Genomic DNA, 72,089 nt, shown 5'->3' on the forward strand with positions numbered 1-72,089 from the left:
ACCTTGACTACATGTGACCCTGTCTCAAAAAAGGAAGGAAGGGAGGAAAGAAGGAAGGCTAAGAAATGGAAAAAGAAATATGATTTATATACACAATGAAATTGTCTCAGCCATAAAGAAGAATGAACTCATGCATTTACAGAAAAATGGCTGCATCTGCTGACTTCCATATTAAGTTAATTAAACAAGTTCCAGAAAGATAACTATCTTATGTTTTCTCTCCTTTGTGATTCCTAGATTTTATATAAATCCATAAACCACTTGTGCATTTGGGGGCAAGGGGTCTATTAGGAGTGGGAGAGAGAAGGGGATATGGCAGGGAATATGCTCAATATACAGTATATACTTATAGGAAAACTTAAAAGCAAGTAATTTTTTAAAAAAAAAATCCTAACAAGTGTATCTCTGTGAGTTCCAGGCCAGCCTGGCCTACAAAGCAAGTTCCAGGACAGCTAGGACTACACAAAGGAATCATGTCTTGAAAATAAAACCCAACTCTCTAGAATCTTCTACCCAAATAAATGAATCAGTCTCTGGAAGCACGACTGTGACACAGGCACATGGCAATGCTAGGTGCAGCCAGCAAGGAGCTCTGACTGAGAGCTCTATAGGCCTGGCCCTCTGTGAGGATTACTTGGGAGAAGTTGAACAAAAATTCAGATCCCTCAGCTGTACTCCAGCAGAAACTACAAGGAATCTTTTTTTTTTTTTTTTTTTTAAGTTTTCCAAATAAGGCTATCATTGTCATGACTCAGTCTGTTATTTAGAAATCTGGCAATCTTTTATTTTACTTAATTTTATTTTAGAAGTAGTAATAGTATTAGAGAGAGAGAGAGAGAGAGAGAGAGAGAGAGAGAGAGAGAGAGAGAGAGAGCATACAGGTATATGTGTGCCACAGTGTGTGTGTGTAAACAGAGGACAACTTTCAGGAGTTGGTTCTCCCCTCTTATGATGGGATCCAGGAATTGAACTCAAGTCATGTGGCAATTTTTTTTTCAAACTAAGCTGTCTCACTGATCCTAGTACTTAGAAATCACAGATGCTGCTTCTTGTTAGGCATGTAAGGGGCTCATGAAGGTTCACTAACAAGGTGCATCTTGCTGGGACTGGGGTCAGCATTAAGGAGTCAGTCATTCGTCTCCCTGTGGAGCCCTTCACTGGACTGTCTTGCCTAAGAACTTAATGACTTCAAGGAATCTCTTTCAAGGCAGCATCTCTGAATCATGGAACTGAGGAGGGATGTGTAAGTGATGCAGAAAGAAGAAAAGAGATGTCAGAAACAAGGGCCTTGACCTACTCCCTTCCCTGCCAGGATCTGGATATGTCCCTTACTTGGGCAGTTTGTCAGGATTGTTGGTCATGCCCTTCTCACACACTCTCAGGTGGAACTTGGGATCTCCATCCAACACAGATAGGCCATAGGCCACCAGGGATAGATGAAACCTTCTAAGCCAGCATTCACATGCTCTGCACCCAGAAGTGAAATCAGCAAAACTACTGGTGTCCTTGATCCATTCTTTTGTCAGCCTAAGCCTTCCTTTGAGATGCTGAGAGCCCTGCTATTTTCTTAAGCAAAGTCTAATGGACTTGCAAATCTTCACAAAATTATATCAAGCATTCAAAGGCTTTTGTGTGATTGGAACAGAGACAAGATCTACTAGAACACAGACTGGTGGTCACTGAAAGCAGATAATTATATCCAGGATGTAGTCGTCCTTGTGCTTCCGAATCCCCATAGAATCCTCACAAGAGCATCTAGTGTTGAATGGATATCAAGGAGGAAATTACTATGCCCAAAAGCCCTCTGCCTGAAGCATCAGCCTTCACAGGACTGCACTTCTTAGCCCAGCTTCCCAGCCCAGAGTTAAGACTTTATTGTGTAGAAGAGGGTCTAATAGATTGGAGGACACTGTGATTCCTCCTGAGGGATGGTCCTATAACTTAGGCATTCATGCATCCACTCAATCAACCATAGTTAAGAGGCAACATTCATGGAAACCTCCACCCCAGTCTACAAAAGACACTATCCTAATTGGTTCAAGTAACCAGTGTGTTTACTTCTTACAGTTTATATGTATTTGAGATGTGTGCCACTGTTGGTTATACTTCTTAAAGAAAGTGAGAGACATTCAAGTCTCCCCAGAAGCAGTACTTGTTGGAATCATATTCAAAATGACGTAGACTGGCTCTGGGTTCATGTGCCAGACACTGCACTAGACATTTGTAAATATAGGTGAACAACCACAGAGTCCCAGGAGAGTGAAGTCTGAGAACAGAGAGGCAAGGAGTGAGAGAGGTATGGAAGGCAGATCCTCCACTGATCTGGTGGCCTTAAGAAAGTCTTTCTCATTCTCTAGCCCCAGTGCACTCTAGAAAATATAAAATGTTCTCTGATATATGCTTAGCTCAAAGAGAATAAAAAACACACAGCATCGGACAAGGCCCTGAAACTCAGTGGGTCAAGGATGTCTGCATACATACAGAACAAATGGTTTTAAATGGGAAGCAAATACCTACATAAAAATGGAATGGAAGGAGTATTGCCTTACAATGAAGGAAGGCAAAAGACACTCTTCCCTACATGAAGAGCTCCTGCATGACCCACGAGAGGGTGCCACGGGGAAAACAACGACTCTTCGCCTGTTTTCCCTTGTCGGTTTCTCTTTAAATGATGTATCTGCTGTATTACCAAAAGAATTAGAGACACAGGGACTCTGAGTCACAGACTTTGCTGTTCATTTTACTGTGCATGTTCCCAACAGCCAACAGCATCAAATATCCATCCCCATCTGAACGCAACCGTGCCAAGGCATCAGCAAAGTGCATTTGCTAAATACATGAACATCTGGACAGAGCCTTTCCAGTGGAATCAGAGCCAGAGCTCAAAGTGACAGTGTAACTAGCTTAAGCAGATGAAAGGACAAAAATGGTCAGAAAACATGATCCCAGCCAGGTTTGCTGTCCTGCGGGGTGGGCTGGAAGGGTCAGCCTTGGAGATGAGTTCCTAGCAGCAACTGCCTAGGCTAACAAACAAAATGTGTTAGCCTCTCCATTTTGCCCCAAGGTTGAAAATGAGCTTCCTGTCAAAACATCTGACTGTGGGTCACTTCTTGGGCAAAATATAAGCAGTACCTTTTGTGCTTTGTTGCACTTCCGTAGATTAACTTGGATCGGTTCCCATGGCAGCAGTCAATCTGGGACCGGATGCTTTGGCTGAGCATACATTACAGTTCCCGGCACCTCTCCACCCTGAACATCTTTCTCATCCTCTCCCTCTCTCTAGGTGGTCCCCACTCCCAGCTATCATGAATTTATTTTAAATGAATATACTGAAAATAGTCTGGAAGTTCCTCAAAATGTAATCTCACTATTACATACAGTCTAACAATGATATTCCTGCAAGCATTCACTTAAGAAATCTGAGAGCCAGCAATATGGCTCAGTGGGTCACCAAGCCTGACAACCTGAGTTCAATCCCCAGGACCCACATGATAGAAGGAAAGAACTGACTCTTGACAATTGTCCTTTGACCCCCACATGTGTGCTATGGGATGCATGTACTTACACATACACAAATAAATAAAAATTAAATTAAAAATCCAGACAGCTGAAAGCCTATGTCCCCATGAAAACTTGATACAGATGCTCATAGCAGCCCCAGTCTATTATCATAGCCAAAAAGGGGAAATACCTCCCAAAATTCACTGCTGCTAAATGAAAAGCAAAATGTGGTCAATCCTCACAGTAAAATATTATTCAGACACTTAAAAAGAATGAAGTAATAATATATGCTACAACACGTGTGAACCTAGGATACATTAGAAGCAGTCCCAAAGACCACGTACAGTATCCCATTTACATAAATTGTTCAGAAAGAGCAAATACCTAGAGACAAAGCATGCTGTTATTTGCATTGGGTAAGGCTGAGGGTATAGAAACATGATTGCTCATTGGTACAGGACTTTGGTTTGGTTTTTGTTGGTGGTGCTGATGTGGTCGTTTGTTGTTTTGAAGCAGGAATGCTATGTAGCTCAAGCTAATCTAGAACTTGCAGTTGACAGCAGCTTCAGACCCTGGACTTTCTTGCCTCAGCCTCCTGCATGTTAAGGTGACAGGCATGAGATGCTGCACACAGTTCTGCATGCTGAGGTGACGGGCATGTGCTGTACACAGTCCTGCATGCTGAGGTAACAGGCTTGTACTGATGCATGCAGTTTTTCATGCTGAGGTGTAAAGCATGTGCTGCTGGACACAGTGAGTGTTCCTTCTGAAAGAAACACAAATAATCCAAAGTTAATTTTGACAATCAGCACACAATCATTTGAATGAACTAGAAAGCACTGGATCATACATTTCAGATAGGTGAACTATGTGGGACATGAGTCATATCTCAACAGGGCTACTTTAAATACACATGTACCTTACAGTAGAGGATATTCTTACAGGACATTTAAATGGATGATGTTCTTTAGCAAAATGGGAACAAAGCTTGGCCTAGCTGTCTTCCTTCTCTCACTCACAAGAGACATGTTCTCTTCAAAGTGGGAAATCATTGCCCAATACTTTTCACTTCAAGTTACAGCCTCAAGCTACAGGGAGTCAAAGAAAGGACATCAATTTAGCAAAAGAAAGGACATCAATTTAGCAAAAAAAACAAAACAAAACAAAACAAAACAAAAACACACACACACACACAGAGAGAGATGAGAACAACTGGATATCCTGAAGTACTTTGAAATTGTTTCACCTGACATGATAAAATATAGAAATTTAGTTGTGATATAGAAATTTTTACCCTGAAGAACAGTTGGAAAAACAGGAGAAAACCTATCCTCCATTGTTACATATCTACCTTCCAGGAGGCAGAATGAGTGTCCTATGGCTTCGATGATCCATGCAGGGATAGAATGCTCAGCTTGTTTCCCATGGCTGCTGAGATGAACAATACCAAGACACAGAAGAGTTGGGCACTGCCCTCACTTCGTGGAATGGCTCTCAAGAAACAGACAATATTTGGTGATATTAGTACTACAGAACCTTGGCTGGATGACCTTGAGATGACTGCTTGCCTTCAGTGGAGACAAACTTCTCAGAAGGAAATTATATCCAATCTCTGTACCTATTGGGTCCCATATCCCAAAGACTCAACTAAGCAATCAAAAACACCAGGAAAAACTTGGGTACCTTTTGAGCATGTGCAGACTTTTATTTTTGTCGTTATTACCCAAATAATACAATATAACAACCATGCTGTGCTAAGTATTACAGGTAATGGAAAGGTGATATGAACTGTAGGCAAGATAATTAGAATGATATTCACTAAAGGACAGATATCCTTCAGCAAAGACTCCTCAAAAACAAGTAAAAACAGGACTGGGGAAATGGCTCAGTGAAGCCTGGGTCTTTCAACATGCAGTCACAGGTTTCTAGAACCCACATAAAAAGCCAGGGTGATGATATGTGCTTGTAGCCCCAATGAAGTGGGAAGGTGGGAAGCAGAGCAAGAAGAACTCTGGTACTCACTGACCAGCCAGCATAGCCTACTTGTCAAAACTCCAGGCCAGGGAGAGACCCTACCCCCCAAAAGATAGACAGTGACTGAGGAGAGGCAACTCAAGTTGCCTTCTGAACTCTTTACAAATTGAAGGCACATGTGTATGTATGGTAATTTAAATAGGAAAGTCCACCATAGGCTCATATATTTAAATTCTTGGTCATTAGGGAGTGCCACTACTTGACAGGGATTATGAGGTGTGGCCATGTTGGAGGAAGTGTGTCATTGGAAGTGTGATTTAATTTTCAAAAGCCTAAGCCAGACCCAGTGGTTCTCTCTTCCCGCCACCTTCAAATCAGGTTGTAATACTCACAGCTATCATTTCTGCCTGCTTGCTGCCCATGTTCCCCGCCATGGGGGTAATGGACTAAACCTCTGAAACTATAAGCAAGACCCAATTAAATGTTTTCTTTTTATAAGAGTTGCCATTGTTATGGTGTCTCTTCACAGCAATAGAACAAAGACAGAAACAGTATGATTGCATATATACACACACACACACACACACACACACACACACACATACACCTAGAAAAGATCTACCATGTGACTCAGCAATCCCCCTACTTACTAAATATCCAAAGAAATCAGAACTGTTAGATAAAGAAACACCAGCCTCAAAAGTTTATCAAAGCACCCACTGTTCATTATATCAAAAAGGGAATGGAACAAAGTGCCCATTGACAACTGGATGAATAAGGGGAAATGTGGCATTTATTCACAGTGGAATATTATTTAGACATGAAAATAATGAAATTCTGTCATTTGAAGCAACTGGGGAACAGATCCCAAGTAAAATAGTTCAGGCATAGAGACAAATATCACGTATTTTTGCTAACCTATGAAGGCTGCAGACTTGATCTCAGATAAATGGAGACTAGAATAATGAGGTTACCAGATCCTGGGAAAGGCATGGGGGAGGAAAGCAGGGGAAGGTATAGCTAATAGGTAAAGTGAAGCAACTGGATAAAGCAACAACTTCTGCAGTTCATTGGCACAGTAAAATACGATTGACAACAATTAACTGAATGGTTCAAAACAGCCAGTAGATAGGATTTTGAATGTTCCCAACACAAGCAAATGATGTATGTCTAAGGTGATATGTATGCCAATTACCTTGATCCTACCATTCTGTGCTGTACATGTGTGTCAAAACATCACACTGTGCCCCAGAAACATAATTACTAACTGCCATAACAAATTACAACAAAGACTGGCAGCTTAAGCCAGCATGGATTTATTCTCTAACTGTCCTGCAGGCCAGCAGCCCAAAACATACTTGTTAAGCTGAAGTCAGGAACAGGCAAGGCTGCTTCTTCCTGCAAGCCTTATCCCAGTCTCTGCTTCTCTGACCAGTCACTGCTCTTTTATAGTCAAATCTCCCTCCATCTATTTCTTCTAAGAGCATTTGCAATTGCATTTAGGAGCCACTCTGAAAACAGAACAATCACAAGAATGTCACTTTAGTTTAATCTCATTGGTATAGTTCTTCTACCATATAATTAACAAGTCACCCGTTTGACAGATTAGGCCATGGGTGTTTGGGGAGGTTGTTCAGCCCACCCTGAGGCATCTATAGCATCATTCATCTGCAGAACTGAAACCAGCCATGTGGGCAAACCCCAAACTAGCAGGCCAGAACTGTTTTCCTCCCCGCTTTTGGTAGGAACTACAAAGTCTAAGCTGTCCAGGGAATGGGAGATATGAAATACTGGGGACACTAATGCAACCTTCTACGCAGAGGCAGGTCACTGAAAAGGGCTTGCCTTTGGCCATAAAAGATGGCATGAGAACATGCTTGGAAGAAACTCAGAGACAAGTCAAATCTGATCAGGAAGAAAGAAGAAAAATTACATTGATTAATACTAAGAGTGAAAAGAAGAAAGTCATATTCCGCATCATGTGTGAGCTTTCACTCGTGCTAGGTTCTCCTTTCTGTGGGGAGACCAACACTCTACACCCATGTCTTCACACACCTGTGATGCCATGGAAAAGGAAACACTTAGGTATACACGGTTGTGTTGCCCCACCACACCCGCAGCTGTCAGTGGGGAGAGAAGCTCAGTGTGCGATGTGGCCTGACTGAGACGTGGTTATATACAGGCCATGCATTCCTCCAAGTAGCCAAGGGTGTGCGTGTGAAGGCTGAGGAGGATGGAGCTGAGCTGGGGGCCTGGCAAAAGGGAAACCTCACCCTGATTAGTAGTTTTAGTAGAGTGATGAAACCAAAGCCAACATGAGGCTATGAGGCTATGGGAGAGGAAAAAAATAAACAGGAATGACTGGCAGGTTTTCATAAAAATGCCAAGGAGTGGGCTTTCTTTTATTTTGGACAAGAGAAGAAGAATCTGGCCACCTCTGAAAGAAAACAACGGAAGAGCAAAGTGAATAAAGCTGGAGAATGAGGTGGTATGAAGAGATGATAATTCATTAACCATCTTTGCGCGGGCACACTGCCCCCAGGATTAGTGTAGTGGCTGGGAACACAGCTGAAGGATAGCCCTGAGAGACCACTCTCCCCTCTTCCTTGGTCCCTGTGGGAGTAGAGAGGGACCAAAATCCTGCTGTGTTACTTTGGTATTCTCAAAGTTTGTTTAGAAAGAGTTTTAGTTGGCTGTAGGGGCAGAGAAGGTGAGTTTTCCCCTCTAACCACCTTGACCTCACACTGGCACTAATGATGTGTTTGCTCATTAATATGTAAAGGAGTTTATTCACTGTGGCTTCAAGTTCTTAATAGTCAGTAGAGCAGTCCTTGAATTCGTGTATTAGCAATATTCTTTCCAGTTTCCCGTAGAACACAGTAGGGTATGCTATCAGACATAGGAGAAATTAATAGACTATTTTGGGAACAGATAGATTAGTAGGTGTTCTAGGATCTCTGATGAAGGATGGAACCCAAACTTAGGTCCTCAAACCTTTAGCTTCCATATAATATGGATGCTTCAACTCAATTCAGCAAACCTGTACCAATATCCGCTGTGTGCCTGCCACTCTGCCAAGTAGTAAAAGTTCAAAAGTAGGTGAGACTAAATTCCTGATCCTTATAAAAAACAACTATATTCATCAGAACTGCATCTTTTGCATTCACCAGACCCTCAACTACACACAGGGAGGTATGTGGGGCTCCCTGGGAACACTGCCAAGCTGGAAAAAAAAATCAGGATTTGCACACGAGGAAAGAGGGGATAAATACAGATTTGGGTATCTGACTAGTCAGTGTCACAACAACTGACTCTGAAATAATATTGGGGGCTACACCAAAATGAAAATAAAATGTTATGGAATCAGAAAGAAAGCAGAGGTGGAAATGGGCAACTGATCCATTAAGCAGGGATTCTTCATGGTGGTGCGGACAGCTGAGCAAAGATAAGTGAGAACAAACAAGCAAGAGGAAATGCCACAAGCTTCTTAAACCCCAGGGCTTGGAACTGGCACATCATCGCTCTCACTCCTCTTTATTGGCTGCACCAGTCACATGGTCACACTCACAAACAACAGGAGAAGAATATTTTCCTCCACCCTTTTAGAAGAAATAAAATCTAAGCTTTCCAAGGGACAAGGGGGATAAGACATGGGGGACACTGATATAACTTTCCACACTAAGATGTGTCATTGAGAGCAGCTCTATCAACAATGTAAAGAGTGGAAGTGAAGGAGGAAGAAGGATGGGTAGAGAAACGAGCCAGGATTATGACACCACAGATGTCCCTCTTACTCTGTTGTACATTGAAAATATCGTAAGTGGGAAGTGTATTAATGCGACTAACCTAGCAAATAGCACAGCTTAGCAACACACAACACCCCAGAGTATCAGTTGTTTGCTCTCGTGATCTCATGGCTAACTGGAGCAACAACTCAGTACTGCTGCCCGGCATTTCATGAGAGCATCATGCCACCAGCCCAGGAAGAGATCAAAATTCAAAGTTCAGCTTCTACTGAACACATAAGAGCTTTTGCACCTTTGTGAAGTCAAAACATTATCAGATGAACCACTTTAAGTCAGGGACCATCTGTGATTCACTTAGGAGATGAGGAAAACATGGTATTGGCAATGGAGGGGAAAACAAACAAGATGTTTTAACTGCCCCTCCATGGGAAGTGCTTTGGCTCTGAGAAATGACTAGATGAAAACCCGTCAATGGACACTGCCCAGTGAAATTGATTGAGCTGCACAGAACTCTCAGTTGCTAACATTTCTTCCTCAGGTTACAAGTGACATGACTGTTTATCTTCGGTCTTCCCTCCTAGGCAGGATAATTCTTTGCTAGAAAAGTCTGAAAGATAAATGTAAGTGTGTGGATGGCCACACAGCATGAATCATAATAGAGCCATTGCCGAGGTCAGAAGGCAAAACAAAACTTCTCCCTCGATAGCTTTCTCATGTGCCTCCCAGTCGGTGGTACTTCCTCAGCCACACGAATAACTCAGATTATATTCCCCTCACTATCCTGTGGGTGAGCCTTGTCTCATTGGATATCTTAGGGTTCTCAGTTACACTGATTCCTGATTCTCAGGTTGGATACAATTGGTTGCCCAATGTTTACCTTGAAGATCTTTGTCTTTGTTCAGTTACCCTGACTGTATCACACAGTCAAATGTTATTTACTATTTCCCACATACAAAGTACTGGTTGGACTCAGTAGCCATAGTGCAATGTCTTGGGTGAATGATGATAGGCTAGTTTGCCATTCTGTCTGGTAGTGTCAACCATGCTGGCCAAACTAACTCCATACCTCCATGTCTGATGTAAAAGCACTAGTCAGATCTCATATTCTTTTCATCTTTGTGAGAGCAATCTCTCTCTCTCTCTCTCTCTCTCTCTCTCTCTCTCTCTCTCTCTCTCTCTCTCAGGCTGGCACCACTTCTTGTTAGCAGCTTTCCTTGGAAGGTATCCCCAATGGGGGCTCCAATGAAATCCAGGTTGCACCTTCACAACTTCAGACAAGACCCTCTCTGGGTCTCCATGCAGAAACTTGATGTTTAGAACAGTGTGAGCCATGAAAGAAGCTTGTCCCTACATTATTCAATTGTCTTCATTGGTGTTCTATTGCTGTGAAAAGACACCTTGACCATGGCAGTTCTTATGGTTGTGGAATAATCTTTTGTACACTGTGAAAATGTCACTCTTATTGGTTTAACAAAAAGCTGAATGGCCAATAACTAGGAAGGATTTCCAGGCACAGAGGATGCTGGGAAGAAGAAAGGCACAGTCTCAAAGAGACACCAGGACACAGAGCAAGCAGCATAGGCAGTTGAAAGTAAAGGTAACTGAGCCACATAAAAGAATATAGATTAAAAGATGTAGGTTAAATTAAGTTACAAGAGCTAGTTAGAAACAAGCCTAAGCTATTGGCCAAGTTTTCGTTATTAATAAGAAGTCTCCATGTAGTTATTTGGGAGCTGGCAGGCAAGACAGAAAAATCAGCTTACACTCCTATAATGGAAAACATGTAATTAGGGATGGCTTAGTTCAGAGGTTTAGTCTATTATCATCATGGCAGAAAGCATGGTGGCATGGTGCTGGAGAGGTAGCTGAGAGTTCTACATTCAGATCAGCAGGCAGAAGTTAAAAGCAAAAGACACTGTGCCTGGCTTGAGCATTTGAAACTCCAAAGTACACCTCCAGTGACACACTTCCTCCAATAAGACTACATCTATTCCAGCCAGGCCACACCTCCTAATCCCTGCATGTAGCACCACTCCTTAATGACCAAGCATTCAAATATATAAGCCTATGGGAGCCACTCCTAGTCAAACCATCACAACTGTTAAATGTGTTAGGGGGTTGGCATCACAGGAATTTTGGAGATGGGTTCAAATGCTAATCATCCCATTTATCAGTTAATGAGATATGGAAGGCACTGAAAATCATTTAACTAGTTGTGTGTGTGTCATGAGAAAATCATTTGCATGGAACAATGGTTGTTAGGGTCAAATAAAATAATGCAGAACACAATGTTTTAGATGCAGTAGTCTGTGCCATGTCCAGATTCCCTTTCCCTCTAAATGGAGGAAGGGATGACCTCAGGTTAGAAGGTAAGAAGTGATACTTTTATTGTATGTGGCATTCAATTCTCAGAAATGTAGTTGAGGGGGATGTTAAGAAACAGCCAGTTTAGAGAAGAGAATTCAAGATGGAATAGATGAACACTTGGATATAAGAGCAGAGAGGCTGGGAGATGATTCCATGGGTAGAGTGCTTGCTATATAGCATAAGCATCTGAATTCAGATCTCTAACACACACACAGAAGTTGGGGGGGTGCTTGCCTGTAACCCCAGGGGAAGAGGATGGGAGAGGGTGGAACCACCCAGCTGAAATGGTACACTCCAGGTTCAGTGAGACACTGGGTCTCAAAAAGTAAAGTGGAAAAATAGCTGAAGACAACATCCAGACATCGACCTCTGGCCTCCACACATACCTGCATGAGCAAGCATACTACTACCTTGCAGGAAAGCATTCAATGAGAGCTTTTTTTTTGTGGTCATTGCTGTTGCTGTTTCCCCCATGCTACCTGTCTTGGCACAAGTAGTTTCCTGTTACACAAAAAGCATGAGATAAGAAGTAAGTGCTGAGAGTCTACTTGAGAGGTAAGATCTTCTGACTTTGAGAGTGGAGGAAAAAGCAGCAGAAGCCAATTGAAAGGTTACACTAAGCGAGTATTATACACTCCATGAGGTCATGTGTGACTTTGCATCGTGAGCCCTGGGGAGATGTGGTGTATCACTCCTTCAGTGTGCTTGTTTGTTCTCAAAGGATGTTCTTTTGTTTTTATTAATGTTGTAAACTCCTTTACTGTTAATCTCTCCCCTACTTCCATCACCCCCATATTATGCAGTGTCCAATCTTTCATGTCCTAGCCCTTTCCCAAAATAGGTGCAGGCAGCTGGGAGGTAAAGGTAAGACTTCAGGCTGAACTCACTTTTGGCTCTCCTTCCCCCAGCCTGGAGCCAGGAAGGCATGGTGACAGAGGGATGGAGAGATGGATGGCACAAGGGCCTGAGAAGATGGAATCAAGAAAGGTGGTACTACTTGAGCCCGAGTCCTGCTTTTCCACACTTGATCCCTGTGTGTGTGAGAATCAAAACATGATGGACCAGCCTGGGCAGGAACAGTCAGGCCCCAAGGATGGCTGATCCACACGTCATAGATGCTCTTGTTGGGAGGTACTCCCTGGGAGAGGGAATCTAGATCAGATCACAAAGCAGGTCCTGGGACCCTTAGGGTTTAGTACCTATGCCCCAATGGGCTAGACTGGTTGAGGATGGGCACTGAAAACAAGAAGTGGGAGATAGTGTTGCCAAGGGCATTACTACATTGGGAGTATAGATGGGCAAGTAAGAGGTGGGTAGCTGTTCCCACAAGGAAGCTCTGTTCTCCTGATGGACACTGCATGGGATCTGAGAAAACTCTGAAGTAAGTGGATGGGCCAGGTGCCTTGCTCTAGGGAAAGGGGAGAAAGTCTGATGACTTCCTCTTGGGAAGTCTCCCCCTCTCTTCTTGTAGGACCAGGAATGGAACAGGGGTGGGGAGGCACAAAAGCTTCTCAGAGGAGTTAGGAGGTACAGTACACACCCCTTCATTTCCCTTAGACCAGGAGCCTACCTGCCTGAGTTGAGCTGCTCTGTCCAGCTAGCACAGGCTGCTGGCCATATTCTTTCCCAGGGTCCTCTAGCAGGCACTTGATACTGAAACCCTCCCTGGATGTAATGTGTAGGGGCTCAGGTATTTGGCAAAGGCTCTGTGTGTGCCCTGAGTCTGCCATCATTGGTACAGGGCAGTATTCTGAAGGAGAAGCACCTCTGCTGGGATCAGACCCATGTCCACTGCCCAGAAGTTGCCCTTGGCCTGAGGCTTCACAGGGTCCTCGAGCACGTTGCAGAAGCATCCATTAAAGGAAAAGTGGTGGATGGAGCCCTTCCCGCTCTCATAATTGCCCCTGAAGAAGAGGGACACTGCCTGGACCTAATGGATGATCTAGCCCAGCTCCAGCCTGTGGAAGGATATGACCTGAATTATCAAGGCAATCATGGCCAAGTACAAGCAGGAAGCATGGTCATGCCATAGGTACCTATTCTTCCTCCTTTTGGGGGCTTCAAGGGAGACCCTGCCTTTGGAAGACTCAGATGAGAGCTGTCAAAAGGCTCCATGCAAGGGAGGCAGCTCTCCACAAAAAAAGACATGTTGTGAATCTGCACCTTGGACCAGTCTGAGAGAGGAGGCAAGGGTCGGAAGGCTTTTGACTTCCTTTCGTTTGTTTTCCATTGGCAGAAATGTGACAACTCCAAAAATTAACTTCCTTCCATTGCTAGGTTAACTCATCTGTCCCCTTGGCAATTACTTGGGATGTCAGGTCAATATAACCCACATCAGAGGCAGGAGTGGTAAAGTCTCTAAGAACACAAGTACTTAACCAGACCACATAGAAATAGCATAAGGAGAGGGGAAGTTCCTGGAGAGGCAATAAAGGGACCTAATAAATGAAGCCAAGTAGACCCAAGCTGAGAAGTGGTTGTAGAACTTCTCAGTGATGTCCATGAGTAGACTCTCAGAAAGGTAGGCACAGTGGGGGCTGAGGTGGACACTCAGCTGAGGATCCAAGAGACTAGGGCACCAGAAGAATCAGAAAAGGTGCATGAGAAGTATCCTATATAAGACTTATTTATTTGTTGTCCTTTGGTACCTACTAGGTACCAAGAACCTGCTAGACTGTGAGAATTAAAATAAATAAGTAAATAAATAAATTAATTAATAGATGCATTAAGTCATGGCTACCTCCCCCAAAGACACTCATAGCTCTATAAGTATACCAGAAACAAGAGCAATCATTACGCTATAAAATGAAAATCCACACTATTCAGCTGTATATATAGTCAAGGCATAATAAAGAGATACAATGGAGAAAGTGTTACTGCTGCTTCAGGTAAGCAAAGGAGCCCAATGATGAGGGCTGGACTCCTTCACGAAGTGGTGAATGTCACATCTCTGAGAAAGTCACACAACTGTTGGCCAGACACAAAACTAATACACCCCTGAAAATATAAACACACCCAGAAGGTGAACTGGATGACTCTTAAGGTCATCCTGGTTCAAGAGCTCTAAATTCTTGTATTGCATCGACAGCTGCCCTCCAGAGACACGGAGCTCAGTTGGTTAGAAACATGCATTAAATGTGTAATTTGAGGTTCCCATATAAACTGACAGCGTGTTTTGAAGTGTTACTCCAATTAGTCTAACTAATAAAAACCAGGAGTCAGAAAACCTGAAAGATCAGAGAAGCAGAGGAGCAGCCACAGCTGCTTCCTACCTCTTCCATTCCTCTGTCCGAAAGGGCCTAGATCCTCTCTCCACCTGGCCTTACTACTTCCTGTACAGCCCTCCAGACCTCTATGGTTTACTAGTGGCTGGCTCTGCCCTCTGATCCAAGCAAGCTTTATTTGTCAGAACACAAATAAAATATCACATAACACAGTCTTATTTCAGTTTTTCTAAAACCACACCTTAGACACTACCCACTTATATCATAAAAGCATATGCCTTTGCCCTGAAGCGATAGAATGGCAAAGGTTTACTGACTACCTCATTACTTCTGCTTTGGAAAAAACAGTTCATATCAGCAAGGGCCAACAGAAAATAAAATGTAAGCCAATATGGCAACGAAATTGTAAAGATCTCTGAATTAACCTTTTTAAAAATACACAAAAATATATAGAATTTTTATGCATTCGAAAAAGTTGGGGCTGGAGAGATGGCTTTGTCAGTAAAGCATATACTGCACAAGCATGAGGGCATGAGATTAGCTCCTCAGCAGCCATGTAAAAAGCCAGGCACAGCAATGAACACATGTAATTCTGGCACTGGGAAGTAGGGACAAGATCCCCAGGTCTCACTGGCCAGCCAGTTTAACCAAAGCAGTGATCTCTAAGCTCAGTGAGGTACTCTGTCTTAACTACTATGGTGGAGGGCAATTGAGGAAGATATCTAATGCCCACTTTTGACCTTACATGAATGTACACTCCAGTCCTAGTACCAACTTCTGGCTTAGTTATTGTTCTATTGCTATGAGGAGACACCATGACCAAGACAACACTTATAAAGGAAAGAATTTAATTGAGGATTTCAGAGGATCAGGAAGCAGACAGGAAGGCATGATGCAAGAGAAGCAGCTGAGGAGTCTACATCCTTACATCCTGATCTGCACTTGGTGGCGGGGGGGGGGGGGGGGCTGGGCCCTGTGTCCTCCTCCAACCTGGTGTGTTGGTTCACATCTGTATCACTCACACTAGTGACACTAAAGCAGAAGGGTTCTGAATTGGAGGTCAGCCTGCCTGCATAATGAGAACTTGCCTAAATAGTTAAAGACATCAAATAATATATTTTAATAAGTTAAGAAATATGCATGTTGTTAGATAAAAGAGTTTAGTGCAAAATATCAATTCTTATTAATCTATAGGCTCAATGTGTTTCCAATAAAAACCATCCAGAATACTTTGAAGGAATTTGAGAACTTGGTTATAAGATCTATAATTCTGACACAAAGAGGAAAGTATCTATACTATATGAAAGTAAGATTATATATATTACAGTTTTGTTTTTTGAGACAAAGTTTCCATGTGTAACTCTGGCTGTCCTGGAACTCAGAGATCTGCCTGGCTCTATCTCCCCAGTGCTAGGGTTAAAGGTATGTGCAACTACTTCCCAGCTCAAAATATTTTTATAAAGATACAGAAACAGGGTGGGGGAGGTGGCTCAGCTATTGAGAGTGTTTTTCACTTTTGCAGAGGAGCCAAGTTCAATTCCCAGCACCCACATGAGGTGTCTCACAACTTCCTGCAACACCAATTCCTAGGGCTCCAACTCTTCTGGCTTCTGTAGATGCCTGCACTCATATGTACATACCCATACTTATAATTATACTTAAAAGTAAAGTAAATCTTTAATTTAAAAATACTCAGAAGCAGAGTGATCACTAGAACAGGATAGGGAACTCTGGAAAAATGCCAGTAAACAGGAAAACATCATGAGCCCATGAGAAGAAATCCTAGCAATTAGTGAATATGAGAACTAAAAGCATGGAAACACATGAAAAAAGGGAGGGGGGACTTGGGTCAGTATTCTGCATAAGTGGGACATCCAGTTAACTCTACACTCAACTGAGTTAGTGCAGAAAAAAAAAAACTCTATGCATCCCTTACTGAAGATAGGATCAGAGTCTCATCCTTAAATAGGACTCCAAGGGACAAGACAGGCACTATTTTTCTCAAGTCTAAACCAGTATCAAAGAAGAAAGTGTCCAAGAGTTCTTAATTAGTTTAACCATCTGTGGCCTGGAGCATTAGGGTTCACGAGGCTCCTCCATGTCTATTTCTCTGGGATGGAGGAAATTACTCAGGAAGAAAAGGCTCTGAGTTAAGCAAAGCCCACTCCCGACTGACTGATGTACTACACAGATGACCTTTGACACATAACCTAGGCCCTGGGATATAAACAGAAAGGAAGTGAAGTGATATCATGAAGACTCCACCAACTTCCTTCTACTGCATATCTTGGAGGTTCAATTTTTAAACATACAGAATGCTAAAGTTTGGCTGAAACTTAGAGTGTAGCAGTCTCTATCCTTTGTCCTTTGTCATGTTACTCCATGGGGTTAAAAAAATCAAGATAGTATGAAGCTAAACACACTACCAATTGGGAATGCTATCAGATCTCAGATTCCCAGTTCAGGACTTCCCATCTTACCCTGAAGCTACCTTAGATTTTGCCAAGAGTCTCCTTAATCCAGCACACTAAATACATTCACTCTCCTGAGCAGAAATTAAATTCACACTATAACCTGTATTCGCCTCAAATTTACGTCTTTTGATTCATGAGATATTTAGTGAGTTTATCAAGGTTTAGACCCCAGCAAGTGTACTCAAAAAATTCAACTAATGCTCCAGCTAACTCTCTGTTTCAGTTTTCAAAATGTCCTGCCTTCTAGTCCCCAGAAAATTTCCACACATGAGTCTCCCTCTCTGTTCTGGTCTCATGCTTCCTCTCCACTCCTGTAACTGTGGAGGTTCTCACAACAGGCAGACAGGCCAGTGCTCAAGCTGGAAGATGTTGGAGTTACAATTTTAGAGTTGGAAGAGGACATGGAATTTACAGGTGGGGAGAAGGAGGCACAAGAACAGTTGAGCGGTCCAAAGGCTATATTCTGATGTTCTTTGTTTCTTTGTCATAACTGTATTCAAACTGTTTCTATCAGAAAGCAGAGGGCTTAACCAAGTGAGATCAGAACCATGGTGACCTGAACTGCCACAGAAATACAAGTGTGTGTGTGTGTGTGTGTGTGTGTGTGTGTGTTTTAAACAGTGTATACAGATGCTACTGGTCCCCACCCATGTTCTTAAGCCACCACAACTTCAGCACATTCCAGCCCAGTTCCAACCGCTTTTGTGTGCCTCTTTCCCATCTGCCTTAGCCTAAGCATCATTAACCTCTTGGGCTGGGCTAGTAAACTCTCGATTCCCAATAGCCCTAGATCAATGACTGACAGAAAATGATGTATTCATACACTGGCCTCATCCCCTTTAATGGGAGAACATTGAGGTATGCTTTTTACTCTGGTTCAGTTTCCCCCACTGGATTTAGCTCCAGAGGGAAGTAGCTGGCTGGGAAAACACCCTGTCTAGTTCCTCACATTCCCATTGTACTCCCCACTCTCCTGCTTGTACTTCCTACACCTCCTATGGATCTACTTGTACTTGAATTTGAGCCACAGGATCTATGTGTAGAGAACTCAAAGATTGCTTCTTTTAAGAAATGTGAATTCCCTTTGACCTTGAGAATGAAATGCACTCTCAGGTAGGCTGTTATGTTACTGTTTAAAAAGGGGGGGGGGGTAACTTCAGCAGCTTAAAAACTTTCTCCAGTTCTCCAGTCTGGGAAAGTTGGGTGACTTCTCAACCTCCAGATGGCCATGCTGGGGTGCTCAACTCTACCATCATGTGTCTCTAATATCTAATATCTTGGATTCTATCCTATGAGGAACATGGAGAAAAATTAAAGTGAATGGAAAATTTTTAGACTTACTAAGAGCCAAGACTGGAAGTATTGCATATTACTTCCTTCAATATGTATTGGACAGAATTCTGTCACATGATCTTACTGAATGCAGGAGAGTAGTGTGTATAACATTTTGTGTGTCTGGGGAAAGTAAGGAGCACAGTGAAAACACACTCTTGTCTGTACACCTGGATTTCAGCACAAGGACTGAAACTTATAATTGTGGACTCTGATTTGCAGACATCACCCCAGCCAGGGAGAAAGAAGTACTGCCCAGGAGCAGTAACCCTTCCCAGCCTTTGTCCTCCTCTCCTGAAGCTTCAATTCCTGTTGACTGCACAAAGCCTTGGATAGCTCTCAGTCATTTACTTAACATATGATATTTGAATACCTTCTATGTGCCAGGCTGTATGCTGGTCACTGAAGAAAAGCCAGGTATTAAAGTGAGTGATGGTTGTGGCTGCAGCAATGAATGTTTCTGCATGTTTCTTGATGAGCCTTTCCTCATCAAGCAGTAGGAACTAAGATCTATGTTACCAGCTCTCCTAAAAGCCCTGGGCCTTCCTCTGGCCCCAATTCTCTACGCTGAACCATTCCTGAGTCTGGACTTGTGCTAAACTAAGCTCTCGGGGGTCTACTGAGTTACTCCTTTTCCTCTGGGACTGCATCTCTTGAAACCTAGATGGTATCTAAAGATTTCACCATTATTCTGACTCACTCTGACTCACTGGTCAGCACACTATGGCCCACAAACCAAATCTAGCTCCTTAGCACCTATTTTTTTCCTAGCTTGTGAGCCATGAATATTTTCTTACATTTTCAAATGGATGGAAAACACAATTAAAATAAAGAATATTATTTCAGGACATGTGAAAATTATATGAAATTCAAATTTGACTGCCCATAATAAAGCTTTATTAAAATATAGCTATGCTATTCATTTACATATTAACTGTAGCTGCTTTCACATACATTGAAAGATTTGAATATTTGCTGACAGAGACCATATGGCTGATGAAGCCCATGCTGTTTATGGTCAGGACCTTTACAACTTCTGTTGTAACTAAAGGTTAATATTTCTTCAATTATGAATGAAGACAACTAAAGATTAATATTTTCTTCAATTATAAATGAAGACGTTTTAACCAACAGAATTCTCAGATGTCCTCAGTTGCCACATGTCTTAAAGATGTCACTTTGTATCACTTTTCAAAATTTAATAATTGTTAGAGCATTAATTTTTGTCATTTTTTCATAAAGGTCTTACAAAGCTTACATTGGGCTTAAATTTTCTGAGTGGCCAAGGGTAACTTTAAACCGATACTTCTACATCCTCAAGTGCTAGGATTACAGCTGTGTACCAGCATACCCAGCATATATGGTTCTGGGACTTAAACCCAGCACTCACACAGGTTAGGGATACATTCTACCTGCTAAGTTATAGTATCATTCCTAGACTTACTATTTTATCCAACCACTCTAAAATGTTATAAATAAATAAATAAGGGCTTAAATCAAGAGATCAACTCAGTGACAGAGTTCATGCTTAGCATTCTAAATTCAGTCAACAAAGATAAATAATAACAACAAAGATAAATAATACAAACACACATTATTATATCATATAGTTGCAGGTTTTAAAAAAACATTTTTACAAGCATTCTCAATATGACTACAATCTTATATGTTTTGGCTTGAGCATTTGAAAAACAAAAAAAAAATTAAATTGCTTTGGCCAAGTCACAAGAATAGTCCAGTAGCCCCAGAATTTGGGGGGGGGGGATGGCTAGTGCAGGAGGCCCATTTGAGTTCATAAGATTAAAGCTAACCTGAGCAACATCATGAATTCTTATTGCATAAAACAGCTACTTTGCAGGAGAAAGAAAGCTCATTGGTCAGCATCCCAATTCCCAGCCCTGGCCTGCTCCACACATCTACTTGTATCCCAGCTACTCTCTGGGAACCCAGATTTTTTTCCAGAAACACAGCTTGTGTGACTTCTCCCATCCCATGTTATTACTTGACATTTGGAATTACCAGAAGAACTCATTTCTTTCCTCCAACCCCATTTTTGGTTCCCATCGTTGCCTAGATAATGGTCCTACCATGTCCTTTGACCTCCGTACCTTTAACTTCCCAGGCACATGTATCCAGAAAAAATCAGAAGAGCCTAAGACTGGATGGAGCTCACAGATTCTAACATAGACCCTGGATGCTCACTTCAGGACAGAATTGAAGAGGAAAATCAGTATCAGTGCCCAGACACTGGCACCATTGGCAACTCCCCACTTCCTAGGAGAACAGAAACTTTATGCAGCTAATCTATGTTCCCTGCACAACTAACCTTCACACAAGAAATGCCACATTGACTTCATAGGGCAGACCAGGCCTTCACTGACCTAAGCTCCACCATCCACAATAGAAAGGTCAAGGATGCACTCTCAAATAATCAAATGACTACATTTGATTATACAAATGGAAGTTCCAAGATAAATATAAACTATATTAATGATTTCACACAATATCCAAATCGGTAATGAAGTTAAGATCATAAATATTCATTTTTTTTTGTTTTCTTGTGCGTATGTTTATCCATATTATGCATTGTCTATGTGTGTCCGTGTGTGTCCGTGTGTGTGTGTGTGTGTGTGTGTGTGTGTGTGTGTGTAATGTGAGTTTTCTGGCCCAGCAGGTCCCACTGCCCTTGAGCCCCAAATAAACACAACAGACACTATAATAATTATGAAACTGTTGGCTGGTGGCTTGGGCTTCTTATTGGCTAGCTCCATCTTAGTTATTAACCTATTTCTATCAATCTATGTATTGCCACGAGGCTGTGACTTATTTTACCAAAGAAGGGTCTGGACCTCTCACTCCTTTGGTAGCTCACATGGTGACTGCTAAACATCTCCAAAGAGAAGAGAGTGATTTCCTGTTTGTCCCTGCTTATATCCTGGTTCTACCCAGCTATGTCACTTCCTGTCTGGCCAATCAGCCAATCAACATTTTATTCATTAAGCAATAAGAGAAACAAATACACAAAAGAACATTCCCCATCAATATGTGAGTGTGCTTATGTCATGATGTGCACATGGAGGCCAGAGGACCCTCTCAGCTGTTGGTCCTTCCCTTCCACCTTGTTTGAGTCGGGGTTTTTCTTCTTTGTTGCTACATGTGCCAAGTTAGCGGGCCAGCTCCCAGGGATTCTTCTATGCCTCCCTCCTACCTCAGCACAGAGGTTGTCTAAAAGCAGAGGTTGTCAAAGAACCTCTTTGTTGTTTGACAAAGAACTTCCTGATTCCCCAATTCTGTAATAATAAGTCTCTTCATAGATCTCAGTACCTTTCTGGAAAGGAGAAACCCCAGGATTGTCTTGAAGAGAAGTTGAGCTTGGTGATGATTAAGAATTCCAACATCCATGGATCAGGTGTGGTGGTACACACCTTTAATTCCAGAATTTGGGAGACAGAGGCAGGCAGACTTCTTTGAATTTGAGGCCAGCTTGATCTATCTATAAAGTTCCAGGCCAGTCAAAGCTACATAACCTGTCTCAAAAATCAATCAATAAATAAAATTACAACCTCCAAAAGGCTGGTGATGTAGCTCAGTTTGTGTTTACCTAGCACTCACCCATCTGCTCCACCCTCAGGGAAATCACTTTTAAGGATGCAATCCATGGTTTTAGTGAACATCTTCAGGGTAAAGACAGGAAGCTCTAGACTCAGGGATAGTCAAACAGCCATCAAATTTCCTGGGAAAACCTAAACAAGTGAGATGAGTTGGTCACATGACCTTATATTCTGTGGGGGGGGGTGCCATTTGTCTTACTGGAAGATTTCAAATAAATCTCAAATTCTTCATGATTAGAATTTATTTTTATTTTTTTAGACAGGGTCACTCTAAATAGCCCTGGCTTTCCTATAACTCAATATATAGATCAGGCCAGCCTTGAACTCAAAGAAACACCCCTGCCTCAGGACTGATGTGCTTACAGGCCTGCCCCACCATGCTCAGCTCAACTCAGATCTCTTTTAAGCCATCCACCCAAGCAAACTCTTGAGTTCCTCTGATGGCACTATGCCCCGAATGGTGTGCCTTTTCTTTTCTTGCTTTGATACACACCATTTCACTTCCCTACTGCATTTCCAAGAAACTGTCTCACTTCGCCCCAACTATTCTGTGAAAGAGTAAAGAGAACAAGTAACTAAAGTTAGGCTAGTTTCCCTAACTGGCAGCATCTCAGACAGAAGGGGTGTTTCAAGGCCATTGGGTGAGTAGGCAGGTGGTCTAATTCCCTGCCTTGCTGCCTGAGACACCTTGCATCCTCCCAGCATTTCTTATATCACGTACCTGAGTTCTAGCCTCGCTTGATCTTGTCAGAGCAGTTTTAGTGTTTCATGGATAACACAAAGTCACAACCACAAAGTGGCCATTGTTACAAATAAGACACTGATGTGACTTTAAAGATGGAATAATTGGCTGGTAGATAATGAGCCTGAAAGTGGGCAATAACCCTGTGCACTAAAGGGGATAATAGTATTGATCTGCCTGCTCAGGCCTGTTGGGAGGATTAGCTCACTGGCAATTGCAGAGATCTTCACCATGAAGGAACATAAATGATGGCACATTTGAGATTCACCTCTCTCCCTTTGGGATGATTCTTCTTGGAGTGGGTTAAATGGCTGTCTGGATGTCATGGCAACCAAGGTCAGCCTGATGGAGTCTTCACTCCTAGATTCCATGTGAAGTTCTGTATTTTTAACCCAATCATAAAGCAGGCATGTCTTTCTTTGAGAACAAAAGTCCAGAGGGAGAGCATTTAGCTTTTAGGTTACTCTTAGGAAAGAGGAGCATAGAGAAACTGCTATATGCCTTCAAAGACTTCAGCTACATCGAGCATTCTTATCTGTCGCTTCAGAAAGCACGGACAAAAAAGTCACCCTAAAACAATTAAGGATGGATGGTAGCAACTCAGCCTACTGGGGACAGCAGAGAGGCCACCCAGGAGGTATGGATTTTGTGGTTCTGACTTAGCATTCTTTTCACTGCCACTAGGAGAAAAAAATCAGCTCCCTCTCACCCTCTTCCATAAGCAGCCCATCAGGAAAGGGCTGTTTACACAACATCTTTGCCACGGTAGTCCGTTCTCAGTGCTGTCTCACCAGGGTTCTGATGTTTGTATGGGCATCGTGTGCTTGCCAAGCAAGCCTTTCTGATTTCTGCCAATATTTGTGCTGAGCCATGCACTCTGTCCCAAGTCACTCGTGAAAAATAAACAAGTGAATGAAATGATTTATTCAGGGTCACACAGCTTGAAAGGGGCAGCACTGAGATTATCCCTGTGCCTCTGACAGCAGCCCACAACTCTTATCTATTCACCCATTCTGTCACCTGCGTTTTATTTTCTCTGTGCTCTAACCAGCTAAACTAAGCATGCACTTGGCCCTAGAAACTGCTAGAGGAAGGCTGTTGTTGAGGCAGAGGGTACTTCGGCTGGACCTCAGGACAACACAGCCTTGTCTGTATCCTGAGAATACATTTAGGAACATGTAAGAATCTTTTGACAGAAAAGTAAAGCTCTCCTTGGTATTCTAGATACTTTCATTCCTCTCCCATCCCCCCAATCCCTTCCTCCTCGAGGCATTTGAAAGAGAAAGATTTAAAATTGCTTGGAAATTGAAGCAAGATTGCCTGGTTATTGATTCAAATTCTGCCAGATCTGACTCAGACCTGTCTCCCTTGTTACTGCCACCGGCTCTGATGGCTAAAGAGGGATTTTGAGGATTTGGCTTGTAATCAAATGACCCAAGAATCCTTCCTGCTTCCTCACTCCGACACAGAGAAATATAATATTTTCCATTCCAGCTGAGCTCTTGCCGCCAGGATGATAATTGGGATTTCAATTGGTCCCCCTGCAGTCAAAATTTTTGCTTCTTGTATCTTAACAGAAAACAATAAACAACATTTGAGCAGCCACAGGATAACGAGATGGGTTTATCCAGCTATGTGATGGATGTGCACAATGAGGGTAGCCCTCATTGGAATCACTGCTACTGATCTGTGATAGGGACTGTGCTGTGGCAAAGAAATCCTATACTTTGTGTTATTGTCCTCATAGAAAAATGATCCTCGGTCTGTTGCATCTTACAAGAAAAAAACAAGATATTAGGTAGACAATAAGATAACAGTAATAGCAGCCTGTTTGTGTGTTAACGGGTTTGAGAAATAATCATACAGACCTGAATCTACCTATTTTCGAGGCCCTTTAACAAATTTTCTCTGCTTGGTTTCTATGGAAACTGGAGACTGCATATGAGCTAGATATGCTCAGTAGTCTTTCTAGCAGATGTGACCATTTCAGATTTCTCTAGGTGATGTCATATTTTAACCACTAAGATTAAAAGAAAAGAAAATTCATGTACAATGCTCTCTGAATCATTGATGAGGAAGGTCAGTGTTGACAGTCACTATCTGCTAGACACTTGCTATGTTCTGGAACAATGTTAAACATTTACAGACCTTAGCCGAGTCCTCCTTGTGGGTTCGTTATCTTTAATAATTATTCACGGTACCTCCGGAAAAATAGAAACCTCTCTAGGTCTGTCCAATACAGAAACTGAATACAGGGACACAATTGTGTATGCGACAGAAATGCTGAGACACCTGAAGCTGTGAGGCAGCTCAGTGAGCAGCAAACCAAGAAGATGCCATCAACCCTGAGGCTAAGGAGCCAATGAATGAAGATAGTCTGTACTGCCCTAAAGCCAAGACCAAGTAAAAGCAGCCACAACTGCCATGGAGTCATCACATAGGAGTTGAGAACATGGAGAGGGGCTATTTGGTAGTCACTGGTGGAGACTACAACCAGTACACCACAGGAAGAAGAAGGGATGTCTGCCACCTCTCTTCCTCCTATCCCAGTCATAACAGGGCCCAACCTTACTTAGCTTATGAAATCAGGCATGCTCAGGGTAGTGTGGGCACAGGTCTGGCCTTCCCTTTCTGTTGCCCTCCTACCTTCTGTCAAGACTTCCTATTGGCTAACCCCACAAAAGGGGTCAGGCGACAAGAGGTCCATGAAAATAAACTCTCACAAGAGAACAGAGAAATGCAGAGATGGACTTAAAGACAAACCAGCCGTTGACTCACAAAGTTACTATACTTATTTCATAGATGAGACCTGAGAGCACAAAGATAATTTTCTTTATAAAAAAAAAAATAGCAAAGTAAGCACGCATGCCATTAGCCACTTTATGCTATCTCTCTGAAGAAGGCAACTTCTTTATGGTATCCCTAGATTGTGTGCCCTTCACATAAATAAGCCCAGTTAAACATCAGTTGGAAGAGACTGAAATCTGAAAGCTACCCATCTGTAGGGTTCTAAACATTTATGTATAGTTACAATTCCAAATGATTCATCCTGATGTATCCAGTCATAAAGGTATGAAAAGGACCACTGGATTACTGGTAACATGGATTTGGGAGTTTGGAAGAGTCAGGGCTAAAGAGAAACCTCACCTCCTAGCTCATCTGCTGGAGAACTGGACTTCTAATTATAATGTGTTAGATTGTTATAAAGAGATGATAGAGAGAAAGGGTAAACATGCCCAGTTCCTATTTTCTCTTCTCATGCTTGACCATCTGCTACTGCTAAACTAGTAAGAGAAACACATAAGGAAAAAGCTAAGATTTCTACGGACTTCATTCTTTTCCTGAAGTGGGGGGGGGGTAACTCATTGAACTGGGGACACCTTGTCAAAACATGGAGAGAAATGTTTCATCTTATAGGAAGGTTTGACCTCTATTGAAGTAATTAATATTTTAAGACAGCATAAGTAATTCCACTCTTAGGCATATACCCAAAAGATACACATTCATACAACAAGGACATCTGTTCAAATATGTTCATAACAGCATTATTTATAATAGCCAGAACCCAGAAGCAATCTAAATGCCCCTCTACTGAAGAATGGATGGAGAAAATGTGGTACATTTACACAATGAAGTACTTACTCAGCGGGGGGAGGGGAGAAGGATGGAATCTTGAAATTTGCAGGCAAATGATGGAACTAGAAGAAACCACCCTGAGTGACAAAACCCAGTAACCCAGTGACAAAAAAGACAAACATGGTATGTACTCACTCATATATGCTTTTTAGACAAAGATCAAAGGATCACCAGCCTACAATCCACACTGCCAGAAAAAAAGGAAACGAGGAGGACTCTAAGAGGGACACACATGGTTCCCTGGAGAAGGGGAAATGGACAAGATCTCCCAAGAAAATTGGGAGCATGGGGGAGGGGAGAGAGAGTTAGGAGGAAGAGGAGGGGAGAAGTGGGCATGAGGGAACAGGGAAGATTGAGTCAGGGAAAGAATAGAGGAGAACAAGAAAAGAGATACCACAACAGAGGGAGCCAGTATAGGTTTAAAGAGAAATCTGGCACTAGGGAAATATCCAGAGATCTACAAGGATGACCCTCAACTAACAATCTAAGCAACAGTGGATAGGATACCTTAAATGCCTTTCCCTGATAATGAGATTGATGACTATCTTATATGCCATCCTGGAGCCTTCATCTAGTAGCTGGTGGAAGCAGAATCAGATACCCACAGCTAAACACTGAGCCTAACTCTTGGAATCCAGTTACAGACAAGGAGGAGTGATGAGTAAAAGGGTCAAGACCAGGCTGGAGAAACCCACAGAATCTGTTGACCTGAACAAGGGGGAGCTCATAGACTCCAGTCTGATAGCTGGGAAACAAGCACCGACTCAGATTCCTTAAATGTGGGTGTTAGTTGGGAGGACTGGGCAGCCTATGGGGCCTCTGGTAGTGAATCAGTATTTATCCCTAGCATACAAATGGACTTTGGGAGCCCATTCCACATAGAGGGATATTCCCTCAGCCTAGATACATGGGGGAGGGGCTGAACCCTGCTCCAAATGATATGACAGACTTTGAAGACTCCCTATGGAAGGCCCCACCTTCGCTGGGAAGCAAAAAGGGGATTGGATAGGGGCTGGTGGGGGAATATGGGAGGACGAGAGGGCGTGGGAACTAGGATTGACATGTAAAACAAGCTTGTTTTAAATTTAAATAAATAAATTATATGAAAAAAGATTTTAATATAAGGATTTTGGATTTTTAGTTACCAACAATGGAAGGGAACATTTTAAATAAATGGCTGCACGTGTTTCCCTTTCAATTCATATCATACATGGAGGAACTTCTATTGGTAAGGCCAGCCCTATCTACATTAGAAGATGAATACACAAGTGTCTTAGTTAGGGTTTCTGCTCCTTTGTTGGAACACCACAACTAAAAGCAAGTTGGGGAGGAAAGGGCTTACACTTCCACACTCAAGTCCATCACTGAAAGAAGCCAGGACAGGAATTCAAACAGGGCAGGAACCTGGAAGAAGGAGCTAATGCAGAGCCATGAAGGATGCTGCTTACTGGCTTGCTCCTTTCCATTATAGATTTGCATAAGCATGGCCACTGATAACCAAGCAACATACCAACACCAGGCTGTCTAGAAATCTTCTCTGCCAAAGATGTTAATCCAAAACTCTTCAATTTAGCTTCAGGCAGATCTTTTTGAATAAGGGCAGAAAGAAAACATTATTTGCCAAAATAGCAAAAGAATCATCTCTAGGCCACATATTAATAGTCTTCTTTGAAACCTCTTGAGCCAGGCCCCTACAGTTCAAATTGCCCTCGGCACTACTGTCGTCCATGCTTCTACTAGTATGTTTCATTAGTCCCCACTTAAAGTATTCAACTGCTTTCCTAATCCAGAGCCCCCAAAGTCCACATTCTTCCCAACAAAAGTGTCAGGCCTGTCACAGCAATACCTGAGTCCCTAGTACCAACTTCTGACTTAGTTAGGGTTTCTGTTGCTTAAAGAGACACAATGACTATGGCAACTCTTAGAGAGGAAAATATTTAATTGGGCCCAGCTTAGGTTCAGGAGTTTAGTTCATTATCATCATGGTAGGAAGCATGGTGGCACACAGGCAGATGTGGTGTTGGGGAGGTAGCTGAGAGTTCTACATCTTTTTATTTTTCATTACATAATTCTTTATTAGTTTTTTGGGGGCAATTTCACAACATGCACTCCAGTTCTACACACCTCCTAGTCCTTCCATATCTGGCCCTCACCCCTGCCACATCCCCAAAAAAGGAACCCCTCAATTAATTAAAAACAAAACAAACAAAAAAACACCTTGCTTCTCTGTCTTTCCCACCTCTCCAATACCTCCAACATTTGTCCTAGTGACAGTGGAAGCTATGGTGTATCATATAATATACCATTTAGTTCAACCATTCCCACCCACAAATATTCACTGCAGTGAGTCATTGGTCTAGTTCAAGGCCTGTGGCCTCTGGCACACCCTCGTCACTGAACCCTCACCAAAATTCCTCTTGGATATGCTGCTGTTGCTCTGAGTCATGGAGATCCTGTGGCTATTGTTCTGTAAGACCAGTCCCTTCATGGGCTCCAGCAGGTCATAGATAAGGTAGATGTTAGGATGTGTCAACCCAAAGCCCAGGATGTGGGCCTGGGTAGTAGCTGAGCTGATCAGTCCAGGCCACTGGGACCGCCCCATCCCCCTCAGGTGAAGGACAGAACCAGCTCTCCCATGCCATCAGGGCCATATATTCCATGCCTGTGGTGAGGGGTTGGGCCATCTCTCCCTAGTGCATGGGCCAGCTTTCCCATGAGGTGTAGGGACAGTTCTCTTGCTTTAGTGTCCAAAGAGATTCAGGGCCAGTGAAGGGCAGAGACAACTCAGCATGGCCCTTGGATTTCAATATGCATGGTTCCAATGGCACACTGTGGTAACACAGACATAGACTCCAACTGCCAGCAAGGACCATGAACCTAAACATGGCCTTCAGCAGCAGCCCAGGCTTGGATGACATCATGGCCCCAGGTGTCTGTTCAGGCCACTCATATTGGCATGGCCCTGGTGGCAGCACACCCCTTGGACACCAGGCCGTTGACTAGACCCTGAGCATCTCTGTAGCCTATGATGATGACATGGGTCGTACACATCAACATAGATTGCAGCTGAGCTAGGACCATGGACATGATCCTCAAAAGCAGCCCAGACCGAATGTCACTGTGGAGCCAGGCGACAAAGGAGGACACTAAGATAGGCATGGCATGGACCAGTGGCAGGATGACCTTCAGACACCAATGAGGCGCCATGTAATGACTTAGACCCCTGGCATCAGTATAGCCTGTTACTATCTGTAACAGGAGCCATGGTTATCATGATATATCCTGGCTGTGGTAGGGCCACAGACACAGACATGGAACTCAGCTGCAACCCGGGGCCCAGATGGTCACTATAGTACCTTGTGGAAGCACGGGCCACTCAGATCTGAATGGCTCCAGCTACATAATGACCTTAAGATGTCAACATAGCCTCAGATAGTGGCCCAGAACCCACAGCTTTGGTGGTAACAGGAGCCATGGATGGCCCTATGCTTCAGCCCAGGCCCGAATGTCACCATGTCCCTGGGTGGCAAAACAGGCCAATCAGATCATCATGGTTCCAGCAGCTGCATGGCTTTTGGACATCCAACATGGACTCAGGTGACTGACCAGACTCTGAGCATCTGCATGGCCTTCAGTGATTACTGAAGTCATAGACATCCACACAGACGCTGGCTGCCATAGGGCCACTGAAAGTTCTATATCTTGATCTGCAGGCAGCAGGCAAAAGGGGACCCTTGCCCTGGCTTGAGCACTTGAAACCACAAATCCCAGCTCCAATGACACACATCCTCCATCAAGGCCATACCTCCTAATAGTTCCACTTCCTATGAGCCTATAGAGACCATTTTCATTCAAACAGAGCAAGGATGCTCTGTCTTCCTCCACAAGAGATCCAAAGTTAATCATCTATGAATGGGGGTTTAATCCCACTGAAACCCAAAAACTATTGAAGTAAAAGGGGTCTAATGTTCTCCTTGAAAGTTTGAGTTTGTATGGACCAACAAGCTAACTTTGATCTCAGAAATCAAGCAACCTCTGGGAACTGAGATAGCATGCAATCCTTTCTGCCATCCACCCCTTCACCTACAATGTTTGCCAGAATTACTGAAACTGAAAGTAGCTTTTCTAACATGGAATGGATATTTTAAGGATGAAGAAGTTTCAAGACCCACTCTCTCACCATTGATGCAAAACACATTTAAGGACCAGAGTATCTGTAGGTCTTTCCAGATATGACTAATGAAAGAGAAAGCTCACAGCCTCTACCTTCTCCGGGCTTCCTCAAGGGATAGGGATAGGTATATAGAGCCTGATATGAATGAAGTACTAGTAGAACTCTGAATGCCAATTTAGGAATGAAAGTTCTTCCTCCAGAAAGAGAAGCAACCATGGTGCAGTTTTTCAAAGCTGACAAATGCCACACATTATAGAACCTAGAGGGTAATGCTCTTGCTAATGACCTGCCTGATGTCCCTTCATAAGGCATTTTCCTTTGTTTTTATGTTCCCAACAATTTCTTCATAAACTAGCCCATTTATCTAGCCTATCTGGCCAAATTCACTTTCTTATTTTTAATATAGTTCAGAAAAAAAGTTTTCCTTCAGCATTACAACTTACTATTTATATTGAGGTATCTGTTTTTAGGGCTGTGGTCAAAGATGGAAAATCTTCTCAGATGCCCCTTTTCCATGAGAGATAAGAGAGTGCTTGTGATGTGATTAATCTTCATTCTGAAAGAACAGTGCCCATCACTTGCTAATGTCCTTGTTTCTTTGCACTGGGTGACTTAACCCAGAAGACAGTAGGATTTCCCTAAATGCCACACGTATACCCAGTAACCCCAAACTAATGCATCTTCCACTCAACTTCTGCTTAGGAGTACAGTGAATATACAATAGTCACTATACAGCCACATAATAGAAATGAATATTGAAAAGAGGAAAGTAGGTATGAAAAGAGACAATGGACCTCGTGAAAATATTTTTCTTTGGCAATGTTCACAAACATGAGACCATGTAAACACACTGCTAGAGCTCTTTCTGATCCCTGAGTTGGGGGGGGGGTATGCAAGTGAGGAAGCCTGAAACATAAATCTAAACGTTTTCAGTTTTGTAATTCATTTACCTCTGAATTCATCATTGGCATAATTGCTATTATTGTTGTTATTTATTGGGAACTGCAAGATAAACACAGAACTTGGAACTTGGAACTTGGAACACAACAGACTGTCGGTTGGTTGTGTGTCTTACTATCTTGATCACCTCTTGATTCTAGAAGGCTTCCTGGAGCAAGTGGGCTTTGTGTTAGGTTTTGGAGACTATTCTTTTACTTTAAACACATAACTGTGTCTAGTAATTTACTGGCAAGGGTATACAGTTACAAGTTTTCAGGACATAGAAATCAAGGTGACGCAAAAGTATTTGATAAATTCATATTTGCTACCATGTTCAGACTAAAAGGAACATATTTTGATGGTTTAGTTTGTGGTCAACCCAATTTAGTTATTGAAAGTCTAAGAAGTGGCAGAGAAGTTTTTCTGGTGTTGTTCTGATTTATGGTTTGTTTATTTGTTTGCTTATTTAAAAAGTAAGAAAGAACTACAAATTTACTTCTTTAGGAAATTTAGTTTCTGGCCATGTTGATGAAGTGACCTCTCTATCTATATCAAATTACCCTACAGAAGAAAGATTTCTGGGTAGATATATACAACATGAAAGTTAAAATCGTTCTTCCCCCGGCTAGTGAAAAGTAGAGCTCTCTTTATTCCCTCATGAGAAAGTGGCTGATCTCAACCCACTGAAAAAGTCCAGATTTTCCTATGACAAATTCTATGGAAGGATGATCTGGGACAGAGGACAGGTTCCTGCTACAGGTAGCATGCAAGGCTCCCTGAAGGCAAATTTGCTGCCAAAGCTCCCCCATCAACCAGCACTGATACCCTGCCCTCACCTACCCCTGAGCACACATGTCCACAAAGATGCCACCAGTCTTGGTGTGGAAGAAATACATGATCATGAATGAATTCTGTCCATGGTAATACTGGCAGGTCTCTGAGGTTCCCATGTCCATAAACAAACCTGTCTTCTCAGGCTGAGGATGGGAACATCCATGAACCACGAGGACACAGCTGTGAAACTCCTCCCCCCACTCTTAGCATTGTAGCTGAGACTAGGTGACAAGAAGGCCAGGCTGGATAGCAGGGCAAGGAAAACAGAGCCTCCCCCACCACACTATGCAAGTCAAACCCTCTGCTGCTATCAAGCTGCTCCTTGCAAGAAAAACCATGCCTACCATCAAACCTGCATGCTTTCCTTCCACTCTATAGACAGAAGTCCACCTCGGTACCCATCTACAACACCCATAGTGGGTTTCCAGACCTCACCAGAATGGCCATTTCTTCTTCATGACCTTCCATTTGTTTTTAAGAAATGAATTACTTTTTACGGTAACTCATAGTCAGTTATGTCTTCTTCCACTCTGCTGGTTTCTGTTTCTGTCTTTTCTATGTTTTCTAAACATTTACTGGATATAATAGTTGACAGTTGACCAGAATTGAAATCATATGGGAGACACACCTCTGGCTTTGTCACTGAAAGACTCTCAAGGGGATTGTAGCAGTAGAGGGAAGATCCACTCTGAATGTGAGAGGCACCATCCCATGAGCTGAGGTCCTGGACTGATTAAAAGAGGAAAAGGAGGAAGCCAGCCAAGCCTCAGAGTTCATCTCACTCTGCTTCTTGACAGAGGACATGTGTGACCAGCTCTGTCACACTCCTGCTACCATTCCTTTCCCACCACGATGGACTACACCTTCAAACTTGGAGCCAAAGTAAACCCATCTTTCCAACCCACATCGTTTGTCAGGCGTTTGAGCACAACAATGAGGGAAGTGATTAATGTGATGGATAAATTAGCAAATGGCAATGTGGGGTCTGGGGAGAAAGTCCAGCCACAGCTCTGTGGGAAGAGTGTATAGAGAGGCTCTGGGGAGCTTGGAGGAGGCTTCAGGATGCAGGATCTCCTGAACAGTGCAGGCCTTAGTAAGACAGGGAGCTGTCAGCACACACTGACATCTATCAATGCCTGAGTGCTCCAGAACCAACCCTGCAGTTCACAGATAAGCAACAACTTCACTTAAGAAAGAAAGAACTGTTGGCTTTATTGGGGTGCAAAGGACACTACATTGACCCACATAATGAAGGAAGCAGTTCCAACCAAACCTCAGAATGGGAAATGAAAGCCACTGAGGAACCAGAAATCCTGTGTGTTCTCCCATCCCCAGAACCCATAGATAAATCTCAGCTACACCCATTCTCTCTCTCTCTCTGTAGCAAAGAGAAGGTCCTCTGAAGAGCTCTGTCCTGTTTCCTAGGTCTGGCCTGTCTCAAATAGCTTATGTTCAACAGCCCTCTGAATCTTTCCTTCTGGCCAGAGAGTTAGCCTCAGATAGCAGCCCCACCTCTTGTGCGTGTTGGCTGTGGGTTCTCGGGAACTGAGCATCCCTGTGCCAAACGGAAGTTCCCTCCGCTCTTGCCTATCAGACTCACTTGATTGAGTACAAGGACGTGGTTTTGGTTCTTGCCTCAGTGTCTGATTAATAGTGATGTCATTAGAGTGATGTGCTAATAATCACTGTTCCCCTTTTAGAGGTCATTGTGAGAATCACAGATATGAATGTGTGAAATGGCACAATGCAAACTGTTAACTGCCAGGCAAACTGAATTTGCTATTTTGAAGTTGTTCACCTGTCTTTCCTTCGAGGCTCTCACTAAATATGTTTTCACTAGCCTCTTCTGTCTGATCAAGAATAAAGTTGTGCTTTCTAATTATTTCTCCAAACTAATTTTTATTCTTTCTAAAACTGATATGCATATATAGTTTTCAAAGTTGCATAGGTGAACAAACAAATATCTGATTAAACCTAATCTCTCGGTCATCTACAAGTTGCGAGATATTTTATTTGATTACATGCTAATGTGAGTTTCTTACACATTATTGGTGCCCATCACTACTCCACAGACACAGGAAATTGCTTCTGGATCTGATGCATCCCCTTAAAACCTCACATTCCTGTAGCACAATGCTGTCCATTATTGCAATGAAATTGGCTCCTATGCATTTAATATATGTTAAAACATCATTCTGTTTTTATCTCTTAATCTCCTCTCTTCCAGTTTTCAATAAACCTAAAAGTGTTCTAAAAAGAAAACCTATTGGTGTTGAAAAGGATATTTTTAAACAAACAAAAATAATAATAATAATAATTAGAGGGGGGACCCAAAGGCTTTACCAGCTTGCCACAGTAACCCTAACCCCCAAAAGATGTAAAACTTTGTTTTAGTTGATTGTCACAGGTTGTACCTCTCATTTTTCTCCATTTGACTTCCTTTTGGGGGGGGTGAGACAGGGTTTCTCTGTGTAACTTTGGGGTCTTTCCAAGAACTTGCTCTGGATCACAGAGATCCGCCTGCCTCTGCCTCCCAAGTGCTAAGATTAAAGGTATGTGTGTATATGTACATACTGAGGCTTACTTTGTAGCCCTGGCTTGCTTTGCAGTTTTTATCTTCCTGCCCCTGCCTCCTAAGTGCTGAGAGTGCAGGTGCACTCCACCACACCTGGTTTGTATTCTTGTTCTGTTCTACTTTCTGCATGACTACGTAGGGCTGATCTTCTGACCCATCCAATGATTGTTTCATTTTTGCTGTGGTCCCTTTCACTGATGCTCAATCCTTTCATCTCTCAGGCTAGCAGGTGTAGGTGTAGTTATGCTTGCTGATCTTGGTCTATCTTTTCACATGGGGAGCAGAACTATGGTGCTACTATGAGCCCTGAGTACAAGTGTAGGGCTTTCTGATGGGTGACTTGAAGTGTAGTTACTGAGCAGGGACTAGCCATTTCTTGCTGAAATCTGTGGGTCTTTCCTCTTGGATGTTCTTGTCTCCAGGAAGGAGTCACTAGTCCCCTGTTGTGATGGTTAATATTGTGTGTCAAGTTGACACCTAGGAGATTAATAAGGGACACTCCTAGGTATGCCTTCTTGGGTGTTTCCAGGGACAGTTGCCATATGGGACAACAACTGATTGAGGACCACATGCCCTGAATGTGAATAGCACCACTCAATAGGCTAGGGGAAGGTGTGAATGGAGCAAAAAAGGGAATTCTACTAATGAAGGTATATTGTCTACCACAAGCTGAACTTTGCTCTATCAGATGTTTCCTACCACAAGGTTCTACCTAACTGCAGGCCTATGGTAGTTGAAATAGATATGGTCCCCATAGACTCATATTTTAATGCTTGGCCCATAGGGAGTGACACTACTAGGAAGTGTGACCTTGTGGGAGTGGGTGGGCCCTTGTTGGAGGAAGTGTATCACTGTGGAGGCAGGCTTTAAGGTCTTATATGCTCAAGTTATGCCCAGTGGGGTACACAGTTTCCTGCTGCCTGTGGATCTAGATGTAGGACTCTCAGCTCCTTCTCCAGCTCCACGTCTGCCTGCACGCTATCATGCTTCTCACCATGAAGATAATGGATTTAACATTATGAACTGTAAACCTGCCCCAATTAAATGTTTTCCTTCATAAGAGTCAATGTGGTCATGTTGTGTCTTCACAGCAATAGACTACTAAGACAAGATCCAAACCAGTGGAGGCAAACTATCACTGACTCGAAGCTCTGAAGGCTTGAGCCAAAATAAAGCCTTCCACCTGTTCAGTTGTTTTCTACTGGTATCTGTCACAGTGACAGAAGACTGACTAATGGGGAGTAAGGATTTGGTTATCAGATCACAGAAAACCCAGCAGGAGAGCCTTAAACTGGAACCTTCTAGCACAGAACTGTTCTCCCTGGCCCCCACTACTCCCTCAACTTAGGGTTCTCTCTGGTTCATTTACCCAGGAATGGATTGTATATTGGAGTAGAATAGCCATTGGCTGTTTAGACTTGAAGTAGAGATCTCCTGAGAAGAGCTCGTTCAGCATCCGCTGATGGTCTGTCCAACTGTTGCAGGTGTATAGGTGAACAACCCATCATCATCTCCAGGACAGCCAGGAACATGCCAGCCTGCCCATTGGCTCAGCTAGCAATACATCCGGAGGACAGACCAAGCACTTAGTAAGTACTTCAGCCACAGCCCTATGCAAAGCCTCTGGCAAGGGAGTTCAATGGCTTTTCCTCTCTTGAGCAGCCCTCCCACCCTTGGGAGTTTCACGTTCCCTAATTTCTCACTTTCATTTTTATCTTTAATAAAACCTGTTTCTACTTTGCTTACTCCCATGAGTCCCACATCTTCACTCAATGGTGAGAGACAATCTGCTTCGGAGCTACTGTCTTGGGTTCATCTTTGGTAACCATGAGTGTCTGTCACCCTAGGTCTTTGGGTCAAGCAAAACTGGATCTAGAAAAATCCATCACATTTAAGAAGTCTTAATGGCCACCAGCTCCCAACCCTGAGAGCTGCTGAGCTCTTGGGCTTTCCCACAGTTCTGGGTGCAGTCATCTCATTTCTCTTTAGCTTCCTTCCCCTTCACCAGGACAGCATTCAACTCTCCATTTTCATGATCTAAAAATTTCTTGTCCATTTTGTCTGACATAATTTTCTCTCCCTTCTTTGTCCCTGTGGATTTATACATTTTCTTTGATGTCATTTAGTGGTGCTTGTTGAAGGAGGAAACTAAATGGCATATATAACTGGTGACATTCCCCCATGTATCCTTACTTTATTCCTAATAAAAATAAAAAGAATAATTGGCCTTCTATTGAAACTTATTGAAACCAATATATCCAATATGGTATAAATATCACATTATATGACAGGAGATCAGTTACATACAATGTGACAGAGAAAGCCAGTGTTTGCTCTCCAGGGGAGGTTAGCAATGTCTGCCACCTCCACAGCAGACTTCCAGGAATAGGGAAGAGATGTGACCCACGCATACTCCAAGACATTCCCCTTCATAACCCCCACCCCACCCCATGGCAGAAGACATCAGGGCAATGTCTTCATCCTGATGCAAAAGCTTGCTTTCTTCTTTGCAAGTGCTGGTTTTGTGATGGTTATTGGATGACAATGGAGCACTAGCCATGTGAGCAGCTGCCCACATGTTTGTGCTCAAGCAGACTTCTGAGTGTGGTTTGCTTCACCACCAGGGAAAATCCAAAGGTAGAAATGGGGTTTTGATGAAGAGATCAAATTAAGTTGAGAAGGACAGAGAAAAACCTTACAACTTCCCTTGTTAAAAAGGAATGCAAATAGCTGGGGGGAAATGAGGCCTGGGTAAATATACATGCTTCCTTAAAGTGAGAAAGAAAAACTTGTGTTTCATAGCACTTTTCCTCCAGGGAATGACACCTCTTCAATGTTTTTCCACAAAGAAAGCAAATGCACAAGACACATGCACCCTTGCTCTGAACAGCAGTCCATGGCAGCCAAGCTGATATTTAAAAACATGAAGAGATGGATCTTTAGATGGAGCACACTTCAAAGGCTGCAGCTATCAGGGGACAGGGGATTTCTTCCAAAGCCCTGTGATGGACAGCCATCACTGCTGGATTTTTAAGCAGCTTCCAATTGCTGGTCCCAAAAACCTGCTCCTGCAGCCATGCTCAGTATCCACCTCATACTGGTCAAAGAAATAAAGATGGACCAAGCAGAAGAAATGAGACTGGGCCCAGAATTTGTTTCTATTATAAGCAAAAGTTTTCTGGTAGAGGATTTAACTTAGGCCCTTATATGTGCTACACAGACACTCTACTTCTGAGCTATATAGTCCTAACTTTATTTTTATTTTACTTTCATTGCATTTATTTTATGTTTAGACAGGGTCTTGTTAAGTTCCCAGGCTCCCCTGACCATAGTCACTAGTATGATCCTCTGGTCTCAGGCTCTGGAACAATTGGAATGATGAGCCTGCATTATGATACTGGCTTATAGATTTTCCTATAATAGGTATTATAGTGGTAGGCACAAAGATCTTGGAAGGGAGGCACTTTTATAAATAATATTGTATTTGATTGAGGAGGTCTTTTGTATATAATATAGAAATGAGCCAGCATCTAAAATTAAGAAAGAAAATTGCCTGACCACAACATCCCACTCCATTGATGACAAGGTGCAAGGCTACCTACTCTAACCTGAGCTGCAGGCCTGTCTCTCCACAGGCAGAGAAAAACCAGAACCGGCCATACCACCTCAGAGAACTCAGTTGCTTGTGGTGTGTCCAGCCACCTCTTCTAAAATGAAACTTTTCTTCCTGCCTGGAAAGATTTCCTAGGCTCAGGAAACCAGAGGAGCTCAGCAGGTAGAAGAAATTCAGAAATGGTAGGATTAACAAGTCCCTCCCCAGGGTCACAGATGCAGTAGACAATTGCTAAGAAAGAGGCTCCAGAGTGCAATGGCCAGCAGGTTGTGCAGGGAACTCCAAGTATGCCATTTTCACTCATGCTGCAAGGGAATTGTGGGGAATATACCTGTCTTTTGAGTTACCGTGTTTATTTTAAGTAACCCAATAAATTCATTGACTCACCAAACTAAACCTGTGTAGGCTCACTTCTTTAGTCGTTATTTACCCACCCTATCTGGAGTGAGTAAACATTTGTTCACATCTCCTTCAGGAAAAGCCACAAAGCACAGCTGCCTTGGGACCCTTATAAGACCACCTGACCCTCCAACAGAGGTATCCAAATGGAGAAAATCCACAATTCTGTCAACACATTAGAGGACAACGCAAGCTGGAAACAGAGCAATGGAAACAGTTAAAAACCACAAAAGTAAAGCCCCTCATTGGCAATATCAATCTTGGACTAAATGACTGAAATTTCTCTACCCAAGAAACTCGCTCTAAATACGAACTGTACAAGTAGTTGCTTATGCTCACTAGTGTGGACAGAAGACAAAAAAAAAGGTAGAAAAATGATGGCTATCATGTTTCTCTTTTCTATATTTAGGTTTAATTTATTAAATTTCTACCCAAAACAGACTCTCTCCCAGGTCTAGGGATGCCATGTAAGGATATGCAGGTTGTGCAATGAAAAACTCTAAAATCCCTTCACACAAAAGAAACACCCAAGTTTTGTTTATTTCCTAATGCCTTCTCTCAAGCACTCTCTAAAACATCTACAACCAACAAACAGGTCATACCAGTTGTTACAGCTAACTTCTGTGCCCTCCAGGCCTCCGACTGAACCAACCATCATTTTGTTGTTAGAAGAAGGGAGGCAGGTATGTGGATGCTGCAGTCTCATCAACCTGCTGTCTCACAGAAGGTGTGGCTTTCTCCCACAAGTGCAAGATCATGCTGGCTTCTCCCACCTGGCTGACCCAGTGATACAATTTCTATAAGAGTCCAGCAGGCCACAGCTGTCTCTGAAGACCTCAAGAAGATCCTGGGATCTCAGAGTTCCTCCCTATTCGTTCCATCATGTAAGGGCAGGCACCATTCCTGGCTTCACACAGAACATACAGATTAACTTTCCAAACAGTGTTAGCAAAGCCCAAGGAAATCCATCTTTGGAGGAGCACACCCCTTCTCCACCTGATAACAGAATACCATGAGACTCCCTCCCTACTCCTTCCTGTGGGGGCACTGTAAGCACCAAGTCCTCACAAACTCAGCACGGTTTGTGTGGATGTGACCAGAAAAATAAATGCCCGCACCCACAGCACATCTCAGCCATGCCTTGGCATACTTCAAAGAGTCCTTTCCAAACCCAGCCCCTCTCATCCTCAGCTGTAATCAGTCTCCAGCAATGCTACCTGTGGGATGAAGAGTTCTTGCCCCCATCTTTGGTTTTTCTGAAGATAAAAGCAGTTTGAAATGAGCAGTCAAAATTACCTAAATATCCATTTAGACTGCTCTGCTGGAAGCTAAAACCCTTTTGTTTTTCTTCTTGATTTCTCTATGTATAAGTAGTGTTATATATAGTTGCCTTTCCTGATTAAAGGTAATGGTGAAACTTCCCTGAAAAACAAATGAGAATGAGGATGAGGATGATAAGGACAATGATGATGATGATGACAACAGTGAGGCTTTGCTTCATTTTGATTGGTCTTACTCAGTGTCCCTTTACCTCTATTGGACAGCTAAAGACCCTGGACGCAACTTGACCCTCATCATAGTAATAGTCACAGTTAACTTCTTTGAACACGAAATGCACCTTTCTAAGCAGCTTGCATATATTATTTTATTTAATCTTCCTGAAACTGCTCTGAGGTGTAGGTACCATTAATATCCCCCACTTTATACTGAGGCGTATGAGGTGTATTCAGTTGGTCCAGGTCATAGGGCAAGAACGTAAACACTACTATGCACTCAAGCCCCAGAGCTTGAAACCATGAGACCTTAACAAATCATGCATAGTTCAGCTAAGGTGCGGTTGAAGTCATGCACAGCCCTTCAAAATTTACCTACGGATAGCTCGTCAGAGATGTAAGGTGTCTTAGTTCATTCTGGTTGCTATAATAGGTAGGGACTTGTAGGCAAGCAACAACAGAAATGTGTTGCTCACCACTCTGGAGGCTGGGAAGACCAAGATCAAGTTTATAGATGGTACCCTCCCATTGAGCCTTACATGGCAGAAGGGACAAGGAAGCTCTCTTGGACTTGATTCATGAGGGCTTTGCCTTTGTGCCTCCCTAAGTCTCTACCTCCAAATGTCGCTATACAGGGCATTAGGATGTAACAGAAATTTTGGGAGGCCACTGATATCTAATCTATAACATAGAGTCTTTGGATAGAATATCAGGGGAGACACTAGTTTCTCCTCCATGGTGGCACTCCCTCTGTGCATTCTCAGAAGGTTATCAAACAAAATGTCTTCTGGGGCTACTGGAGGTGTCCCCACATGTGCAGTGCTCCCCACAGCCTCACTCCCACCCATTGCTCTTTGAAACTGGGTTGGCATATGACACCAGGCAGCCACTAGAGTTTTGACAACCCATTACCTCTCTTCTCTCCACCCCACGATCCTCACACTCTCAACCATTCCACATGTCCCTATACTAATTGCCCTTTCCAAAGCTAACATTTCCAAATGGCAAGATAAGTTCAGAGTCATTTAAAAGAAAAATATGCATACTTGAGATGTACCATGAAAATGTTGCCCCTCCTCCCTTTCTTTCTTCTGTAATGCCATCCTTACCCTCCCTGCAGAAAGAGTGAGCTCATGTGGCCTCTTGCTTCTCGTTTTTCCCAGGGAAGTCAATTTCAGTTCAGTTCCCACTGTTTCATAACATGGGAGCTCAGCTTACTTCCAGACAGAGGGATGGCTGCTTGCTTGGTTTTGTTTTCCTCTTCCCTCAAGAAAAAGCTGCACTCTCGGTTGAAGGCTTAAGAAGACTTAGCAGCCATCAGCCTCATAAGCTCTGGCATGCCATAAATAGTCTTTTTCATCAGAAGCTGCAAATCACTGCACAACCGTCTAAACCAGAGGTACTCGGACAGCTGCCCACAGCACTGAGCACGATGCCCCGCATTTAGTGGCATTTAATGAAGATTTGTTGATGGACTGGTTGATCCAGGTTCTCTGTATCAGATACAGACTCCGTCAAGGGATTGTAGATAAGATTTAAAACCAACTCTTTATGCCTCAAACTTCTCTATCCCTACAGACCATTGAGCCTGGATTCTTAGAACCTATTTATAATGCTTTGTTTTGAAGGTTCTATGGTCCTAAAGAATAGGAAGAAAAATCAAATGACCCAGTCAAAGCCCCTCACAGTTTGTCATGGCTGCCTGGAAGACATAAGAAAGCCTTCAGAGCCCTCTGAGTCATAAAAAGAGAATAAATTTAAAATTGATGCATGAAGGGAATGGAGGCATATTTCAGTGTCAGAACACATGATCAGCATGAAGAGAACTGGTTCAATCCCTAACACTGTGGGGGAAATGCATTGTGATAGCCAAAGGCTTTGGAGTCAAGAATCCTGATCCTCCTGCCTTTCCTTAGTCCTGAGGTCTCATGAAGGGTGCTTAGCATTTCTACGTGATGATTTCTTCATCCAAACCACCTTGCAGGATGTCTGACAGGACTACCCACGAAAGCATGTGAAATTCCTTGCAATGGGACCAGGCATGTGGAATGCATCCCTGGTGTTTTGAACAATTAGTACTTGTGTGTGTTTGCTTTCTACCATTGTTACCAAGGGCCTCAAGATAACAGCTTAGAAAGGAAAGGTTTGCCTCATGGTTTCAGTCCATGGTCAGTTCTATTGATTTAAACCTGTAGTAAGGCAAGATGTCATGACAGCAAGAGAATGGTCAAATAAAGCAGCATACCCCATAGCCATGAATCAAAAGAAGGAACTCATAGCAATGATTCCTCATCCTTCTTCTTTTTTATTTAATTTATTATTTTACATGTCGATCCCAGTTCCCTCTCCCTCTCTCCCTTTCTTTCTCCCTCCCTCCCTCTCACTTTTAACCTCTCTGCCCTCTCACATGCACCCTAACCACCCTCCCCTCCCATCCCCCCACCCCAATTCCATATGTAGGGGAATGCCATCCAGTTGGGGTCATGTAGATCTGACAGGGCATGTGAAGTAGGGACTAGGGCTTCTTTCCTGTCTCTAGGTTAAGGCAGTTATCCCTCTATGGGGGATGTGTTCGCAAAGTCCTTTTGTGCACCAGGGATACATCCTGGCTCCACTGTCTAAGGTCCCTTAGACTGCTCAGTCCTTCTGGCTGAGACCCATATTCAGGGGGGCTGAGTCAGTCCCATGCTGGTTTTCCAGCTGTTAGTCTGGGGGCCCATTAGCTTCTCCTTGTTCAGGTAAGCTGTCTCTATGTGTTTCTGCAGCCTGGTCTTGTCCTCTCCATCCACATCAGTGTTTATGTATGGGTGTTTGCTCGTTTCCAACACGTATTAGATGAGGGCTCCATGGATAAATTAGTTGTTGATCTCACTATTCGGGAAGGGCATTTATGGTAGCCTTTCCACGGATGCTCAAATTGTTATTTGGCGGCAGTCTTGTAGTTCTCTAGACCTTTCTTTAGGTTCAATTTTCTCTTCAAACCAATATTGGCTCCCTCTTTTATGTTCAATCTCTCTCTCTCATCTTCTATTCCTAACCGGGCTCAATCTTCCTAGTCGCATGTGTTTTCCTTTCCTCCCCTTCGCTTTCTCCTACTTCTCTCTCCATTCACTGCCCCCCCTTCCCCTGTGCTCTGGGGGACTTGTCCCTTCCCAGTTCTGTGAGGGAATTTATATGAATCTCTTAGAATACACCTTGTATCCTAGTTCTTCTGGTAGTGTGAATTATTAGGCTGGTGAACCTTTGCTCTAGGTCTAAAATCCATATGTTAGTGAGTATATACTATGTTCCTCTTTTTCTGACTGGGTTACCTCATTCAGGATGGTTTCTTCAAATGCCATCCACTTGCCTGCGAATTTCAAGATACCATTATTTTTTTCTGCAGAGTAGTATTCCATTGTGTAGATGTGCCACATCTTCTTTATCCATTCTTCAATTGAGGGGCATCTAGGTTGCTTCCAGGTTCTTGCTATTACAAATAATGCTGCACATATCTTTGTTGCATGGATGTGGATCATTTGGGTATATGCCTAAGAGGGGGATTGCCGGGTCCTGTGGTAAACTAATTCCCATTTTCCTGAGGAACCGCCATACTGATCTCCAAAATGGCTGTATGAGTTTGCACTCCCACCAGCAGTGGAGGAGTGTTCCCCTTTCTCCACATCCTCTCCATCATGAGTGGTCATTGGTGTTTCTAATTTTAGCCATTCTGGCAGGAGTAAGATGGTATATCAAAGTTGTTTTGATTTGCATTTCCCTGATAGCTAAGGATGTGGAGCACTTTCTTAAGTGTCTTTCAGCCTTTTTGATTTCCTCTATTGACAATTCTTTCTTCAGTTCTGTACCCCATTTTTTAATAGTGTTTCACCTGGACCTAAGCTTATAGTATAATGCTGTCAACATGAAAGGTAGACCTTTTCTACATAGTTAAGCCTCTGTAGAAATGTTCACACAGGCACGCTTAGAATCTTCTAGAGGTCTCTCAACCCAACTATGTTGACAGTCAATATTAACCATCATAGTAGCACTACAATGAAGGAAACTGTACTGTGTGGTTAATTTTATGAAAATCAAATGTATACCAATTACAATTCGGCTAATCAGAATATTCAGTCAAATAGAACACCCTACTCTCCTGACAGGCCAAAGAGATTCAGGCACACAGTGTGGATAAAAATGCTGAGTGAGCAGAAATGAGGTTGGAGCATGTAATAAGCTAATGCCATTGGGATCGCAAAGCATCAGCTGTGCTAAAAGGAAATCATACCAAAAATGTACAAGGTAAAATCTCTAGAAGGAACACACATTATAATCTCTCTATCCCAGTCTTTCTCCTTATCTCTATCCCTTTCCCTCTCTCTCCTTTGATGCTAATCCCATGTCCTTGCACATGTTGGGTGAGCCACACCCCCAGCCTTTTCTTTGTGATGCAGACAAAAGGGAGCTGACTGAGTTATTATGTCCCTATCTCAGCCACCAAACTTTAGCAAGAAAAATGAGGGCAGAAGAGTGGATTTACAGTTTGGAAGTAACTGGGTTCTTGTAAATACAAGTACTGATTTAAAAGCACAGGCCAAGGAATTCTTAGAAAGGTAATGTAAAAAAGATGCAGGCAGAATGAAATGGATGCCCAGGCAGTGAGGGAACATGTTAATAAACTCATTGAACCACCAACAACTCAGCAATCATGAGTTAAGACAATGAATTGTTGTGTTGAGGGTTATAGGAAGGCCAAGAGAGGGATCATTTTTGGTGGCTGAGCAGTGAGATGACAGTGGTAGACGTGGCAAAAGTGTCCTTTCTCAGCCCCTTGGTGGTTGTGACATTATGTTTATAGAGGATGGCTCATAAAGACCTGGACCATATGGAGAAATTATTCTCAATGTGTTTTCTGAGCTTGGAAGATGTAAAAATGAACACTATTGGTCCTATAAGTCAGGGAACATCTGGACTTCAAGGACACAGCTGCTGTGAACACAGTAGAGAAATGAACAAGATGACTGCAGCTGTGGCAGTCACGACACAGAGAATGGGAGGCAGAGGGAGGGCCCCCACCATGAGGACTAGAGAGGGTGCTAAGTGACCTGGAAAGGGCAGGAAGAGAAATAAGAGAAGTGATTCTTGGGCAGAGAAATTGTGTTGTTTTCATCCATTCTTCCTTCCAGCCATCCACTAATTTAGAGTAATTAGCAAAATCCTTCTATCTACTGACTAACAAATACTCATTGAACACTTATTTCCTGTCTGGTTATGTCTTAAAAGTTTATAGTAGAATTTTTAGTACAAAGAAAAAGTCTCTTGGAGAGCTACTGAAGAGACAAATATCAACTAAAGGACTTTACCTTCAGAAATAAATGGCAACACCGTGAGGGATGTTCCAAGGCCTGTCCTGGAGAAACCAGAGAAGGCCTTTCCAAGGAAGTAACAGTAGGACTGAATTCCAAAGGGTGAGTTTGAACCATCCAAACACAAAAGTTGACTTTAGCATGCCTGACAGAGAGAAGAGACAAGTTCAAGGTCAAAAAAGAGGGTGATGGGAATAAGGAAGATGAGCCAGCAGGAGTTGGGAGGGCAGAGAGGTCCCTGAAGGATGGGTGAGAAGCTGCTGTACTTGATTCTACAAATACTGATGAGTCCTGGAAGTAATTCAGTTGGTTTTCTTATGAGGAAGCAAGACTCAGGGTAGCAATGTGAGAAATATGAAGATTGCAAGAGGTCTACGGTGGATGAAGCAGGAATCCAGCAGGACACATGCAGGAGGGGGACTGAAAAAGAAGTTGTGTGGATGGGGTCAAGAAATGTATGGGGTAAGCCAACATGACTAGAAAATTGTGGGGTGTTGATAATGGAAATGTTAAAGACACCTCTGGTTTCTGGGACTGGTTGGATATGCAGATACCAAGATGATAACAATGGTGAAAAAGCCTTTATAATAGAGATGCGCTGTGGAAAGCTGGTATTCAAATTTGGTCTTTCCCATTAGACTACATGCTCCTAAGAGGAGGGACTCTCGTTTTACTCAAGATCATGTCCTTGATCACTAGTTCCCTGATGCAAGTGCTTAGGAGTTGTATGTGCACTGAATGGGCAGCGGGTGAATGAATGAATCTGGTTTGGAATGGGTAACATTTGAAGAACTTTAAGACAGTGAAGAGGTAAAAGCTAGATACACAGACTGTGTCTTGGGCAAAATTCACAAAGAAAGCACAGGACCAGAAAGAAAAACTCGAAGGAAAACAGACCCTGGACTTTTGGTCTTCAGGTAATAAAGCTGGCTAAACCAGAAAGAGGAAGCAAGTACACAAAGACTAAGGATGAACTTCCAAAGTCATGAGAGTATTTCATGCAGAGTCAGTCATGTCCACTGCAAGTAAGATGAAAGCTGAGGTCACCGGTGATCTTTGTGAGAACTGCTTATGGAATGATGTGTGGAAGGCGGAGTGGAGGTGGTGATCAGTGGGAGGCAATGAAACCATGGTGTCGACGAGATACAAGTCAAAGAAAGTGCAGTGGAAAAGGTGAGGAGGGGGCCCGAGGCAGGAGCTGCAAAGGCTGGAATGTACCCTGTGGAGAAGTTACAGCAGCCTTGCTTTATTCATTCTTTGTTCCTTCTCCAGCATCCCTTTGTGGGAGACAACGCAGAGTATCAACATCAGGAAGATGTTAGTCTCCTCTTGATTAAAGGTTTACAGAGAACTTTGGAACCAAACAGAGAAAGATGTCTATACAAGGACTGGAAATAGAGATCTGGGGCAGGGTCAGCAAGCTGCAGCCACAGGGCAAATCCAGCCTTCTGGTGTTCTTCAGCTATCCTATGAGACAATAGATCTTACATTTTCTAAATGGGTGAATAAAAACCAAAAGACTTTATGATGTAATAAGTAAAAGAAGGCTGAACTTCAGTGCCCATCAGTAAAGTTTTATTGGAACATAATCAATAAATCTCATTACATACTGTCTTTGGGTTTTTTTAAAGTTTCTATATGAATTGTACAAAATGATGGTTTTTCCATTTTGTATGTAAGAATACTTTAATCATATGCACTCCTATTCCCCTCTGCTATCTACTTTCATGACCTCATTTTGTGTGTGTGTGTGTGTGTGTGTGTGTTGTCTTGTTTTGTTCTTCCTTTTCCTTCTTTCCTTTTTATCTTTCTGAGTCTGTCTTATTTCACTTAGTGTGGTAAATTCTGGTTCCATCTGTTTTCCTACAAATGCCATGATTGTTTTCTTTGTAGCTAAACAAAACACACACACACACACACACACTCACACACACACACACACACACACACACACACGCACACACATGCATATGTCTTAGCTTCTTTATCCACTTATCTGCCAGTGAAAAGCTGGGATTATTCTATGACTTGCCTTTTGTGAACCCTGTGGTGATAAATGTGGATGTGTTAGAAATGTTATGGTTGTGTACCCAGCAGTAGTATAGCTGGGTCATAGGGTAACTCTTTGAGGAACCTCTGCTCCGATTTCCACAGCATCTGGCCTTACATTACTACAGAACTGAAGAGCTGCAACAGAGACTATTTGGCCCACATAGCCTAAAATATTTTCTACTTGGCCCCATATAGGAAAAGTATGTCAATCCTTGGTACAGGACACAAAAGAGAAATCAGAGCAATTGCCTATTGGCTAACATTATAGAACATAATTAAGTTTAAAGGGACCGGGTCTTTGTGCATGATGGAAAGCAGGAGGCTGGCCATTTAGGGGTGATCTCTTCCTGTCTATGAAAAACACTTGTCATTTCCTTCAGAAAGCCCCCTGCTACTGTTGTCATGAAGAGAATCCTGCAGGCTGCATTGGGCCTTGTTTTCAAGGAAATATTTCTTTTTCTGACTGAGGCAAGCAAGGCTTCTTGCACTTCTCTTTAGTGTACTCATTGCCATGGTAATTAGATGGTTATCTGTAGAGTTCTTGTTTCAGTGCCTATCTCTCCCACTTCATTGGAGGCACTGTAGGAGAAAGCACATTGTGAATACACACTGCTTGGTTCAACCTTGGTTCTGCTGTTTACTGGCTAGCAACTGTGACTCACCATGCCTTGGCCTCAGTTTTCTTATCTGTAAAATAGAATGCTGAAAACGTGTCCCTCTCAAGGTAGTGAGATAATTCTTGCAAAGTACTCGGGATCTGTGTTGTCTTTAGTAGCTATTTTGCTTGACACAGTGTGGTAAAGGAATTGCACAAAACAGAAATGAAACTTGAACTTTGGAACAAAAGGATACATGGTAAAGCCTTTTCCTGAGATGAGAAAGGTTATAGAGGACTCCTCATGTCTGGGGTATTTGAGAACTCTCAAGTGGACTTGCAAGATTAATAAGTAGCCGTGAATTTAAGCTTGATGAAGGGTCAGGTTGGGGTTGGTGGGTGTGTTTGGAATATCTGAATGGGAAACATAATAGCTGAGCTGTTTGGAGCCTAGATAGTGTCAAGGCCACTGTGTGAAAATCTCTAAACCTTGAGAACAAGAACTGGTTTGTCTTGTTGACTACCAGATCCCTAGAACTTGTAGTATGATACTAAGAATATAGTACATGTTCAACAAACATTCAACTACATGTTAACTTAAGGAGTTACAACAAAGACTATTGCCAACCACTTTGGACTACCAGCAGCTCCTTGTATAATAATGGTATCCTACTTCAAATACCGGTGTCTTGTTGCTCAAAGAAATCCTTTAGAGACAAGAGCAGGCCAGCCCATTCATGGGTCAGAATTAAAGTTCAGGAAAGAGCCACCTTAAACCACAGAGGAATAACAACTGGTAAGTAAATACCTGGTACCTCCAATCACCAATTAGATGTTCCATGAGCCATGCTTTTGCCTAGCAAATTTGGTTTCATGATCACCACATAGCAGCCAGGACACAGGTTCACAAAAGGTAGATGCTACACTTCAGTAGTCAAATAGCTATCAAACATTTGAACCCCAGGATCTCAAAATGAATGAGAGAGAGAGAGAAAGAGAGAGGGGGGAAGGAGAGAGAGCAGCTCTTGGGTCACCTGACCCTCTAAGTCTGGGCCTGTGGGAAAGCCACTTCCTGAATGGCAGATAACTGGTTATTGATGACACCACATCAATGGATAGCACTATGGTAAAGGGCTTGGCAAGCAAGAACAAGGTACTTGTTAGTTTTTTCCTCTAGCCTAAAGGATGGATTTACCCAACTGCTTGCCTTAGAGAACCCAAGGAAGTAGAAGACATGGTGATACTTTAGGACAGAGATCAAGAAACATCGAGGAAGAGGTTTACCAAAGCATCCTTGAGCCCTGGGTTTTATTTCCTCAAAAGCCTTTAGTAGACAGCTCTAAGTTGCTAGTAAATGCCACATTCCCTGATTAACTACAGAGAGAGGAAGACAGAGAGTCTGAGAGAAAAGAATGCATTTTCAGTCAGTGTCTTTAAGTGGTAGCCCTCCCACCATGAATACTCAGTCCTGTGTGATGCAGTGAGAGGGAAAGCACTGTAGAAGAAGGGAAAAGCAGATGTCTACCTGTCCCATACCCAGCAATCGGCCCTTTTCATATTCCTCTTCTGACCTTCTACTTAACCCTAAGTAAAATAACCCCACTGCACAGGAAATAAACCTGGGTTCTGGGATGATGAAACACTTATTCATATATCTAATGAGTAAGCACAGTGAGGATTTGAAATCAGGAATTTCCAAGTCAATGGACTTTCTATGACACCCCACCCAACTCTGTCTGCCTAGGTCTGGAAATCCTCCCCAGTGATGTCATAAAATGTTACTGGTCCCAAAATGTCCTTTCCATAAAATAAAAACCAATATTTTAAGACTGTAAATTGTCTTCAAAGGACGAATAGAAATAATCTCACTTAGCTTCTAGAAACTTCTCTTTGATATAAACCAACTTCTCCCACCCAAACTATGAACATGTTCTATTTCTGGAATGATAAAGAGGATCTCCTGACATTAAGGCCATAAGGAAAAGAAAGCCAGGGTGAAGGAGAGAAAATGAAACTCCCTAGGATGCAGACAGAGAATAGAATGCAGCCATGGAAACCACCCAGGAGCATATGCCATTTGGTTCCTTCCCTAATTACAGGGAAATACATGTGTGTCAACACTCTCTTTCACTGAGAACACTGGAAATTGCCCATGTCAGTGCCTAGGAAACTACAGGCAAAGAAAATATTTAACAGATGAATGGATTCTCCCTTCCTCCCTCTCTCCAATGCCCTGTAAACCTAAGGGGGCTATTCTCATTTTCCTGTACATAAGAGACATCATGAAGGTACTGTCAACCCTACCTTTTTCTTTGAATTTTCATCTCTGAAGCCTGGGAATGTCAGTTACCAGCCTCTCCCCTCACCCCCCTTCCCTTATGTCTTCTTAGTTCAAGCTCTCTTGCTCCCAGTACATTATTGGCTCAGGAACTCTATGAATCTCCTTTGTTCAACCTTTCCCTTAAGATGCTGAGTCATTTGTGGTCTAAAACTGGAATAAATTTGGATTTCACACAACCACCACTCACTCCTAAGGACTGATAGCCACATGGCCATGACTGGATTCCTCACAAATTTTACCTATGTTAATCTATTACAATGTCCACTACGCACAGTGACCATCTGTGGCCCTGGACCAAGTCTGTCACCTTAGACCTCACAGAGAAAAGGAGAAATAATTTTCAAAATTTTACATCTGTGATAGACTTCTCCTAAATGAAGGTCCAACTTCCCTTGAACTTTAGTATAAAAAACAAAAAACAAAAAAAAAAAATCAAAAATGAAACAAAACTACCCCAATATCTAGAGCATCTATAATATCACAGGTGAGCAGACTCTTGGGGATGGGGTTCTCTATTTCACTTTGTGTTCACTCTGTGACAACTATTAAAATTTGATTTTACAGTGATTCCTAAAACGGGCTCTGGCTATGATGAAATTAAGAGGGACAATTACCCTTGTCACTGAAAGTGTTATACAATACTGTGGAATTTTATGGAATAAGTGTTTTAAGATACTAGACAATAATTGAAATGAGTCCTGAGTTTCCACTTATAACCTTGTACTAGACCCCAAATAGGAATGTGAAGTACCAATAGAGGATGGGAGCCTTGTGTGATGATGAAATGTGGATCAACATTAATTAAAGAAGAGCAAAGTGGCTGGGATTTGAGGGACAAGAATACCAAATAAAGAGTTTAAGGAGGAAGAGCACCTGCTAACTGCACTGGGTAACCCTGTATATTTTTTTATATTTGTACACCATGACTCCACAAGACTACCTAGAAAGCAACCACCAAAAAACATCTTCCAGAGGTCTGTGAGATGAAAAACTAATAAACTCTACATGTGCATGGGGCACACTCATGTTGTTACCAATAGAAAGAAGAAAACCAGCTAAACATCCATGGAATTCACCAAAAACAACATTGCTTTCCTTTCTCAAACCTCTGGCAGAATGTCTGACACAAGCAATCTGAAAGGAGGAAAGACTAACGTTTGCCCACCATTTCAGAGGGTTCAGTGCAAGGTTGCTTAGCCCATGCACTTCGACAGATTGCAATGGCACAGGAATATGTTGCAGAGGCTGTTCTTCACAGGAAGCAGAATAAGACAGAAAGAAACACAACCTTCCTCCTCCAAAAAAGATATACCCCCAGTGACCTACTTCCACCAAGGAATCCCCACTCCCTACCCTTTACCACCTTCCAATAATACCACCATGTTATGAATATATCAAGAAATTAGTCCTTTCATCATTTCAGAATATTCATGATATAATCATCGTTGGAAATGACCTCACAGGCACACACACACACACACACACACACACACACACACACACACACACACACCGGTGTGCTCACAAATTAACCATTACAACTACCCTAGAAAACTCAAGCCTTAAAAGTGTGTGTTGTTCAATAATAATAACAAATTAACTGTTTTCTAGAACAAAACTCAACACTCTAAAGAGAGATAACAAATCCAATCAATAATTTAACAATGCTTTACATTCAATTAAAAAATAGCTGTTAGATATAGAAAAAATAAGGATAACACAAGCTATATCTGACCAAAAATAATTTAGTGCTTGAAAACATACTGGAAATTACAGAGAAGCTAAAATTAACAGACAATGAATAAAAAACATCTAAATTCTTTCCAAAAAGATAAAGGAAAACATAAGCCAAATAAGAAGAGAAATAGAAACCATTTTTTTTTTAAATCCAAATACAATTTCTAGGGTTCAAAACACAATATCTGCGATTTAAAATTAACTCAATTGGGTTAATATATTGGTGAAGGAAGACCCATAAAAACATCAATAATGTGGCATACAGAGGAAAATGCAAACTGTTAAAAGAGGAACACCCAATGAACTTAGAGAACACAAACAGTGCATCATGAAATTGGAGTCTTAGAAAGAAGTAGGGAGGAAGATACATTTTTTTGAAGAAATAATGGCTGAAAATTTTACATACTTAAATGCTATTGTAACAGGGCCTCAGACTTAGTAGGCCCTAAGACTTTAGTACAACCAGGATCCCAGTGTAGTCTCTGGCCAGCTAATAAAGATTTTCTATTGGCTAAAACCATGTCTGAACAGTCTTCTCTGGTGAATAACCCACAACACCAGTTCAGTCAGCATTAAGGAGGTTAAATATAAAGATAACCACATCAACACACAGCATAACATCAGCACACAGAATAACATCAACACATAACATAACATCAACATACAATATAATATCAATATATAACATAACATCAAAACATGGCATAAATGAGTTACCAGAAATTAATCATAAAGGAAAAATTTCAAAGCACAAGCCAAGGGAAAAGATAAAATACCCTAAAGAATCTAAGTGAAAAGACAATGGAGAGACATTGTCTAACCCTGAAAGAAAGGGTGTCAATAAAGTTTCAATGAAGAATGAAATTACTGTTCAGGAATGAAGATCAGAATCCTGAATCACTGCCAGCCAACCATTGCATTAAATAATGTGAGATGAATGTTTTCAAGCCAAAGGAATTGATTCCAAGTAAAACATCAGGTTTTTGGAGCATTCAGCCCTAAATTTTATGTGATATCTCCACCAAACCCCTCTCCTCGGAGATCAGGGAACACTCCTCCCCCAAAGAGGGGGCAGAAAGAGTGTAAGAGCCAGAGGAGATGGGGGACACCAAGAAAATAAGGTCCCTAAATCAACATGAGCAAAGCTCATATGGACTCACAGAGACTGAAGCACATTCACAGGGCCTGCATGGATTTGCACCAGTCCTTTGCCTATACATTATGGTCACTGCTTTAGTGTTTTCACAGGATTCCTAAGAATGTGAACAAGTGGGTCTCTGATTCTTGTGCCTCCTCTAGGGGTCTTTTCCATCTATTGGTTTGTCTTTTCCAACTTTGACATGATAGTTCTTGTTTTCTCTTACCATATTTTATTTTTAATGTTTTATTATCATCTCTTAGAAGCCTGTTCTTTTCTAATGAGAGACAGAGAGGAAGTGGATCCAGTTGGGAGGGGTGGTGGGGAGTAACTCGAAGGAGCAGATGGAAGAGAAACCATAATCAGGATATATTATGTGAGAAAATAATGTATTTTCAATAAAAAGAAAAGTCAAGACTATGCTGAACAGTAAAGAACACTGTTCTTCAGTATGAGTATATATACATTTTCCTCACTTAAAAAAATTCTTTTCACAGCGCCCCTTACCAGCAGGAAGTAGTTTGGAAAGAACGACGCCCAAATTCCCAAATATTGTGTATAAATATTTGTTTTCATTTAATTGGACTTTGTTATATAAAATTAAATAAAAAAATTCTTTTTAAGATAGCTGAACAAAGAAAACACAACAACAATGTTTTGTGGGGTTTAATACACACACACACACACACACACATACACATACATACCAATCAAAACAATATAATGGAACATAAAAGGGGAAATGAAAGTATATTGTTTTAAGGGTCTTACATTACATGGGAGGTAGTAAAATTTGTGGGTAGAAATTGACAGTTAAAGACACATAGTACAATCACAACTATATACACAGAAAAAGAAAATAATCAAAATAAAATTAACTATAAAAGGCATCATAAATGAAATATAAAACATAATTTAAGGAATGGCAGGTGCTGGGCATGGTGGCACATGTCTTCAGTCCCAGCGCTCAGTAGAAACAGGTACTGGATCTCTACGAGTTTGAAGCCAGCCTGTTCTAATTAATGAGTTCCATTAAGCCAGTGCTACACAGAGAGACCCTGTCTCAGAGAGAGGACAGAAGGAAGAAGGAAAGACAGGAATGGAGAAAAGGGATAAAAATGAGACAACTATCAGGATGACAGACAAATAATTTCAATAACTGTATTACACACACATGAAAAAATGCATAGAAATTGTTAAGGTGGAAGTTTTTGGATTGGACAAATAAAACATTTTCTACACTTGAAGGAATCCACCTTATACATCATAGCTTAAAGGTAAAATTGTGAGGAAATGATGTACTGTGAAAACCCTGCAGTTAGAGCTGTATTCACACCACAGAACATAAAGTGTGAAGCAAGGGATTGTGATAAGTAGAGATATATTCTTGCCATAAGAAATTAACAAGCCTAAATGAGCATTCACATAATAACAGAGCTTCAAAACACATGACACGAAAATTGACAAGAATGAGAGAAGAAACAGACAAGTTTAAATTAAACTTGGAGTTTCCAACAGTTCTCTCAATAATTCATAAGGCAAGTAGACAGAAAAATCAATGAAAATATAGATGGTTTGAACATCACAGTCAACCACCTGACCTAAGTGGCATTCACTCACTGGGTACAAAATGCACATTCTTTTCAAGTGTACATGAAACACTCAGCAAGGTAGACCATGTGCTGGGTGTACAGACAGAGCAAAATTGAAACTTCTAGAGAAAACCTTAAGAAAGCATGCACAATCTTGGATCAGATAAGGATTTCACAGGGTCAAAAATACATTAACTGTTTTTAAATTACTACAATCAATAAATTAAATTTCATCATAATTAAAAATGCATCACCTTCAACAGACATAATTAAGACAATAAAAAGATAATATAGGAGAAAATAAAGTATGTCTGGCAAGACTCATTCAAAATATAAAAAGAACTCATAATGGAAAAATTTCAAAAAATCATCAATAACTATAAACATGTATATGTTTGAGTATATACATCAAAAAAGAAAAGATGTGGTAAACACACACATGTTATCAAGGGTGTTCAATGTCTTTAATTATCAAGAAAATTCAAATTACAACCCTAACAGGAAAGTTTCGATACCTCATTCTCATATCTAGATAGGTCTTCCAAACTAAAAGCAAGTACAGAAACTTCAGAAATAGAACACACTGTAAATGAGTGGAGTTAACAGATCTATACTAATAGTACACCCAACAGATAAGGAATACACACTTTTAGCAACAATTGAAACCTTCTCCAAAACTCATCACATCAGTATGCCACAAGTCAAGCTTTAACAAATACAAAAAAAAGAGCTAATTTCTTGTATAGTCTCAAACAAGAGTAGAATAAAAAAAACCAATAGCAAGAAAAACTATAGACATTATGAAAATTGTGGATTATTGAGGAATTCAAAAAGGAAATTCCTGGAGTCAAATAAATGATAATGCAACCTACCCAACCATCTGAGACACAATCAGGACAGTCCTAAGAGAAAGTTTGCTATGCAACCTACCCAACTCTCTGAGACATAGCCAAGGCAATTCTAAGAAGAAATTTGCAGCTATAAATTCTCATATAAAAAAAAATTAGAATGACTTTAATAAATAACCTAATGATGCACTCAAGACTCTAGAAAACCCAGAAGACAATTTCAAACCAGATAGATTGCAAGAGATACTAAAGAAAGGGGAAAGAAAGAACAGCATACAAAATCAAACAAAGTTTTAACTCTTTTTTAAAGTTAAGATTGAGTTGACAATAACACAGAGTGAAAAAAACTCAAAATAACAAAATTAGAGATAAAAGGGGAATTATAACTAAAGATTCCAGTAAAATCCAGAAAATTGTTGGGAAATACTTTGAAAACTTACACTCCAAAAAGCTGAAAAACCTAAAAAAAGTAAATGAAATTTAAGTGTATAAATTTTGTTTTGGTGATGTTTGTTAAAACAAAAGAGAGAATATCTAAATAACTTAAGCAAGCTCATTGCTAACAGTGAGATCAAAGCTATAATCAAGTCTCCCCACACAGAAAAGCCCAGGATGAGGTGGACTGACCACAGAATTCTGTCAAACTCTTAGGATCTAATATCAACACCTCTCAATTTGTCAAAACTCACCAAACTTAGCACTTAAAGCAGGTGCATTCTATTGTGTGTAGGTTATACATCATGTAAGCTAATTTTCTACTAAATAACTTTTTGATCCTTAGGAGGTTGCAGCCTACACAGGGAAAACTGAATTAAAAATACAAGAACACCTTGAGGTCCCACACAAGTCTGAAGTTATGTTTTATATAGTTATATGCAGATCTTAAGAGAGGGAAGTGGGTAAGTAACAAGTCAGTGAAGTTATGTGGGGGACTCCAAAAGGAGCTTAAAAGGAAGGGGACTCTGAAGCACAAACAAGGCTTCTGGTTTCCAAGGAGAGATTCAGCATCCTGATGTAGAAATGTCCACGATCTGTAGATGGCCATGCAAAATACTGGTGTGGTTAATGTATATGGAGTCTGATACAGCAAAGGAATAAAGTAGAGGATCTTAGAAGTGATCATGTGTAAGCCTGAAAAGGACTTGCTTGTGAATCCTGTGTGAGGCAATGCCAGCATGAGGGTGACCTGAGGGCTGGGATTCCAAGGCTAGGGATCAAAAAGCCTCTTGAAGGGGTGTGGCATGGACTTAAAGGGGTCTTCTGTAGTGATGTGAGGTAGGAACACACAGAGAAGCATGGGCCCAAAACCATTCTGATGAGCACAAGCCCATAGGGAAACCTCTTTATTGTAGAATGTTCTCTCTTTTTTGAAGTGTTCAAATTTTACAAAGTAATATATGATAAGATATACAAAAACTGCCTTACAGAAATTGGACAAGATAAGCAAACAGAAATATAAAAGAACCCCAAAAGAAGGCACAAGAATCAGAGACCCACTCATGTACACATTCAGGAGTTACATAGACGTACTAAACTCAAAGCCATAGGACATGCAGAGGACCTGGAGCAGATCCAGCCAGGCCCTGTGCATGCTGCTGCAGTGTCTGTGAGTTCATGAGCTTTGCTCAGTTGTTATAGAAGGCTTTGTTCTTCCGGTGTCCTCCACCCCATCTATCTACCCCACTCCTTCTGCCCCCTCTTCTGCAGGATTCCCTGAGCTCTGAGGGGAGGGATTTGACCAAGACATCTCATTTAGAGCTATGTGTTCCAAGGTCTGACTGTCTCTGCATGTCTTACTTTGGGTCTCTGTATTCATTCCCATCCATTATAGAACTTCCTAACCTACAAGAGGCCGCATCCAGAGCATGGAGCTTGGGCCCTAGAACAAAACATGATGTAATAAAACTTGGGCAAATTTCTTAAGTATCCCACACTGTGTTTTCCTCACTTGCAATATGGCAATAATGTCTATCTTACAGTTTGTTGAGAGTATTACAGTTGATATGAGCATCACCTGGGACAGCATAGATAACTAACAGCTAAGATACATCAGAATTTTCTGGAACCATTGTCTGAGGAGTCTCCTCCCTTTGAGCCTACAAGATCAGGTCACAACTTGCTTGTAGGAGCAAAAAAAAAAAAACCCAAAAACAACATACACATAAACCCATATGTAAGTATAGTTGTCACCAAGGACCAGCAGCAATATGTATAAATATTATTAACATGAGGCTACAGATAAAAGTTAGGCTCCTTTCACTAAGTAGCAATGGTTAAGGGGTAACAGTGGAAATTTGAACCAAAGAACTCATAATTTCAAGTTTCTCCACTGGAAAGAGGATTCTTTTATAGTTTCAAACTGGTCAAGAAGAGCCTACAGCTCTGTTATCTCTGGCTTCCTGGATACTCTTGACACTGGAGCTCCCAGAGAATCTCAGGAGACCATTGTTGCAGAATCCTACTTCCAAGAAGGAACATGTGTAACACAAGGGTGCCATGCAAGTACAAAGTTAGTGTAGTTGCTCAGATCTAGGGAAGAATCTTTCCCTGTTTGAAAGACAAGCATTCACTGAGCATCTGTTGTTTATAAGCAGATGATGCCTTAGAAGTTTTACCTGGCTAATCTGGAACAATCATCACTTATTCATACATTTCTGAGTTCCAGCGTAAGATATTTGCAAGTGTAGCTGGGTGTTGGTGGTGCACACCTTTAATCCCAGCATTCTGGAGGTAGAGGCTGACAGATCTCTGTGAGTTCAAGGCCAGCCTGGTCTACAGAGCTAGTTCCAGGACAGGCTCCAAAGCTACAGAGAAACCATGTCTCAAAAAACCAAAAAACAAAAGACATGACAAGTGGATTGAGACTATAATGATAGTTAACAGATCACAGCCACAAGATGACAAGTACCACCAGACTGGGGCCACCACCTTCTGGTCTTGACAGAATAAGGTGGAAAGAATCTTCCCAAAGGGAGTTGGGTATAAGGGGAATGTTAAAGCACACCGAGAAGTGACAGGTAAAGGAGAGGTGCAGATGGAACTCAGAGGTGGCTCCCTGCTAGAGGGGATCCAGTGGGATGAGTAGTAAGAGAGAGCCACTGGGGTCTCCACCCCTCCTCCTCTCTCCCCGGTTGTCACTGTTAAACTAATGACTATAGCACTAAAAGGGGTCTAAGGGAACCAGCGAGTTATCTTCCTGGAGTAGGATCACATTCATACTTGTCCCATGAATGTCTCTTCTAGCACTGTCCTCTTGCCTTTGTTCCTTCTTGGCAATCTGCTGGAGTGTCAGAAAACAGTTTACCAGGCTAATTAGAGGTCTGGACTAAGTGAGCAACCTTGATACAGGCTCCAAAGGCTAGTCTGCACAGAAGTGTGGCATGAGAACCCCTCCTGCTCAGGGACATCTCCTCCTGTCTTTTCCCAATTAGGGGAGGCTAATTTATAGAGGGGCTCCATGGAGATGAGGCATCTTAAGAAGCTGGCTTTAGCTCAGCACAGCTCAAAGGGTTTCAGGGCTTATTTTAGTAACACCTAAGAGAGAGAGCAGAAGGAAGAGTGACATGGGCTCCAGCCAGCCACCAGAGTCTCCTGCAGGAAATCAGTGACATCAGCCAGCTGCTGCAGGCCTCTGCTATGCTGTTTCTTCTCTACTCTTACTTCTCAGGGGATGGCTATCCTGCTGTGGCCTGCTGGCCTGGGAGACAAAGAGGCCAAAATCCCAGCCTGCTGTGTGCTTACCTGCAATGTGTATCTCATGAAGCTACCCGCAAAGATAGCTTTGCCTGAGTAGAGTAATGATGGGGGTGGAGGAAGGGTCTGGCAATCCTCTTTTCTCTAGAAATGGGATTGGAAACTGGGTAATCACCTAAATGGGGAGTCTTGATGAGTTGCTAAGCATTACTTCCATTTTATTATGGTGATGAGGCCCACTGAGCTAACATAATCCCTTTCCTGGGCTCTGAGAGATTGCCAGGCAGCCAGCCTCTGCCCCTCCCTCCACCCCAGGTGCATTAGTCTGATGGGAAGAGGCCCTGAGCTCTGTGCAGACTGCATTTCATAATGGCATTTGAAAGCAGTGACCCAGGATCACATCAGTGTCCAGGACACTGCAGTACAACTCCCTCTGCCCTTTGACACTGCTCTCCTCCCTTCCCAACAATAATAGGACATACGTGTTCTAAATGGACAGCTATTGGAGTGAAAGGGGCTGATAGGGGAAACTCAAAATTAAAATGGCTAGTGGAAACATATTAGCGTAGAAAAATCATAGGTTCCAGCCCCTAGCAATCCCACCAACTCTTAGGGTCTACTACCCCCTTGTACGCACTCTAATTTCCAAGACTTTCTGGTTCTTCTTGTAAAGAATCCCCAGGTTCACAGTTCACTAACTGAACCAGGAATTTCACTTGAGCTATTAATTGATTGATTTTATCTTTTATTATTTATAGCACCTATTATATAATGATGATACTTTTTATCCTTGTAAACTGTATTATAGTTTATTAATGAACACCTTATAGGAAATGGTGACCTAGTAATAGCTGAAAGAGAGGACCTAATAGCTGATCTCCAAAATACACAAAGAACTCAAAAAACTAGAAATCAAAATACCAAATAATTCAATTATAAAATAGGGTACAGATCTAAAGAGAGAATTCTCAACAGAACAATCTCAAATGACAGAAAAACACTTAAAGAAATGTTCAACATCCTTAGTCATCAGGGAAATGAAAATCAAAAGCACTCTTAGAGTCCATCTTACACTGATCAGAATGGCTAAAATCAAAATCACCAATGACAGCTTATACTGGAGAGGCTGTGGAGAAAGGGGAACACTACTCCATTGCTGGTGGGAGTGCAAACTTGTACAGCTGCTGTACAAGTTGCCTACCCTGTAGCACCACAGGGTATGGCTTTCTGTTCCAGAACAGTCTTCCTGCATCTATTCATTCAAAATAGGTTTAACTTATCCTACAATGTATCAGGCACTGAGATGGCCATGGAAATGTATTGGAGGGCAAGCTCAGCCAGCACCCTGGAGTTTATTATCTTTCAGGAAAAGCCATCCATCAGATAGACACAAAATAAATGTATGGTGTGTTTATATAAACCACGATATTCCATCAGGAAGTATACTTTGACATATGTACAAAGCAGAAGGCTGAAACAATATCAGTGGGAAGATAAGCTATATTTGAACTAATATCTGAAAAATTAGAAATGATATATTAGGCAGAGGTGGCTGGAGGAAGGGGTGGCAGCTACAAAAGAACACTCTAAGTTGAGGAAGCTGCCTGGCCTGGGTTTGAGAGTAGGTAAGGAGCCATTCGAGACTCTGGACTGGGGCTAGGTGTGAGGAGCTGGCCCACAGATACCTGGGGAGGCTACAAGGAACCAGACCTTGAGGGGTCATAGAGTCTGTGTTAAGGACTTAGGTTTTGGTCCTAGGAGAAACAAGAAAGCATTAAGAGGTTTGGTGAAACTGGCCATGGGAGCATATGTAACAATCACTGAGGAGGGAACTTCATCCATTCCAGGAAAGAGGCCCAAATGCAAATTTGACCTGAGAGCTGGGAATACAGAGCGGGCCAAGAAAATTATTTACCAAATGGAATTTACTAAGCCAGATGGATAGGCTGTACCATCTGGAAAGATGCAACATCACTAGATATTCATATTTATGTGCAAAGATTCTGATATCAGTTTGGGACAGGATGGGTTTAGAAAGCCTTTAAGGCTTCCAAGTCGATGGATTGGTCTGAGATGGAGACAGGCATTCAGCAGCAGACACACGATCAAGATGACTTCACATCACCAGTTGAAGTCGCCTCTCTCTCTCCAACCATTCCACCTGTGCCTGCCTCTCATAGGGAGAGCAGATGTCTGAGGCCTCTCAGTGACCCCATGGCTCTCCCTGGACCTGCTCTTGTTCCACTAATGCTCCTTAGAGCCACTATGGCCACCATCCTTTCAACTGATGATCCTGCAACACTTGAGTCAGAGACATACAACTTTCCTCCTGGTACCCTGAGCACACAGGCTACAACCTTGCCTTTAGTAAAGGTACTGACCTTTTTTCCTGATCTACCACAAAGTTCCAGTGTTCTGGGGCTCCAGAAATAGGTAAGAAGACAAGCCCATAATCTATAGCCCTCACTCAAAATCCAGCCTCGATTTGAGAGGGGATCACAGATTTATACATTCTCATTCCCTCTGCCTAATAAGCAGAGAGACTGCTACCAAGAATTTTAAAAAAGAAATGACATTGATGTTTACAATCTCACGAGGAACCAGAGATCATCAGAGCATGCACTTCTGTTGTTAAAGACCTCCTAGGTGCAAAGGACTGACAGGTAAAGCATAATTGTCCTCAAAGCATGAGTCTATTGCAGTCTCTTGCTGATTTAAAATGGTTCTGCTTTATTTTGTGTGAACTATCTACCAGCATATCAAGGCCTAAATCCACAAGACTCATACAATTTCCAGAAAACAGGAGCAAAAATAGATGGCAAATATCTAATTATATCAATGCATGAAGAGCCACTCCTACCCTTTCCTACTGTTTGTTTTGTTTGTTTATAACTGGGGAAAGGTATTTTCCTCCATGCAGACAGCCCCTCAGCATAACATATGACTTGGTCAGATTTTAAAATCCTGTCTTCCTTCTCTGGCAGTGTCTCTGTACTGTGTTCAACCAGCATATTGCATATGTGACACCATTAACCAGTGATGTTCACAGGGAAGTATCAATATAGCTAACTGATGAAAGGGATAGATAGAATTGGTTGGGTAAGAAAAGAACAAGAACAAAAACAGCCACAAGGAAAGCCAGAGGCAGCACATAAAATGGTTAGGCTTAAAGAAGGCAACAGTGATGGAGTGAGGAACTGAATGCTTAACTGAAGAACAATTAGGGAAGACCCCAAACCCCAGGCTGGGGAAATTTACTCTTGACCTTGCAGAAACTGGGCACTCATTAGGAACACTGCATTCTTTTCCATGGTGAGTTAATTGCCAGTATCAAGTCTCACCAAAGAAGGTGCCTCTTGTACTCAGAATATCCACAAAGGATGCCATAAAACAAGAAGGAAGAAACTAAAGGCCATTCTCCTATCATGGAACTTCAATTAATAAGACCTAATTCTTTCTATCTGTAGCTTGACGACGATATATGTATATCAGACATTTTTCTTTCTTATGCTCATTCTTGCTGTTATAACAGTCTCATTCCAATAATAAGATGAGAAAGCATAGCAGTTAAGAGCTCTGGTGAGGATTAAAGAGAATCCACAATGGCAAAGTTGTGACTTGAACCCAGATCTCTCATGCAGAATCCAGAGCTCAAGGGCACTCAGCCTGCTTGCTTCACAGACTCCCTCTGTCACTAGCCACCACACTGACTACTTCTGTCTGCCAGCCCTGGGTTCTTTCCAAGAAAAGACAAAGCTCCCAAACAAGCAGTAATGACATTGATTATTCCAAGCCAGAGGCAGGGGATTTGGAATCATTTCCTTAAAATACTTGCTCAGCAGCACTGAAGTCCTCACCCCTACCACCTTCAGTCCCAAGAAATAAATGTACAGTACTTCATTAACATGAAGGGGAGAAAACTCCCTGTGGAGTTGTGCAGTCTCATTTCCCAGAGCTTGTCAAATGCCAGCAGCGAACCAGCCGGCTGCATAGTTTGTTTGGTTGTATCTTATTTGCTTGGTTGTATTGTTTTGCAGACTGCAGATGCCTCTCCCCACCCTCCCAGAACTGGGCAAAAACATATCACCTTGAGCCTTCTAAGGCAGCACTCGAAAGATTTCCCTGATGTCCTTGAGCTTTGTATAATATTGCCTTTGGATGTGATATACTGTAGTATGCTGCTATCAGCCATATTTCTTTTTTTGAAGGAAAAACACATTTATTTTTAACATCCCTACAAGATATGTGACCAACATGTAATTTAAAAAAACAAACAAATGAAAGACTTTCTAATATTTCATGCAAAGTATAAAAAGCATTGTGCTCCAAAGCTAATTTTCAGTTTCATATCTATGTCCTTTTCTGCTTCACCCTTTTGTTACTGAGGAAGTTGAAATGAAAGGTGATTTGTCTCTTTTCTCAAAGGCCTATCTCTCAAGGCCTATCTCCCCATACTTTAATTCACACATCTCTCATATTATGATAATTGCCTCCACAGTAACCACTCATGACATCACAATCATGATGCACTAACAGAAGCAATGAGAGCCTGAGAACTGGTTTGAAGTAAACCATCTATCTCTATGACCTAAGGACTCCAAAGTAGAAGCAGAAGGGATTCTGTGTTGAGGTCTTAGCAGAAAAGTAACTCTTGAAAGAAACTATTCTTGCATTTTGATATTTATTAAATTTCAAAGCATCTTGTTGCCCTAGATCCTGAAACTATGATCTGAGGTCCACAAATGGAATAAGACCTACGGATTTCAGATCCTTAGCAATCCTTAGCCACAGGTCTCATGGGTATTTCAAACAAGGAGCTTTTAAAATACTTCATGGGTGTACAGAACACAATGTGTTCCTGGAAACTCTTTCTCCTACCTTTTCTCACCCATAATAAATGAATTGCCCAAAGCCTCAAGCCAAGATTAACAGCTATAAATACATTTGTGGATAGCAGCCAAAAGAAGAGTGGATGCACCACATTCATGTGGCGTGTTCACCACACAAGCTTCACCTGAAAGAAAGAGAACATTTTATTGCATGACAGAGGGCTGAGGTGTAAGAGCAGAGTCAACAGCCACTTCTCATTTTTCTCTGCAAGGGCCCCAGCTTTGAGGCTTAAACTTTAGTTCTGAATACTTCTTAGATCCATTGGGCCCCTCAAATATAGATTTCAAGTTGCAGACATCAAAGAGCATCATTTACTAAAACCTCTGTAGTCACCTCCCCCATCCCCCACTCCCCACCCCCCTTCATAAGATGCTATTGTAAATGCAGGCTTCCTTAATCTCCATGGTTGGAGCGTAAAAGAAACAAAAAACAAAAAAAGAGCAATTTGAAGAGAACCTGAACTCACAATCTGGGGAGCCAGAAAGTAAACATTGCACATTAAGTCCCTTGCCCTAATTGCTAGCCTGAAAACTCCAATTTGCATGGGTTTTAATTAGCCACAGAAGGGATCACCTATTACTCTCTGAATACAAAAATTTTAAAGCAAACAGAAATGTGGGCAGAAAGGCCCTCAAGGATTAATCCGTGCATTCTTCTCATTTTTCCCCCAAATTTGGGGCTAACATTTGTGGTGGAGAATTTGATCTTAGGGAAAGAAACACGGAGTTTGCCTGGTAAACAGACCTCTGTGGTACTCTGACCACTGCTTTAGCTAACAATTTAATAGGCCCAGGGCCTCAGCAAGAGGGCTACAGAAATTTTTTGTTTCAACAGAATAATACAAGTAGGTTCCCTCCTAAAATGCAGGAAGTCAAACCAGGAGAATTCCGTTTGCTGATTGGGTGGAGTGAGTAAATGGGAACCCAAGAATCAGTTACCCACCCTGCTTCTTTATGTCCTTCTATGATATTTGTATTTTAGAAGTATTTTTATAGCTTTTACTTGTCTGTCAAAGAGGATCATCAGTTTCTGCCAACAGAAAAAGGTAAGAAAAATTAATTTTTTAATTGACTTTCCTTTTTCAAGTATGTCCCACAGATTTCTAAAATGTATTTTCAAAACAGCAAAATATTGCCAGAGCATCAGGAAGCCTTAGAAAGGCCTTAGGCAGAGAAAAGTGTTAGCCAAGGATTCACAGTGGCTCCTGTGGATGAAGCACTCTGGGGATAAAGAAACATCACTTTTTTTTTTTTTTTGAAACTTAAGCTCCTTGCTTCATACCCATCAGCCAGCCAGCAGCTGCTGAGCTTCAGCAATAGGAGGGACTCCTTTAACTGATTTGGTGGTAAGATGCTCAAGTACATGATTCTCAAGGAACTTGTTCAGAGATGAGACCACAACACAATGTATCAAATATCAGTTGCTGTTTGTCTAGGCTTTAAAAGTTCTAAGGAACTGGAGATTACTAAGGAGTAGGAGCATCCTGTGAGCTCAGCAGAGAGGCATCTGTGAGAACTGGACAAGAATGGATGGACAGACACTGTGTTGGTCTTTTATGCAGTATGTCAATGATCTGAGCAAACAACTTGAAGAAAGATTTATTTGTGCTCACAGTTTCAAAGGGTTTCAGGTCTGGTCCACTGGCTTGGTTGCTATGGGTCTTAGGCAAGACAAAGTGTCATGGCAGGAAGTGTGTGGAGTAGAACACTCATGGCAGAACATGAAACAGAAAAAAGCAGAGAAGGTTTATATTTGAGGATTTAATCCTCTGCCTTTATTCTACCCATGCCCCTGCCTATTGAATGGTACTACCCATGTTCACCCCCCCACACACACACACACATACACACACACAACTAACTCTGGAAATACCACTGTAGACACATTCAGAAATGTTTCTCTGCCTACTCACAATGACAACATTGATTATCACAGGCATGATATATATAATGATCCAGAACATCTTGGGTGTATTTGAATGCTAAACAAAAGGTTCATTTTGTTAAGTGCTTGCCACGGCCAAATACAGAAGAGGTGTCTTACAAGTCAAAGCAAAAGCGGAATAGAAAATAGGTCAACCTATGGTCCTAGGATCTGACTGAGAATCTGAGCAGAAAGAAAAGAGATGCAAAGGGGCTGAAATGACAGCTCATAGGAAAATCTCCAAAGCTGAGTAGAGTGATGCACACCTACAATCCCAACAATCTGTAGTCAGTGATACGAAGATAAGTTTGAAGCCAGCCTGGTCTACACAGTGAGTTCCAGGCAAGCTAGGGTTATGTGGTAAAACTCAGTTTCAAGATTGGTAACTGTGTTCAGCCTTAAATGGGATATCTACATTATATTCCCTCCTCACATAGCTCAGAGAACATTGCAGAAGAAGAGAAAGAAAGGTTCTAAGAGCCTTGAGGTAGACTGCTATGAAACAGTGTCTTTGGGACACAACAGGGCATTGTACTCATGAGTTCAAATCAGCTACAGTGGCCTGCATACGATTAAGTGAATCAACATTCCAGCATAGATGCAGAAGGGGCACATAAAGCCTCACCCCTAGCTGAGGAGATTTAGCAGTTAGACTACTGGATCAAGGAAAGTCAGTTTTCTTTCAGAATGTGGTCCTTGGAGGGCTGAACATGCTCAGGTCAGATGGTCCTACACTCAAGCACAGACAACATTGACTGACTGGGCTCAGTGGGTTAAAAAGATAGCATCAATTTGGAAGGGAAACATAGCTAAGAGGGTGTCTGAGGTTATAGGGGAGGGAGGGAGAAAGAGAGAAGAGAGAGGGGGAAGAAAGGAGGAGATGAGAAAAGAGGAGAGGGGAGGGGAGGAGAGGAGAGAAGGGAGGAAAGGGAGGGGAGAGAAGTGAGGAAAGGGATAGGAGGGGAGGGGAGGAGGGGAGGGGAGGAGGGGAGGGGAGGAGGGGAGGGGAGGAGAGGAGAGTCTATACAGAGCAAGCATCATCTAAATTCCCTTACAGAGCCAAGAAAAAAAAAAAAAAAGACAAAGCAATCTTCTGTCAGCCTTTAAGAAACTACCCAGCTTTTCCTGCTAGGCTGTCCACTGGCATGGTGACTTACTGTAAGCATGTTTTCATTATTATCTTTTCTTTTTAGTGCTGGGAATAGAATCCAGGGCCTCATGCATGCAAAACACATGAGTTGCAGCCCCAGTCCATTATGTAGGAGCATTTTAAATGCACCATTCTGCTTCTGATACTTCTACCGTCTATGACTGTTGGAATCCACTGGCTGTTGCTTCTGCATGGCCACAGTCCTAAGAGAGCATGTTACAGAACCATTCTCTTCTTGGTTTCAGAGTCTTCAAGTCTTCAGCAAAGCTAAGAATTCTTGGCAAGGGCTTTTGTCTCCAAAGTAATGATGGGAAGCTCTGGGCTAGAAGTCAAGAGAGTGGTGCTGGCTCATCCTGGCTAGACACTGCTGCCCCAGGGATGTTAGAGGAGCCTCTTCTGCACTCAGAGCCTAATTAATTTGTAGAGTGAGGTGTTGGGTCAGATGCATTTTTCTGTGTCTGTGGTCTATGATTTTGGATCAAGTGACTGCTCCTAGTCCATGTGAGACTCTGGAATTGATGCTGTCTCCTGACCCATCAAGTTCATGTCTTCATGGTATTGGTCTCCATGACCAGGTGATATTAACAGCACCAGACAGCATTTAGTAAGTGGCTACTGAATGCCAAGTGCTGCCTCTAGTTAGTCTCTAGATTGTGTCTAGTTAGTTCTCATGTAAATTAGATTAAAAATTCACATTTTATAGAGAGTAAACAAACATACAATTTAGTCATTTACCCATAATCAGACATTTAACACATACAGAGCTAGGGTTTGAAGTCAGATATTCCAATTCCAGAACCTGTAGCATGCTACACAGTAGTAGCATAAGGAGTTGCTTGGTGACATAAGGGACACTAAAACCTTAAAATAGAAAATATGGCAGTCTTCCAGTGGTGAGTTCACATTGCAAGTATGCAAGCTTTCTTCAGAAGAATTACTCTGGTCAGTGTTGCTTGCCTGTACACCTCTCCATTTCCCTCCCCACTGATGACCACACCAATAGTCCCTGGGGGAACATTTGAGAACCAGTGGTCTTTCATGTGGTCTGAATGGAATATGGATAATGACCACATAGAAAAGCAGGAGACAGCGCTGTCCTGGCTCACTCGCCCAGCTTGTAAGACAGGGAAAACCAAAACCACCACAGATTATTTTTATCACCAAATAAAACCCAAGAGGAGTTATCCTCTAAGTCTCCACGGAGCCACACTGACATCACCTCCAGGCACACACACACAGCTTATTCAATAGAACACAATTCACAGCTGTGCAGAGATATTAAACAAAATAAAAGGAGCAGATATTTGCAAACTCTAGATATTCTTTCAGGGGTGCAAACACAATCTATATGTTGTCTTTTCATGCATATCACATAATCTCTGTTCCAGGAGATTTTTGTTTGTTTGTTTCTGGTTTTTTGAGATAGGGCTTCTCTGTAGCTTTGGAACCTGTCCTGGAACTTGCTCTGTAGACCAGGCTGGCTTCGAACTCACAGGTATATCTGCCTCTCTCTGCCTCCTGAGTGCTGGGATTAAAGGCGTGCACCACCGCCACCTGGCTTATTCCAAGATATTTTAGCAAATTCTTTTACTGTTATGAAAATGTGTTAGCATGGTGGCAAGAACAGTGGGCACACACTGTTAATTTTCCATCTAGTTCACTGCTTTGAACCACTGGCTTCTTGACACTAGCTCATCATCTAGCTTCCCTGAGCCCTGCTTCCTTGTCTGTAGAGAGAGAACTGAGTCAGTCAAGGACCAGAAGGCCTTGGGTCATGCATTTTGCTTGCTGGGTCCACCAAATACAATTATTATCCATGGGGATTAAATCCATATGAGAAACAAGAAACAGTGAATGTACTGCTGAAACTGAAAATAAATTCAGGCAAATAGTGGTACCTCTGCTCTAGGAGTCTGGCTTAGAATTGACTGTCAGGCCTTGAGGGCACCTCAATCTTCAGCACAGCAGGGTGGTGAAGTCTCTTTCCCCGGGGTCTGTTTGCATGAGGCAAAGCACTGTAATCCTCCTGACCTCCCTGGAGGGTAGATTTGCCTCTTTCCTGGTGAGAGCATAGATAACCAAGTTCAGGAAGTAATGAGCTCAGTAAACTGGCTGAGGAGAAAGCACTGCAGGAGAAGACTGTCCTGCCCTCCTGTTGTGTGGATAGGAGACCTCCTTACACACTTGTTATTCCACCTCAGCAGATTATAGGTTTCCCCGCAAAGTTCTGCGCTGGATTCACAGTCCCATTCTTGGTGCTCACATACCAGGATGGTGGGTGTTTCTTCCTACACTTCCCCCATCCTACCTTGTGTTTACCACAATGTGTTCTTTGGGTTCTTGAGGCACCTCCTGCTTCACATTGGAAACAAATAAGCTTTATTAAATTTTAGTGCTGTTTGTGTTGTGCAGATGCTTTCAAAGTAATGTCACATCTCCACAGCCCAAGAGTAGATGGGGCTGGTTGCTCCTTTTCCTCTAGAAATAGAAAAAACCCAAGGCTAGGGGTCAGTACTCTGTCCAGTGCAGCAGGGATCCCTGAGTGTGACAATTGCAGTTTTAGCCACGAAAACTCAAAGCTGATGTAAGAAGGGATCTCATAGTCACAGCATAGGCCCAGCAACTAGAAAAGCTACAGGCTCAGAGTTTATATTCAGTAAATATGTACAGAATCGGTGGCTGGCTGCATGCATTGGTGAATTCTGATTCTAAAGACTAGGGGTTCTTTGTGTCTTTGGCCTGTGTCAACTGTACTTTCTCTGCTTAGATCATCTTCATTTACCCCCCTCCCCAAATCCACCTTTATCTCATTTCCACATTTATTTGATTTCATTGGCCTTCATACTGTAGGTCCAATTGCTTCATTTCTTGATAAGATTGATTTTATTTTCAAATTGACAAAAATTACATATATAATGTATATATTAATCATGAATAATATTGTTGTCTTGAAATACACATCGTAGGTTGGCACAGTCAAACCAATTAATATATGTACTATATAATTTTAATTTTTGTAGTAAAAAACACTTAAAATCTACTCAGCAATTTTCAAAAATATGATATATTATTGGTTGGCATGGTGGTTCAATCGTTTAATCCTAGCACTAAGGAGAAAGAGGCAGGTCATCTCTGTGACTTCAAGATCAGCTTAGTCTACATGGTAAGTTCCAGGTAGCATAGTGAGACTTTGTCTCAAAATTGTGTGTGTGTAATACATTATTAACTACAGTTTGATACAATTAACTTTAAAATAATCATAGCCACAATTTGAGGATTCTTAGATGTGTTAATTACATGCTGCATACAGTAAGTGTACTATGTCTATTTATCAACAAAACAAGGTTATAGTATTCTACTTAATAGATGATGAAACTGAGTCAGAAAGAGAAGGTACTTTGCCAAAGTAACCAGCTGTTCGGTGATGAAGCTAAGCTTCCAACTCGGGCAGTGTTATCAGTGAGATAATATTCTGAGCCCTGGGCCCACTATGTAAGCTTTGGGCCTGCTGGTAACTAGAGCAATGATCCCAGATCTCTCAATCAGGGAACAAGATGTTCAAGTTCTGCCTGGGCTGTTGCATCACCTGGAGCATATCACGCTCCATCAGCTTTTCTGGTCCCTGCTGACTTCTCACAGTTTTCACCTGGTCTTCATAGCAGGATTACAAGTGGCATCGAGTCCATTAAAAGCCGAATACAAAACTGTACCAGTTGAAACTGAGAGGTAGAGGGGACTCAATCCAATTATGTATTCACATAAGCCTTCACTGTGTAACAGCCATTGTTGGCTGTTGAGTAATGGATACTCAACAACTGTTGGGTTAGCAAGTAATTTATCATTATGTTAATTCAATTAATTAATAGAAATATTTGAGTTGCTGCTGTTAGACAATAATTCTGCCATGGGTGATGGCACACACCTGTTATCCTAGTACTCATGAGGCTGAGACGGAAGGATTGGGAGTCTGTGGCCAGCCTGGGCTACATAGCCAGACTTTATTAAAATAAAAAAAGAGAAAGAAGGAGAAAAGCAAAAGTATTATTCCTTTAAAACAGATGTCTTCAGGATCTGATGGAACCTAACACTTTGGTGACTACTGTAGCAGACAGAAACTGTCACAAAGCCCCTAACCAGGGAGTTTCAGTTGA

General features: G+C 42.1%; 1 pseudogene; it reads right to left on the bottom strand.

Annotated features, from left to right (window-relative positions):
- Window positions 1–7,984: 7,984 nt before the first annotated feature.
- Window positions 7,985–29,209, bottom strand: LOC127230034 (forkhead box protein H1-like; annotated as a pseudogene).
- Window positions 29,210–72,089: the final 42,880 nt, after the last annotated feature.

The sequence above is a fragment of the Phodopus roborovskii genome, unplaced genomic scaffold (assembly GCF_943737965.1).
Source record: "Phodopus roborovskii unplaced genomic scaffold, PHOROB, whole genome shotgun sequence".
Classification (NCBI taxonomy): Eukaryota; Metazoa; Chordata; class Mammalia; order Rodentia; family Cricetidae; genus Phodopus; species Phodopus roborovskii.